Genomic DNA, 72,089 nt, shown 5'->3' with positions numbered 1-72,089 from the left:
GCAAAAGTCTCCACAGCTATGGATCAGAGCATCTGAAGGAGTTGCGGGGCAGCCTTTGCTGACACAGGTGTAGCGGACTGGGAATGAGAAGAATTGTAGGCAGGGGCAAGAGGAGAGAGGTCAGACAGCGCCCTGGCCTCTCAGTCAGAGGGGAGTCAGAGGAGGATCAGAGGGGGGAGTCAGAGAACAGCAACTGCCTCTCAGCCTCCTTGTATCATCCTTTCACAAGAGGAGATCCATTCTCCAGGTCTGGATCTCCAGCACCCACTAGCAGGTAACTCCCATATGTTCCAACAACTCCTGTGTATTTCAACAAATAATGATTTAGAGTATTTTTTATTTGACTGTGCATAATTTTGATTTCTTCAATTAAAAATGCCTGTTTATATCCTTTAGTTATTTATCAATTGAGTAATGACTCATATTTTTATATATTTGACAAAATTCTCTCTATATTTGAGCTATAAGACCTTTATGCAAGAAACTGTCTATAAAATATTCTCTCCAGTTTTCTTCTTTTGTTCTAATCTTGGGTCACATTGGTTTATTTTGTATAAATCTTTCTTAATTTAATGATTCAAAATTAGACATTTTACTCCTTACAATCCTCACTATCTCTTGTTTATTCATAAATCCTTTTATTCATAAGTCTGATAGATAATATTCCATGTTCTTCTCATTTTCTTATGATCTCTTTATAGTTGTCATGTATCCATTTTGACTTTATCTTAGTAAATGGTGTAAGAAATTGATCTATATCTAATTTCTGCCAGATAGTTTTCCAGTTTTCCTAACAGTTTTTATAAAATAGTGAATTCTTATCCTCAAAGCTCAAATCTTTACATTTATCAAACACAAAGTTTTGTATGTCTCCTCTGTTCTACTGATCTACCTTTCTATTTCTTAGCCAGTATCAGATAGTTTTGATAATTACTGCCTTATAATATAGTTTAAGATCTGGTACCGCTAAAGCTCCTTCCTTTACATTTTTTCCCCATTAACTCTTTTGATACCTTTCACATTTTGTTCTTCCAAAGGATTATAATTACATTTTTTTCTAGTTGAATAAAATTTCATTTTAGTACTTAGTATTTGCATTGGAATGGTATTGAATTAGCAGGTTAATGTAGGTAGAATTGCCATTTTTATTATATTGGCTATGCCCACCCAAGAACAATTAATATTTATCTAATTATTTAAATTTGACTTTATTTGTATAGAAAATGTTTTATAATTATGCTCATCTAGTTCCTAAAATTTGTCTTGGCGGGTATACTCTCAGATATTTTTATATAGTCTACAGTTATTTTAAATAGGGTATCTCTTACTATTACTTTTTACAGGGATTTTTGGTGGTATATAGCAAGGCTTCTTAAATTGTGAGTCATGACCCATCTAAGGTCTCAAAACTGAAAGTGGAAGTTGCAAAATTATAGTGTATCATCAGTAAATGTTTAGTTTGTACACTATTTTATGTGCTTACAATACCCTGTGTTGTATAAAAATTCTCAGGTGAAAAGGGTTGTGAATGGAAAAAGTTTAAGAAATCCTGTTATATAGAAATGTTGATTGTATTTTGTTTTATTTCCTGCTACTTTGCTAAAATTATTGTTTAAACTAACATTTTACTTGAATTTCTAGGATTTTACCAGCATATTATCATATCATCTGCAAAAGAGATAGTTTTATTACTTCACTGCCCATTCTGATTCTTTCCACACTTTTTCCTTTTCTTATTGCTATTGATAACATTTCTAATACAACATTGAATAATGTGGGTGCTAATGGGCATTATTCACTCCTGATCACTCCTGATCTTATTGGGAAAGCTTCGAGCTTATCCCCATTACAAACAATGCTTACTGATGGTTTGAGGTAGATTCTTCTTATAGACTTAAAGAAAAATGCATTTGTACCTATACTTTCAGGTGTTTTTAAATAGGAATGAGTGCTTTATTTTATATCAAAACCTTTTTGTGCATCTATTCATATGCTTTTCATTGTTTTTGTTGTTTATTTAATCAATTATGTTAATAGTTTTCCTTATCTTAAATCATTCTTGCATTCCTGGTATTAATCCTACTTGGTCACCATGTATAATATTTGTGATATAATGTTGTAGTCTCCTATCTGGTATTTTATTTAGGATTTTTGCATCTTTAGTCATTGATGAAATTGGTTTATAATTTCTCTGTTTTAGCTCTTCTTGGTTCAGGTATCAGTACCATATTTGTCTCATAAAAAGAGTTTGATGGGCCTCCCTCTTTACCTATTGTTCCAAATTATTTAATATTGGAATTAGTTGATCTTTAAATGTTTCATAGAATTTGCTTGTAAATCCATCTAGTCCTGATGTTGTTTTGTTAGGAAGCTTATTTATAGCTTGTTCAATTTTTTTTTCTGAAATAGGGGACAAATATAGTAAACTAAGAACCATAAAGCACAGAAAGAGAACAATGTAATTAATGCAGGTTGATTAAATTTTTTTCAATAAAATCCTGTCAGATTACATGAATTAATCTAAGAAATCATTCATTATGGTTAAGTTGGATTTATAACAGATGTGACAATTGTTCACCACTAGGAAAAAATTAACATAATTACATTAAAAAGAAACATCCAAAACTTCATGATTATCTCAATAGATGCAGAAAAAAACACTTTTGCTAAAGTATAACACTCATCCTAAAATCCTAGACAGTATAGGCACAGAGGGATCTTGTTAATATCAGAGTAAGTATCTAAAATCAGAATCAAGCATCATATGCAGTGGGGAATACCCTAGAAGCCTTCCCAATAAATACAGACATAAATCAAGGTCACTGCCATTATTTGATAAAAGTTCCAGAAGTGTTAACAAAAACAAGACACAAGGAAGAAATTAAAGGCATAAAGATAAGCAAAGAGAAGATAAGATTATCTTTATTTGTGAATGAGCATAGTATTTTTAGAAAATCTTAGGGAATTAGCCAAAATACTAATTGAGACAATTGATATCTTCAGCGGAAACACAAGCTGCAAACTAAACCCACAAAATCAAAAGTATTATTATATAATAACAAATGGGAATAAAATATTTGAAGAACAATCCACCAAAGCACACAAAATGCTTATATAAATCCAATTACAAAATATTCCTTGAAGAAATAAAGAAATATTTAAGGAGCTGGAAAAAATATTTAGTGCTCATGACTGGGCCATATTGATATAATAAAAATGACAATACTTCCAAAGCTAATTTATAATTTTTAAGCTATCAAATCAAACTATCTGAAGAATGTTTTAAAGCACTTGATGGAAAAACCAATTGGTTTTGGTTTAAAAAAAGTCTGGCAGACTAGACAAGAGAGAATCAGAAACAAGAACTGAATTGCCCTATGTTTGATAAATTAAAAAACATAAATTATTTAGGAAAAAACTGCCTACGACTGCTAGGAGAATTGAAAAACAGTCTGGCAGAAATTAGGCTTAAGCTAACATATGTTTTGTAGGCTACAATGCATTTAAAATGGATATGTGGGGAGAGAATCAAGATGATAGTGAGGAGTCAAAATTTGTTCTCAACTTTCTCAATACCTCTTCCACAATATTCATCAAATGAAACTCGGAGCAGGAAAGTCAAGCAGTTGCAATGAATCATTTTTCTAGCCCAGGCAAGCTTAGGAAGATAGAAAGGTCTGCAGACATTGGCGTAAGGGCTAGCCAGGAACACAGTGCAGCAGAGGGAGTAGCATAGATCATAGACATGGCAGTAACATCAAGAAGAAGTCTAGGATCCAGGCATTGTAAGTGGAGTAAACACCTGAAGAGAAAGAGATCCCAGGAACCTCTCATACTAGGTACTGGGAGCAGGAATAAGTATCATCTAGTAGCTCTGTCATCAGTTACCCAGTTCTGGATCAGAGTTCTAGGATGGAGTGAAATGATCACAGTTGTGAGGAAGCAGGGGCTCCACCTGTATATAAGGAGCAGAAAAGCAGACTAAGAGGGCAGTGAACTGACCTCTTCTAAAATACCACCATGTTGGAAGCACCAAGAACAGACCTCCAGGCTGAACTTTGGATGAAGCAGAAAAAGATAAAAGACAGAAGCTTAGGCGAGTCATTTCCCCTAAAAGTGAGAAGCTGAATCTATCCAAAGTGAAGACATCGATGGGAAAAATGAGCAAACAACAAAATCAAAAAAGAGCATGACTATAAAAACCTATTATGGTGACAGGGAAGTTCAAGACACAAACTCGGAAAAAGACAATAACTTGAAAACATGTACAAGCAAAGCCTCAAGAAATGTATATTTAACACAAGCCCAACAAGGATTTTTAAAAGAGGTAATGAAATTTAAAATAGAACAAAATTAATTTTAAAAATCAAATATGAGTGGCAGAGGAAAAATTGGGCAAAGAAGTGAAGACATGTAATGTAAGACAATTATGAAAAGACAACTAATAGCTTAATAAAAGAGACATCAAAATATTGGGAAAAAAACTCTTTAAAGATCCAAATGGTCCACATGGTTAAAACCAGTGCAAAACTTCATTGAACACACTAACTCATTTAAAAATAGAATTGTTCAAGTGGGAGCTTAAGGAAACATCAAGAAACAGTTTTTGAAAAGTAAAAAAACTGGGAAAAATAGAAAAAAATATGACCTTGCAAACTCCTCCCCGTCCCCCAAAAAATAACCACTATTGGCCTAGAAAATGGGTCCAGGAGAAATCATTTAATACTGACTGGACTACTTGACAACTATGAACGAAAATGAACCCAGACATCATATTTCAAGAAATTATAAAGGAAAATTTCCCCAAGTCTTAGGTAAAAGTAGAGGGCAGACTAGAACCTGAAAGACTCCACCGAATATTGTATCCAGAATCCAGAGCTTTTAGATCAAACACAAAATATTGCAAGTATCCTGAAAAAATAATTCAGATACCATGGAGCCAGAGTCAGGAACACATAAGATTTAATAGTTGCCATTAAAGAGGAGTGAAGGTTTTAGAATGTGATATTTCTAGTAGTCAAAAAAGTCAAAAGTTACAACCAAGACTAACCTACCTAACAAACTCATTATGATCCTAACAGGAGGAAAAGAGCATATTTGACAAAATAGAGGGACTTTCAAATATTCCTGATGAAAAGACTAGAGCCGAATAGAAAATGTGGCATTCAAAGACAATTCTCAAGAAAAGTATAACAAAGCAAACATGAGTGAAAAATCATAAGGGAATAAAAGGTTAAATTTTTAATAATCCTATATGGGAAGAAGATACATGTAACACCTAAGAACTTTATGGTCTCTAGGGAAGTTAAAGGGAATCTACTTAGATAGGAGGTGTGGATGTGAGTCTGTTATGTTGGGATAATCTCAAAAGAAGAATGGAAAGGATATATTGGCAGATAAAGGAAAGGAGAGAAGGAATGGAAAAAATTACCTTACATAAATTAGGAATGCAAGAAAGAGTATTTGTTGGACTGAAGTATTGTGGGGAAGAGAGAGTAGGGACTTTCATTTGAACTAGTTCAAAGAGGAAAGAATATACACTCACACAGTTGCATATAGAAATTCATTTTACCACAAGGGAAGTAGGGGGGAAAAAGTTAAAAGAAAGGGAATGGGATGAGATTAATAGGGAAGGTGAATTAAGGAAGGCAGTATTCAGAAGGAACACAGATGTTTGAAGAGGGACAAGGTTGAAAAGAAAATGATAAACTATGAGAGCATAGGATAGAGGGAAATATAATGGTTAGCAATCATAACTGAATGGGAATGGGATGAAGTCACTTAGAAATCAGTAAAGGATAACGGAAGGGATTAGAAACCAGAATCCAACAGTGTTTATAAGGAGGAACACAAGGTCAAGAATATCAAGTGAATTAATGGGGGAAAAATGCAAAAGAATGTGGCCTGCCCATGCCCGATCTCAGAACCATACTACAGAGCTGTAATCATTAAAACAATTTGGTAGTGAATAAGAATAGAGTAGTTGATGAGGATGAGCATAGGAACCTAGCGTTTGATAAATCCCAGTTTTGGGGGAAGAACTTGCTACTTGACGAAAACTGCTGGAAAAAACGGAAAACTAGTCTCTCAGAAGGTAGGCACGAAATGACATCTCATGCTACATAGAGAATTAAGTTCCAAATAGGTTCATGATTTAGATATGAATGGGTGATATCATAAACAAATAGGGAGAACTGAGAAGAAGTTACAGGGATAAGGGAATATTTTATCACCAAACAAGGTAGTAAAGTAAAATAGTGAATAAAAATTTTGAGTAAAATAGATAATTTTGGTTGCATAAAATTAAGAAGTTTTTTCAAATAATACCAAGTGTTGCCAAAATCAGAAGGAAAGCAAACTGGAGGAAAATTTTATAGCAAGTTTTTTTTTTCCCCAATAAATGTCTCATTTCTCAAATATATAGAAAATGGAATCACATATGAGGATAAGAACTATTCCCTACTTGACAAATGGTCAAAGGATATTTATAGACAGTTTTCAGAGAAAAAGATTAAACTATCCTTAATGATGAAAAAATACTCCAAATCACTAGTAGAGAGGTACAAATGACAACAACTCTGACTGTCACATCATACCCATCAGACAGACTTTTGTTGTTTATTCATTCTCAAGGAAGACCATGACATCAGAGAGGTGATGGCCTTACACATAAATGAATTGGATCTAAGTGAGAGAGGGCTGTGCAGGGTCAAATTCCACCTTATCTATCATCTTCTTAGTCTGCCCATAGTGGATGCAGAGCCGACGGGCCTGATAGTCTGTGCAATTGGAGCAGGATACTAATTCACGGAAGGTTCCTGAGTCAGGGAACCAGGCCTCCAGGTCTAGCTTCTTACTAGCAGCATGGTTCAAAGAGCCTGAGACAATATTCACAATATGATAAGGGATGCCCAAGGCCTGATAGAACTCCTCAGCAGTGCTGATCATCTCATCAAACATCTCCCATGATTTGTTGTCATGTGGTGAAGCATAGACAAATTGCTCCATCTTCTCAAATTGGTGGACCCAGAAGATGCCATGGGCGTCACGACCATGGGAGCCCACCTCCTGGCGGAATCAGGTAGAGAAGCCAGGATACTTGATGGGCAAGTCCTCTGGTTGAAGCCATTCATCTTGGTGCAGGGTGGCAATGGGCTGCTCTGAGGTGGCAATCAAGTATTTCTCATGATGGGAATTATCATCAGATTTTTCACTGTCTTTGCCAATCACCTTGTATAGTTCCTCATCAAACTGGCTGAGCTGTGCTACCTCTTGCATCGCCTCTTTTCTCATGAAGAAAGGGGTGTAGATGGGGGTATAGCCCCTGCTGGCAAGGGTTCGAAGGGCAAGCTGGATTAGGGCCTGCTACAAGAACACAAGGACTCCCTTCAGGAAGTAGCCCCGGCTTCCGGCCACCACTGCTCCTTTTTCACCTTCAGAGCCATCCACCATCACTACCAGGTCCACGTGAGAATATATCTTTCTCACAACCAACCTCACTTTCTCCTCCAGAGCCATCTGGGTCTGCTGGGCAAGATATAGAGCCGGGTAAGTGGACTTGGCCCTGGATGCAGTAGGTAAGTTAAGGTCTCTGACAGGTCTCCCTTCGATTGAGGCAATGTCCAGTCAATGATTAATGCAGAGAATGGTTTCTTAGTTAAAAAAAAAATCAATCTGGAAGGGGAAGACCCTTAGGATTTTAGCCAAAACAGGGATTGTCTAAGATGACAGAAAAGGAAACCGATAAATGCTGGAAGGGATGTGAGAAAAAAGGTCCATCGTTAAGTGGAATTGTGAACTAGACCAACTATTTCGGAGAACAATTTGAAAGTAAGGCCCCAGAGCTATAAAACTACCCTTTGAACCAGGAATAGTAGGTCTATATCTCAAGGAGATGGAAAAAAAAAGGAAAACGATTCATATGTACAAAAATACATGGCAAAGTTTGTGGTGGCAAAGAATTGGAAACTGAGGGGATGCCATCAATTGAAGAATGGCTTAAGGGGTCATGAATGAGAATACTATTGTATTGTAAAAAATGATGAATGAGATGATTTTAGAAAAGTCTGGGAAGACCTGAATGGGGATGCAAAGTAAGGTGAGAAGAACCAGGAAAACAATTTACACAGTAACAGCAATATTGTAAACATAGTGAATTATCAAAGACTTAGCAATTCTGATCAATACAGTGATCTACCATAATTGTAAAGGACTCATCATATAGAATTGATGCACTCAATGTAGGTAGAAGCAATTTTTTTCTATTTCTTGTCTCCCCCCCCCATACATGGTGAATGTGGAAACGTTTTATATGACTTCATATGATGATGAATATTTTATATTTTATTTCTTCCATTCTCAATCAGGGGAGAGAGAATTTTTAAAACTGTAAAATAAAATTAAATGAAAAAAAAACCCAAATGGATATGGAAGAGAAGCAAATTCTATGACTCACAGATAGGGGTAGGAGATAGATCCTTATCCAAACAAGGCATGGAGATACAAAAATGAAATCAATAACTTTGATTACATGAAATTGAAAAACTTCTGAACAAATAAAATTAATGTATCTATTTTAAGAAGGAAAGTGGTTGAATGGGGAAAAAATCTTTATCAAATTTCTCAGATAAGGATTTGATATTTAAAATCTAAAGACAAAAAATATAAATATGTGTAAATATGTATAGATATCTAAAATCAAAAGCCATTCTCCAACAGTCATATGAACAAAAAATTCTCAAAAGAATTGAAAACTATTAACAACCATACAGAAGAATGCCCTAAATCACTAATAAGAGAAATGCAAATCAAAGAAACTTTGAGATTTCCCCCTTTCACCCAACAAATTTGCAAAAAGGGTTAAAGGTAAGAACTGTTAATGTCAGAGGGGTTGTGGGAAGCTAGCCACACTAATGTATTTTTGGTGGCGCTGTGAAACAGTATAGGCCCTCCTGTCATGTTCCTGAAGTCTGGGATAAATCATGTGTACGATCTTTAAAAAATATTTGGATTACAGTTGGAATCATGCAAACAATTAAAATGTACATACTCTTTGATTTAGAGATTCCAAGACTAGACTTATACAACAAGAAACTCATTGATAAGGGAAAAAAATCAGAGAATCTGGCTTAAATCCTGCCTTTGTAATTTAATAACAATGAGACTGGGGCAAGTCACATAACTTCTGGGACCCTCAATTTGAAATTATGTATGGTGGAGAAGAGCCTTTGAGACCCCAACAAGCTCTAAATTTAGGATCTTATGTATAACTTTGGGCAAGTCTTTTCCTTTCCCTGGACCTCACTTTCCTCCTCTGTAAAATAAGAGAGTTGGACTTGATAGTCTTTGAGTCTCCTTCTAGAGCTAAGGAACTAAGATCCTACTCATGGTTTAGGCAGATCACTTCCCATCCTTGTACATCAGCTTCCTCTGTTGTAAAATGAGGTCAGACTAGATCAACCTCTTAAATACCTTCCAGCTTTAGATTTCTCACCCCATGCGATGCAAGTCCATCTTGGTTCAAGGTTCTAGCAGTGGCGTACCATTTTCAAAATGCCATTTATTCCTCTTCTTTCATATATTTTGGCCAAAGAGCTTTGTGCAGAGTCCCTCATGGTCTCCGTGGACCTATCTTCTGAGCTTGCTTGGAATTGTCCCAGTTCTTGTTATTGAACCACTGCCCCCAAAGACGAGAAGTTTTATCTTCTGCAGACCCAAAGAGTATTATTGCATTACGCTTTCCTGTGGATTTGTTACTGTTCTAACACAGAAATAGGAACATTACAAAAGTCCTTTTAGCTGTGAAGCTTGCCTTTTTTTATTTTTTTTGAAGACACAAAAATCATTTTTGTAACCTGTTCATCTGCTTGGTCAACGTAGCAGAGAGCCAGTGGGATTTAAAGGAAGGAGCTCTGGACCTAGTTAGGAAATCCAGCTTTTCTCCTTTCCTGTCTGGCTGATTTGGGGCAGTGTATCTTGGGATAGTACTTTTCTATGAGCTTAACTTTCTTTCTTTGTAAAATGGGGTTAATTTTACTTGCACAAAGTCAGGGGAGTTCTTAACTTTTTTATTGGGTAGTCTGATAAAAGCTGTGTGAATCCCCACTCAAAATTGTGTTTCAAAAGATACAAAATATAGTATTACCAAGGAAAGCAATTATTGAAATACTTATCAAAATATTTTAAGGGCCACTAGATGGCGCAGTGGATAGAGCACCAGCCCTGAAGTCAGGAGGACCTGAGCTCAAATCTGTTTTCAGACACTTAACACTTCCTGGCTGTCACTTAATCCCAGTTGCCTCAGCTAAAATAATAAATAATAATAATAATAATAAAGTTCACAGGGGAAGGATCCTGAGAAGATGGCAGAACCAGGCAGAAAATTACTTGGCTGTCTTCCCCGTCACTATCAAAAATAATTAAAAATAATATTTCAAAGTAAACTTTGAGTGGTAAAAACCAAGATAAAGCACTTGTTCAGCCTAAGAGAACTTGAAAGGAAGTTAGAAAAGATGATTTAAGAGCAAAATCCAGAATCTTACAATATGTTATTTACAAGAAACATGCTTTAAGCAGAGAGACACACAGAAAGTAAAGGTAAAGGGCTGAAGCAGAATTTACTATTATTTCATCTGAAGTAAAAAAAAGAAGCATTTTCTTTAAGACAAAAGAAGTATAATCTCAATCAAAGTCAAAGCAAAAATATACTTAATTTAAAAAGATAAAGAAGGAAACTACATGTTGCTCTAAGGTCTCATAGACAATGAATTTCAATATTAAACTTATGCACCAATGATGTAATATCCAAAGGCTTTTGTAAAAAAAAAAAAAAAAAGAAAAGAAAGAAAGAAAGAAAGAAAGAAAAAAACAACAGTTTAATGTCTTTTGTAGTTATAGAATTCTAACCACAAAGGACTTTTGATCAGATCTGAACAGTTCATGGGGTGGAATGTAATGTAAGCATACTTTTACACTGTTTACACACACACATACAAAACATTAGCAACACATCCTACAGCTTCATCCAAAGAAGAAATGGGAAAAGAAAGAAATTTACATTTAAATTCAGTAAAAAGGGGGAAAATGCACCAGACAATATAGAAGAGAAACAATAAAAGGTTCTGTCAAGTTATAAGCTTATTAAAGCTTATAAACCTTATTAAAGGTTTGATTTTTAAAAGCCCAGTTCTTCCTTAGTCCGTCACTCATAAAGGATGAAAAAAGAAAAAAGTCATGTCTATTCAAAGCAATTTCAGGAACCCTACCTGAAACTTGCAGAATCTTAAGACATGTGAACAAAGGATTAAGAAAGGAAGAGATCCAATATGTCTCTCTCTCTCTCTCTCTGCCTCTCCCTCTTAATTTAATTTTTCTTAAGGGTTTTCCTGGTGATTTATTTTCATAGCAGATCTTGACTTTTATGGAAATTTTTGCATTAACTTCACATGTGGTATCTTAATTGTAGGTGTTGATAAGAGAGAGAACCTAGAACTTGAAAAGTTTCAAAATGAATGTAAAAAAAATTGTTTTAAATGTAACTGGGGAAAATATTAATTAAATAAAATAAAAGAGAAAAAAAACCCTAATTTGATAATATGTTGTTCACAAGATACATATTTAAAAATGAATGATATATCCAGAGTAAAAATAAATGACTGGAGTAGAATTTATCATGCTTTGGCTGATGCATAATAGTAATCATGATCTTTTTACAAAGTTAAAGCTAACAGATTAAAAGAAAAAAAAACCAGGAAAACCACATTATGATAAAAGGTATTATGGAAAATGAAGTGATATCAATACTAAAACCATATGTACTAAATGCTATAACATACCCATTTTTTCAAGGAAAAGCTAAATGAATTGCAAGTGAAAAAAGATAGCAAAACTATAATAATGCCGACTTCAACATTCCCCTCTCAGAACAACCAACTTGAAATAGAGAACCAAAAATGTAAGGAAGAAAATAATTCCCTTTGTTCAATTTTAGTTTTCAAGGAATTAACAAAACCAATTTAAGTATCATGGGGTTATGATAAGAATTACATAAGACCTAGCAGGTAGTATGTTGAAGAACTGTAGGTCTTGAAATACCATATTTTATAGGGCAAAAGAGCTGAGGTTATGACTAAGGGTAAACTTCCTTGGGGAAGGTAGATTAAATAAGAGGAAGGCAAGGCAGCCAGTAGAAGTAGAGCAATCAGGAGGGACAGGGATGGGGTATGAAGGATGGAGAGAAAAATAGGAAGGAGGAAAATTAACAAGTAATTATAACAAATAATTATAGGTGTGAATTTGATAAATTCATCCATAAAATGGGACCAGATAGTAAATTAAAAAGTTGAATATAACAATATGTTGTTTTTAGGGAATGCTATAAAAATGAGAACTACACACAAAGATAAAATAAAGAGCAAGAGTAGAATTTGTATGTAAAAGAACAGAGGTAGTAGTCATGATCTGATTGGGTAAGTCATTTCCCTCTACTCTGGGCTTCAGTTTCCCCATCTGTGAAGGTGTTGGATGAGATGGTCTCCAAGGTCCCTTCCACTCCAGAAGGAAGTGTCTCTATATTTATGAAGGATGACTCAGGAATGGCAAGACTACATCTAGGCTACAGGAGAAGACAGAATATTTCTGAAGTTCTTGAGAAGCAAGTTCTTAGTCGATTTGATCTGCGTTCTCCCAACAGATATTTTGCTGAATTCACTGTAGGTGTTAGCTAAAATATATTTTTTATAATCACTCATAATGTACATTTTATTGGAGCTAAGTAAAATGAAAATGACAATGCTTGGTACTCATGGAGATCTAAGGATACCTTGAAATTGCTTGGAATACTTCCACACACATAATATTAGATCTAAATAATTGGAAGAATATCAAGTGCTCATGGGTAGGCCGGGCAAATACAATAAAAATAACAATTCGGTTTAAATTAATCTACTTATTCAATGCCATACCAATCAAACTTCCAAGAAATCTCTTTAGAGTTAGAAAAAATAACAAAATTCATCTGGAGAACAAAAGGTCAAAAATTTCTGGGAAAAATGAAAAATAGTATGGCAGAAACTAGGTATTGACCAACACCTAATACCCTATACCAAGATAAGGTAGAAATGGATTCATGATTTAGATATAAAAGGTGTTACTAAAAGCAAATTAGGAGAGCAAGGGATAGTCTACCTCTCAGATCTGTGGAGAAGGAAGGAATTTATGGCCAAAGAAGAACTAAAAAACATTATGAATGCAAAATGAATAATTTTGATCATATTTTTTTTAATTGTACAAACAAAACCAGCGCAGCCAAGATTAGAAGGGAAGCAGAAAACTGGAAAAAAATTTTAATCCAAGGATTCTGATAAAGGTCTCATTTCTAAAATATAGAGAGAATAGACTCAAATTTTTAAGAATACAAGTCTTTCTTCAGTTGATAAATGGTCAAAGGATATGGACAATTTTCAGATGAAGAAATTAAAGTGTTGGTCAATTCCTAGTTTCTGCCATACTATTTTTGCAGTTTCCCCATCAATTTTTGTCTGATAGTTCTTATCCCAAAAGCTGAAGTCTTTGGGTTTATCAAACATTAAATTATGAGTCATATAAAAATGCTCTAAATCATTATAGATTAGAAAAATGTAAATTAGATAACTCTGAGGTACCACTTCACACCTCTCAGCTTGGCTAAGATGACAGGAAAAGATAATGACAAATGTTGGAGGGGGACAAATGTGCATACCCTTTGACCCAGCAGTGTCTCTACTGGGCTTATATCCTAAAGAGATCTTAAAGAAAGGAAAGGGATCCACATGTGCCAAAATGTTTGTGGCAGCCCTCTTTGGAGTGGCTGGAAACTGGAAATCGAATGGCTGCCCATCAGTTGGAGAATGGCTGAATAAGTTATGGTACATGAATGTTATGGAATATTATTGTTCTGTAAGAAATGACCAAGAGGATGATTTCAGAAAGGCCTGGAGAGACTTACACGAACTGATGCTGAGTGAAGTGAGCAGAACTAGGAGATCAAGGTACAAGGCAAAAACAAGATTATAGGATGATCAACTGTGATGGACGTGGCTCTCTTCAACAAAGAGGTGATTCAAACCAGTTCTAATAGACTGGTGATGGAGAGAGCCATCTGCATCCAGAGAGAACTGGAGGGACTGAATGTGGATCACAACATAGCATTCTCATTCTTTTTGTTATTATTTGCTTGCATTTTGTTTTCTTACTCATTTTCTTTCCTTCTTGATCTGATTTTTCTTGTGCAGCATGATAATTGTGGAAATATGTATAGAAGAGTTGCACATGTTTAACATATATTGGATTACTTGCAGTCTGAGGGAGAGAGGGAGAAAAAATTTGGAACACAAGGTTTTGCAAGGTTGAATGTTGAAAACTATCTTTGCATAGATTTTGAAAATAAAAAGCTATTATTAAAGAGAGGTTTTGTTCAAGAAAGAGATTAAAGAGAGGAGGACTGGTTTAGTGGAAAGAAGAAAAGGCCTAGAGTCAATTAACTTGAGTTTGAATTTGCTTCATGATCTTTCTCATGTTGCTTTGCTTCCCTGAGCCTCAGTTTCCCTCTCTGTAAAAATAAGTATGAAAGATTTATACTACCTTTCATGCAGTTGTTGCTTTACAAGCACTGAGTTAAAGAAAAGATATGAAAAGGGCAGCTAAGTGGCACAGTGGCTAGAGTACTGCCCCTGAGTCAAGAGGATCCGAGTTCAAATAAATACTTACTAGCTGTGTGACCCTGGGCAAGTCACTTAATCCATTTTGCCTCCAAAATTAAAAAAGAAAGAAGTGAGAATTCCCTTGCAACTGGGTGAGCATGATGTTGAGGAATTCTTTGAAAAATGAATGCAAATTACACAATGACAGGTTCAAACCACTGACATTACCAAAATGTGAATTCTTCCTGTCCCTGCCTAGAAGGCACCCATATGGTCCTGCCACTTGGCGACTGGGAGGAGGGTTGCTGTGGTACATTCAGCAGAATTCTAGATGTAGACCTGGAAGAGATCTCAGAAGCCTTTGAGTCCAGCTTCTTAATTTCCCAGAGAAGGAAACTGAGGGCCAGGGAGAATGATTTGCTCAGGGTCACACATTGGTCATAGATTTCAGAGGTCAGCTAGTCCACTATTTCCCTCTTATTTGTTTTTTTATTTATTTTTTATTTTATTATTTTTCTTTTTTATTATTATTATAGCTTTTTATTTACAAGCTATATGCATAGGTAATTTTCCAGCATTGACAGTTGCAAATTCTTATGTTCCAACTTTTCTCTCCTTCCCTCCACCCCTTCCCCCAGATGGCAGGTTGACCAATACATGTTACATATGTTTAAAAAGAGTCAGGCTTTGAAATAGTGCACAATTTTTTGAAATAATGCACAAATCCTATGAAGGGAATCAAAAATGCAAGTGGACAAAAATAGAGGGATTGGGAATTCTCTGTAGTGGCTCATAATCATCTCCCAGAGTTCTTTTGCTGAGCGTGGCTGGTTCAGTTCATTACTGCTCCATTGGAAATGATTTGGTTGATCTCGTTGCTGAGGATGGCCTGGTCCATCAGAACTGGTCGTCATATAGTATTGTTGTTGAAGTATATAATGATCTCCTGGTCCTGCTCATTTCACTCAGCATCAGTTTGTGTAAGTCTCTCCAGGCCTTTCTGAAATCATCCTGTTGGTCATTTCTTACAGAACAATAATATTCCACAACATTCATATACCACAATTTATTCAGCCATTCTCCAATTGATGGGCATCCACTCAGTTTCCAGTTTCTGGCCACTACAAAAGGGACTGCCACAAACATTCTTGCACATACAGGCCCCTTTCCCTTCTTGAAGATCTCTTTGTTTCCCTCTTATTTGAAAGGGACTGTTGAAAGGCTGAGGCTCAGGGAGATGTGACTTTTCAAGGCCACATGAATCTGGATGGTATTTCCAAATTTTCCAGTTTAATCCTCTCCTTTTCCAGAGGAGGAAGCTGAAGCCCAGAGAGGACCTAGATCTAAAACTGAAAGGGCCTCCCAAGGCTATTTAACCCATTCCTTTTAGGTGGACTTTTTTTTTCTGAGCAGCATGACTATGAAAATGTCATCTGAAGAAACTGAGATCCATTATCTGACTTACCTAAGACGGAGTAGATGTCATAGGTGGAGTTTAAATCACAACCCCAGGGCTGATACTTGTGCCTTGTGCCACAATACTGTGTCACATCATTCTTTAGGCCCTTCTGCTCTCTCCAGCAAAGTGGTCAGAGGTCTAATCCCCTCCAGAGGTAGGTGTTTAATTCTAGAAAGCAACTGACTCTATGGCCAAGAACTGAATCACAAATCTACCACATTGTAGAGGAAATGATTCCTTGGGAGATGAAGAGGGTATGATCCAAGAACCAAGACTTAAGCTGAAAAAAGTATTAAGACTGGGGGAAGGAAGGGCCTCAAGTGCTAAATTAAAATTCTGCCTTTGAAACTTAGTCCTTGTTTCATCCTAGACAGATCTTGTCATCTCTTTTAATTTCATTTTCCCAGTCTGTACAATGAGAGGATTAAACTGAATCAAATGGATTTGGAGAAAAATCCTCCTTCAAATCCTGCTTCTAACTCTCACTTAGGTATATGATTACAGATAAGTCTTTCATTCTATGACTTAAGTTTTTTCCTCTCAAGAATGGGTATAATGATAATAGATACAGTACCTAGTTTTATAGGGATATTGTGAGCCTAAAATGAGATGATGTGTTTGAAGTGCTTGGTGAACTTTTGAGTGGCATGTAAGCGTTAGTTATTACTATTACTTGATAGTGATTAGTCAAAACTTATAGTCAGAGGCAGCAATTTCCTGGTTTTGTGAAATCCCGGGATCTACCTGTGAGTTGTAGAAATATCTATTTTTAATCATTATATTTTATTGGAACATTCATTTAAATAATTTTGAGCTCCCAATTCTCTTCTGGGAATTGCCAGAATTCCCAGCCCCTTCCCCCAGCCATTGAGAAGGCAAGCAATATGATATCATCTACATGTGAAGTGATGCAAAACTTTGATTAGCTACGCTGCAAAACAAAAAAAGAAAGTAAATGGGCAAAAAAGGATGCCTCAATCTTCATTCAGAATTCTTCAGTTCCCTTTTTTGGAGGCGGACAGCATCTTTTCATCCCGAGTCCTTTGGAATTGTTTTGGTTCGTTGAATTGATTAGAGTAACTAAGTCCTGAATTGTGAAATTTTCAAATGAATATCAGGAGAAACATTTTAATAAAATGAATTTAATAAAAAAATTTAAGTATGGTGGGAGGCAACGTGGGATGTAGGAAGCATTCAATACTTGTTGATAGACTTGGAAAGAAGAAGTCCTGGCTTTGGTCAGCAGCCACGGGCCTAAAATCTTGGCTCTATTAAGTACTAGCCATGCAATGCTGGGCAATTGTTTTATTTCTATGAGCTCATTTTTTTTTCATTTGTAAAATAGAGAGAATAATACATTTACATAACCTTCATGGGGTTTCAAACCAACTGCATGAAGAAAAAGTCAATTGACTAGAATTTCCTAGGCAGGTGAATGGGCAACCTGCAGAACTAGTCTATTCGTACATCTTTGACAAGTACTTCAGAGGGACAATGACTTGAGTTCGAATAATCCCCAAACATGTTTAGGATATATTTGTTCTTGTGTTTTCAAACACAAATCTAAGTTCAAGAAATGATCTTAGGAGAAATTCTTCTTATTCCAAGGAGTGTTTTAAAGATGAGGAATGGGTCAAAGTTTGATTTCAAAGACAGGTGTCCCATGGGTGATGGTGTTTGGGTATCACCCTTTGACTACTTTGGTCTTTATTGTTCCTTAGAATCATGTCATAGAAAAACTGAGTGAAACATAAATAATTCCATCCAGTTTGAGGTGGAATATTCTAAGATCTTTGGGAAGCCTGATTTCATCTTCTGTAATATGAAGGAGTTTTCATTAGTATTCATATAGGCTATTCATAAGAACATAGCTCTAGAGTTGGAAGGGACCTTAAAGGTCATTGTGCCCAATCTTCTGATTTTACAACTTTAAGACCCTCCCCAAAGTAAAGAGATTTATCCAGGGTCACACAGCATATTTGGGGTGGGATATTAAGCTAGGTCTTCCTGACTTCAAGTATACCACAATTTTGCTATTTAAACTGATCATCAATAATTCTTCTTATAATTGAATTTCCTATGGGCCCCTTAATATTCCTAAAGAAACTTCATGAAATTTATGTTCTAACTTACCAAAACAAGTCAGGGAAATAGAGGAATTATATCATAGAGTCGGAAGGACACTATAATCAACTTTATACTTATTAAGGCTATGTAATGATTTCCTATTCTATAGGACACCACACAGTGACCAAATCCAGTGACTTAGGGAGTCTTATTCTTATCCTTCTTCCAGCATGCCCCAGTTGTTGCAGTTGATGTCTATCCCAAAGGGTTTTAAAAAATAAGACACTTATAAGTTCTTATGCTTGATAAACTTTTATTTAACTTTGTTTTAGAATACAGGTACAATTTATGGGAAACAAGTAAACTTAGATCATTTCAAAACATTTTATGCTTTCTCTTACAATTTGATCATGAAATCACTTTTCTGAATTGAGATTTCATTGGTTTATCTGCTTTAGTGTGCAGTTTGTTTGAAAGCTAGTAATATTATGTTTCTTAGAGATCTCATATGTACCTTTGCAAAACTGAACTGGGATTTTAACAAAAACCTTGATATTGGGACTCTCATCTCTGCTGTTGGATATCAACTCTGGCTTTTAACAACCAAGATTCTCTCTTTATAGGCCAATTCTTTACAAGGAATAAATGGTTTTGGGCCATTTTACAAGAGGGCTAACCACCCAATCTCATATATATTTTTTTAAATTAATGACCCACAGTAGTGTTGTTCCTGCTTCCATGTCCTGCCCTGGCCCAATTGGCCAGATGGAAGGACTCAATGTGGGTGTCATATTGAAGGACTAAATGTGGGTGTCCTATGGAAAGACTCAATATGGGTGTCATATGGGGAAGGACTCAATGTGGGTGTCATATTAAGGACTAAATGTGGGTGTCCTATGGAAGGACTCAATGTGGGTGTCCTATGGGGAAGGACTCAATGTGGGTGTCATATGGGGAAGGACTCAATATGGGCATCATATGGAAGGCTTTACAAGAGGGCTAACCACCCAATCTCATATATATTTTTTTAAATTAATGACCCACAGTAGTGTTGTTCCTGCTTCCATGTCCTGCCCTGGCCAAATTGGCCAGATGGAAGGACTCAATGTGGGTGTCATATTGAAGGACTAAATGTGGGTGTCCTATGGAAGGACTCAATATGGGTGTCATATGGGGAAGGACTCAATGTGGATGTCATATGGGGAAGGACTCAATATGGGCATCATATGGAAGGCTTTACAAGAGGGCTAACCACCCAATCTCATATATATTTTTTTAAATTAATGACCCACAGTAGTGTTGTTCCTGCTTCCATGTCCTGCCCTGGCCCAATTGGCCAGATGGAAGGACTCAATGTGGGTGTCATATTGAAGGACTAAATGTGGGTGTCCTATGGAAGGACTCAATGTGGGTGTCATATGGGGAAGGACTCAATATGGGCATCATATGGAAGGCTTTACAAGAGGGCTAACCACCCAATCTCATATTTTTTTAAATTAAACCCCAGTAGTGTTGTTCCTGCTTCCATGTCCTGCCCTGGCCAAATTGGCCAGATGGAAGGACTCAATGTGGGTGTCATATTGAAGGACTAAATGTGGGTGTCCTATGGAAGGACTCAATATGGGTGTCATATGGGGAAGGACTCAATATGGGCATCATATGGAAGGCTTTACAAGAGGGCTAACCACCCAATCTCATATATATTTTTTTAAATTAATGACCCACAGTAGTGTTGTTCCTGCTTCCATGTCCTGCCCTGGCCCAATTGGCCAGATGGAAGGACTCAATGTGGGTGTCATATGGGGAAGGACTCAATGTGGGTGTCATATGGGGAAGGACTCAATATGGGCATCATATGGAAGGCTTTACAAGAGGGCTAACCACCCAATCTCATATATTTTTTTTAAATCAATAACCCACAGTAGTGTTGTTCCTGCTTCCATGTCCTGCCCTGGCCCAGTTGGCCAGATGGAACGACTCAATGTGGGTGTCCTATGGGGAAGGACTCAATGTGGGTGTCATATTGAAGGACTCAATGTGGGTGTCATATTAAAGGACTAAATATGGGTGTCCTATGGAAGGACTAAATATGGGTGTCCTATGGAAGGACTCAATATGGGTATCATATGGAAGGACTCAATGTAGGTGTTTTTCCTTGCTAATGGGTAAAACCTGTTTTTCCTTGTAGTCAAAGAGTGGTTGCAAGACTGATATGATGCTTAAATAGAAAGATTTTGATCTGGTTGTCTTTTTCTTTCAACTGTGACTGGATCCAGAGGAGGCAGAGATGGGTCTGATGGGAGTTCTATGGGCCATCATTTCTACAAAAGGAAATATAGCACAAATTAGATATTGAAAAGAGATTGAACTTCCTAACTCCCATCTCTGTCTACATCAATCAAAGTACATTTCTGAACCCCCTACTCCTCACCTCTCTTACTGCCCCCCATATCAGAAAGCATCTTAGTTGGCATTTGATTGTCACAAATGTAACAAACTAAAAAATCAAAATCAGCAGCTCTGGGAATATGTTCTTTTAAAAGAAATTATGGCATTGGTCTTCCAACTGGGGAGACACAAACTTTGTAATGCTTAATATTCGATAAACCGATACACGTGGGAATCTTATATAGTCTCGGCTACGGTTCCAGTCCCTTCATAGTAGATTCAGTTATATTTAAGTATTTTGGTACTGCTAAATGTCTACCCAAAAAACCTATGGAAAACAAAAACTGACTCATGTTTTTAATAAAAAATGACTGGCTGTTCTTGGCCCCCTGCTTTGGTTTCGAAGCTAGGCAACTTCCTATCAAGCAAACATAAGTAAGGTCCAGGTCTAATTGTATTCTTATAATATGAATGATTATCTCCCAGATGTCAAAGTTCTCCTGCGATGGAGGGCAAAACACCGGGGTCTCCCTTTGAGCTGAGGGCAATACAACGATGTCTTGCTGTTGGCTGGGGTGGGGACAAAGGAAAGCAGAATCTTTTTCTGGGTCTGCTCCTGGATTCTCCCGTCTTTCCCACAGATGGGGTGGGGAGGAAGAGGTAGGGAACAGAGTTTACCGGCAGCTCTTTCCCATTCTGCCCTATTAGCAGAAACGTTCTTTAAAGGAGTGGACAGCAGCTAGGGTATGAATTAGCACGTAGAACCAAGGAAGTTCCGTAGCTGCAGAAAGCAAAACAAAATAGACTCTGGTCTCCAGCCAGAGACCATATACTATGTTATCTAGCATGTGCTCGGGGTTAAAAGGGAGGATGGTCTAGTACCATGGGACTTGTTGGCTGAGTGTTAATATGCCATTATTATCGGGATACTGGGTGCTGCAAAAAAAAAGAGCTTAATATTATAACTATAACTTCAAATGTCCTGGAGATTCTCAAACTTTGAAAATGAAGCCGTTGCCTGTGCTATGTGAGAAAGGGATACTGACAGCTCAATTTAAACCACAGCTTCTAAACCAGATGTTAGAAGGACCTCTGAACAGAGATCTCCAACTTACATTGTGCTGACGTGAAGATGCTGCTGCATCTTGGGCTCGGCCTTGGCCCGCGGGGGCTGCGGCTGCTGCGGCTGCTGTGGCTGCTGCGTCTCGGGCTCGGCCTTTGCCTGCGGGTGCTGCGTCTGGGCCTCCGTCTGCGGGTGCTGCGGCTGCTGTGTCTCGGGCTCGGCCTTTGCCCACGGGTGCTGCGTCTGGGCCTCTGTCTCCGGATGCTGCGCCTGGGCCTCCATCTGCGGGTGCTGTGGTTGCTGCATCTCGGGCTCGGCCTTGGCCCGCAGGTGCTGTGTTTCGGGTTCGGCCTTTGCGCGTGGGTGCTGCGTCTCGGCCTTTGCCTGTGGGTGCTGCATCTCGGCCTTGGTCAGTGGGTGCTGCGTCTGGGCCTGTGGGTGCTGCGTTTCGGGCTCGGCCTTTTCCTGTGGGTGCTGCGTCTGGGCCTGCGGGTGCTCCAACTGCGGGTGCTGCATCTTGGGCTCGGCCTTGGCCCGTGGGTGCTGCGTTTCGGGCTCGGCCTTTGCCCGCAGGTGCTGCGTCTCGGGCTCGGCCTTGGTCTGTGGGTGCTTCATCTGGGCCTGCAGGTGCTGTGTCTCGGGCTCGGCCTTTTCCCGCGGATGCTGTGTTTCGGGCTCGGCCTTTGCCTGCAGGTGCTGCGTCTCGGGCTCGGCCTTGGTCTGAGGGTGCTGCGTCTGGGCCTGTGGGTGCTACGGCTGTGGGTGCTTTGTTTCGGGCTCGGCCTTTGCCCACGGGTGCTGCATCTCGGCCTCGGCTTTGGTCTCTGGGTGCTGCGTCTGGGCCTGCGGATGCAAGTGCTGCGTCTCGGGCTCGGCCTGTGGGTGCTGCATTTCGGGCTCGGCCTTTGCCTGCAGGTGCTGCTTCTCGGGTTCGGCCTTTGCCTGTGGGTGCTGTGTCTCGGCCTTGGCCTTGGTCTGCGGGTGCTGCGTCTGGGCCTGGGCCTTTGCCTGCAGGTGCTGCTTCTCGGACTTGGCTTTGGCCCGTGGGTGCTGTGTCTTGGGCTCGGTCTTGGCCTGCGGGTGCTGTGTCTGGACCTGGGCCTGCAGCTGCAGGTGCTGCGTCTTGGGCTTGGCTTTGGCCCTCGGGTGCTGCGTCTGGGACTGGGCCTTTGCCTGCGGGTGCTGTGTCTCGGTCTTGGTCCTCGGGTGCTGCGTCTGGGCCTGGACCTGTGGCTGCGGGTGCTGCATCTCGGGCTTCACTTTGGTCCTCGGGTGCTGCGTCTGGGCATGGGCTTGCGGCTGTGGGTACTGCATCTGGCCCTGGGCCTGCAGCTGCGGGTACTGCATCTTGGGCTTGGCCTTGGTCCTCGGGTGCTGCGTCTGGGCATGGGCCTGCGGCTGTGGGTACTGCATCTCGGGCTTGGCCTTGGTCCTCGGGTGCTGCGTCTGGACCTGGGCCTGTGGCTACAGGTGCTGCGTCTCGGGCTTGGCCTTGGTCTGAGGGTACTGCATCTAGGACTGGGCCTGCAGGTGCTACATCTGGGCCTGGGCCTGCAGCTATGGGTGCTGCTCTAAGTGGTATTGGAGGTAGAGCTACAGGTGGTGGCGCATCAAGTGCTGCGTTTGGGCTTGGGCCTACAAGTGGTGCCATAGGTGGAGCTCCAGGTGGTGGTATGCCAAGTGCTGCATTTGGGTTTGGGCCTACAAATGGTGCCACAGGTGGAGCTCCAGGTGGAAATACATATGGTACTACTAAACGTGGTACTACAAGTGGAGCTAGAGGTACTGCTACACGTGGTGGCATACCTAGTGGGATAAATGGTCCCATGGGTGGAATCATAGGTGGTGCTACATGGGGCAGCATCATAGGTGGCATCATGGGTGGCATAGCCATGCGTGGTATCATGGGTACCACCATACGTGGCACCAAACCTGGCATCATGTGTGCAGCCATGGGTGGCACCAGAGGTCGTGCCATGGGCGGCACCATAGGTGGCGGCACAGGTGGCGGCATGGGTGGCGGCACAGGTGGCGGCATGGGTGGCGGCACAGGTGGCGGCATGGGTGGTGCAATGGGCGGCATCATGTGTAGCATGGGCATCGCGTAAGGCATACCTCTCCAGAGAGCATTGAAATGGTTTCCAATTAACTGGGCATCTCTTAAGTAGTTTGGGGGCGGCTCAAAGGTTGAGTCGTTGAAATTTCTGAACATTCCCGTCCTGCGCAGTTTGGCCCTATGGTTCTGAAACCAAACCTTCATTAGGAAGGGAAGAAAAGAGTCATTTTAGTACCAAGAAGTCACGGCCTTAAAACTAGCCTTGAAAATCTTAAGATACGAGACATGCTATATACATGCACAAATCGTCCCATGTTCTTTCCAGGATTCTAATAGAGAACCAAGGAATATGTTGGGGGGAGAGGGCCTTAGTTTTCCTTCACAATGTGAGATTTCAAGGGCTGGGGAGAGGGATACGATGGAGATCACATTTCCCAAGTCCTGAATCGAGGACACATAGTCTGACAACATTGGGCATCAATGTTCTAGTTACTTCCCGATTTTGGACCTCAGTTTCCTCTTCTGTGAATTCAAGGAATTGGACTAGATGGCCTATGAAGTCCCTTCCAGCTCTAGTGCTAGAGAGCTTTAAGAGTTTAAACTCAGGTGACAGAGACCAGAACAAAACTAGCTACCTTTGTCTTTCTTTCTTTTTTTTTTTAAACCGAGGCGTCTAAATAAGTACTTGTTAAGCAAGCAAGTTTGCGATCTAGTCCCTGACTTTGATTGTTTCCATTTGGGCCATTTCTGATGATGGCAAAGTGCTATTTCTGCCACTGCCACAATAAGCAAATATTCTGTTTTCCATCCGAAAATGGGTGCCTCGTGACTCAGGCTCCATTTTAGGCTGGTCAGATGCTGTGATTTCTTACATGTTCTATAGGGCATTGAAAATGAGGGGGGCTAAGGCCCAATTTTGTCACCAAAGCACCCCTTTTGACATTTTCAAAACAAAATTAACTGACCGAAAAAAACAAGAGAATCAAAGTCAAGTATGGCATGGGTTGCCAGAGTTTTTTGGTTGCTATATTTTGATAGCATTTTAATATATTTCATAAATATAGTTTCTAAGTAAACAATTGATAATTGTTTTTATCAGTTATATAAACTGAAATGTCAGTATAAACCTAGCAATCTATATTTTAATATGGATACTTTAAAAATCACACAAGACTTGTGATTTTTGTCCGTGAAGGGAACTCCTTGTTCAGAAATTTCCTTTCCAAATGGAGGGTGGGCACTTGTTCTGACAACTTTCCAAATTAGATACATCTAAATGTCTTTATGGTTTACATATTCCAGAAATCCAAATATTAAAAGATCACACCAGATTTGTTTGTGTTGACAGAGATTTCTAAACAGAGAAAATTCTTCTATCAGTGTAGGTCTCTATACATCAGCATTTGCATGGGAACTTAGAGAAATCTCCATCTTTTACTGCTTTCAGCTAACTACTAAAAAAATCAGAGCAGATTTATGATTTCTGTTGGTATAAGGAACTCCCAGAACAGAAATTCTCTCTAACTATGAAGGTTGGCATCTGCTCTTCAGTGTTACATTATGCAAATTTAAATAAATTCCTGCTTTATAAATGCATATATATATTTGTAGGAGTAGCAATATATTTGATTTAAATATTTTAAAATCATACTGAACTTATTCTTTATTTCGTTGGTATAGGGAAGTGCCTTCCTCCCTGAAATTTGTGTATCATACAGCTGCTTTAAAAATATATAATACACACATACATAAGATCACACTCAATAGTATACATTTGCATAGGGAATGCCTTCCCTCCCTCAACTTCCCATATTCCCATAGCAATATATTATGTGTGTCTATATATTAAAGTATTAAACCTAAAATTATACATTTGCAAAGGGAATTCCCAGTATAGCAATTCCCTCTATTCCTGCCAACCGTCATTTGCTCTGCAAATGTGTTTGATAAATCCAAAAAGATTCATGCTTTATAAATACTTGTGCACATTTATCAAATGTATCTCTATAAATTTAAAATGTGTGTTTAATCTAAGTATCTTAAAATTACAGTGGCCCTATGATTCCATTGGCATAAAGAACCCTTGGTTCATATCACACATATATCTAAATGCATTTATATTGTATATGATGTGATATCTTATATACTCTTTCATTATATAAAAATCTAAATATTTTAAAAGTACACCAGACTTGTGCTATCATTGGCATAAGGGGCTTCCATGAAAACTAAGTCTCCCAATGTAGAGGGGTACCAGGTCTGCAACTTTACATGATACAAGTATAAATATATTTATAGATTATATGTCACATCAATATAATTATTATAGTAATAAGAGTATTCGTACACTAATGTATATCATTATATAAAAATCTAAATATTTTAAAAGTACACCAGACTTGTGCTATCATTGGCATAAGGGGCTTCCATGAAAACTAAGTCTCCCAATGTAGAGGGGTACCAGGTCTGCAACTTTACACGATACAAGTATAAATATATTCATAGATTATATATCACATCAATATAATTATTATAGTAATAAAGTATTCGTACACTAATTATATCATTATATAAAAATCTAAATATTTTAAAAGTACACCAGACTTGTGCTATCATTGGCATAAGGGGCTTCCATGAAAACTAAGTCTCCCAATGTAGAGGGGTACCAGGTCTGCAACTTTACACGATACAAGTATAAATATATTCATAGATTATATATCACATCAATATAATTATAGTAATAAGAATATTCATACACTAAATGTAAATGTACACAAATATATGTGTAGGATAAAAATGTCTATTTTAAGTATCATTCAAGATTTTTTTAATTCAAAAATCCCACCAAGTTTGTGATTTCTTTGGAACTCCCAGTGAGGAACTGCTCTTTACCCATGCTGGCTGGCACCTGTCCTACCAGTATGATCTGAATCTAAATCTATTTTGTTATTTAAAAAAAACAAATATATCCTATAAATATAAATGTCTCATTTCTCAAAATATATTTATCTATTTTTTTAAAAAAATCAAACCAGCCTTATGTCATCATTGGTTGATACCTGCTCCAAAAGGATTAGGGTAGAAAAGCAAGAATAGTTAGAAGTTGCTTCTCAACCACAAAGGCTGAAATGAAAGGAGCTTCCCTGGCACCCAGACATTTCATTCCTTATTCTTGGGAAATGCAAGTTTGAGTGTATAGAACTAAGACCCAAAATGGAAGATGGGGGAAAAAACACTTTCTGGTTGTTCCCAGAGAGAGAGTTGATGAAACCAAAAGGCCTCATAATCGCCCCCTTTGTCTATTTTCTCATCTTTGTCTCCTCTGGCTCTGACTAGGTCAGTAAATGGGCAAGTGCAAATTTATGCAGAAACTAAGTTTGCCTTGTAAAGGAGCAAACTTTCAATAACTGAGAAGCTGGTTTGGATTAGAGGGTCCAAGTCAATTTAAAAAAACCTACCAAATTATTTTTTACTTGTTCTTGAAGTTTTCTATAGTAAGTTAATTATTAAATTAATTTAATTATTAAAAATCCACAAATAAAATGTGGACATTGAACATAAAATTGGTTCTCATTTTGCTCTGAGTTCTAGAACTGTCTAAACTAGAACCCTCAGGTCTTGTTGACTCAATAGAGTCCTAGGAAAACAGAAGTTTGGGATGCTGCTTGGCTCATGGCTTGTGTTTCCTATCAATTGAAAGGTTAATTTATTATATATTATTTTTACACTCACTAGTGTTGTGTGTTTGTGGACTGATTAGTTTCTAGACTCATTCTTTGTTGGTGAATATTTCAGTGGAGTCTAACCCCGTTTGGGATTTTCTTGGCAGATACTGGAGTGGTTGGCCATCTCCTCATTTTACAGCTGAGGAAACTGAGGTAAATGGGGCTCCGTGCCAGCCAGTAAGTGTCTGAGGCTAGATTTGATCTCAAGATGATGAGTTTTTCTGACTTCAGGCCTGGCATTCTATTCTAGCCAATTAGTTGTCCTAGACTAGTTCTAAATATTTTAAATTTCAATGGGAGAGAAGTCATTTAATTCAGTAGAACTTTCCCTGGTAAGGTAACCCTTTGGCTTACGATTTGGGCTTCAGTCCTAGCCATACATCCTCTGGTACTTGAAAAGTGTCTAATGTATACATTGGGTTTAAAGTCTCTTACCTTCTTATCTAACTTTATAAGATGCTGAATTGCATTTATCAAGGAGTAGATCAATCAACAAGTATTTAGTAAGTTCTAGGCACTAGGAATATTAAAAAAACAAAAACAAAAACAAAAACCAATCCTTGTTCCAAAGGATTTATATTCTAAAGGATCAGTTCCTTCATCATTGGGGTACATTTATTTCAAGTAGGGAGTTAGAAGGTATCTGATAAAAGCCTGGAGAGACTTACATGAACTGATGCTGAGTGAAATGAGCAGGACCAGGAGATCATTATTATACTTCAACAACAATACTAGATGATGACCAGTTCTGATGGATCAGGCCATCCTCAGCAACGAGATCAACCAAATCATTTCTAATGGAACAGTAATGAACTGAACCAGCTATGCCCAGAGAAAGAACTCTAGGAGATGACTAAGAACCATACATTGAATTCCCAATCCCTATATTTATGCCCACCTGCATTTTTGATTTCCTTCACAAGCTAATTGTACAATATTTCAGAGTCTGATTCTTTTTGTACAGCAAAATAACGTTTTGGTCATGTATACTTATTGTGTATCTAATTTATATTTAAATATATTTAACATCTACTGGTCATCCTGCCATCTAGGGGAGGGGGTGGGGGGTAAGAGGTGAAAAACTGGAACAAGAGGTTTGGCAATTGTTAATGCTGTAAAGTTACCCACGCATATAACCTGTAAATAAAAGGCTATTAAATTTAAAAAAAAAAAAAAAAGAACGTATCTGATATATCCCTTACCTGAAATACATCATTTCCCTAGTCTACTGCTCCATCTACCCCCTCTACCCATTCTTTAGATGTCTTAGCCAAAGAGTGTAAATAAAAATACATAGAAGGAAAAAGTGTGGAGGGGAAAGGGGGAGGGAGGCGAAAACTCTGACATGTTTTGGGGTAGCCGCCCTTCCTAATGTATTCCTTAGGTCTACTGACCTGAACTTTTGCTTCAGTAAGATCCAAGCGAAGAGCTAATTCTTCTCTGTGGGAAAAAAAACAAAAACAAAGGAAGGGATGAACAAACAGAAAACAAAAACCCAAATGTTTAAGAATGGGGCTTGGAGTTGGAGAAAAGACTATTCACACATTTGTCTTCTATTTCTCGGTTGGGCTGACATGGAAACATAAATGAATTTCTTTCCTACTCATCTGGAGACTCAATTAAGGAGTCTTTTAGATTGGATATTTTAAAGTGAAGTGGGAAGGGGGCCGGCTTTTTTATTGACTAAGTTTGAATTGATAATTCTTTTCGATTTATGTATCGGTTTGCGGCCTTGTGTCGGTGGAGGGAGGTCCCACACCGGGCATTCCTCACCTCCAATAAAACAGCAGATCATGGCAGGAGTCCACAATTAATTTCCAGCCAGAAAGTCTCTGCACTTTTTATGATGAAGACCCCCAAGGCCACACCCAATGAGGAGGGAAAGGGAAAAAGTCAGCTCGGGCCGGTTAGACTGCTAAGTCATTGGAGAAAATATGGGTGAAGGTGTGGCACAGAGAGTGGATGAGTGGGCTGGGAGTGAGAGGGAGGGCCCCAGGCTGCTTCCCATCTGTGGATCCGCCGATTCCTTTCTCTCCTTACCTGACTGAGACATCCGGGTATTGACACTCCTGAAAGGCCCGCTCCAGCTCTTCCAGCTGGAGGGCTGTGAAGGTGGTTCGTTCGCTGCGTGGCTTCTTTGCGGGGGCTTGGGCCAGCCTGGCTCCTGCTCCCTCTGCTAGGTCTGGTTCGACTGGCGGGGCTGTTTCGTTCACTGGGGTCGCGACCGTGGATGAGGCCGCCGAGGCTCCTGGGGCTGCCGAGGCTGGTGGGTTGCCCACGTTGGGCGCCTCGGCTCCACCAGCCTGCTCCTCCTGGTTGGCTCTGTTTCGATTTCTTCTTCGGCTTCTTCTTCCACCTGTTGCTGCGGCGGCCACCACTGCCGCTGTCGCCGCCGCGGCTCCTGCTGCTGCGGCGGCGGCAGATGCCGCAGCTCCTTCTTCTCCTCCGATCCAGCCGGCCTCCATGAGCTCTTCCAGCCCGGCCTGAACCTCGGCGCCGAAGCCCAGGCCCAAGCCCAAGCCAGCGAAGCCAATCTCAGAGGGTCTTTCCTCGTCAGAATGTCTTCCTTCCCCTCCTGCCTCCGCAGGGCGCTGCTCTTCGTTATCTGGAAAAGGAAAAACGGCCTCGATCACTAAGGGCCTGGAGGGATAGGGCCAAGGCCAGCCTTCCCCACTCCGAGGCCCACAACAGAGTCTGGAGAAAGGGACTTCCTGCCTTGGGTGTGGGGAAAAGAGAGACCGAGAAGTCCAGCACCTTAGCGTGCTCTTGGTAGGAACTCTAGGGGCTCGCTGCCCTCCTCCCTTCCCCCTCCTAGTTCACAGCAATGGCGAACTTGTTCGGCTCTTGCCTGAGCATCCACCTACCCTAACCGGTACTCGGCCTCAGTGCTGTCCCTTAGAGGAAAGATGGAGGAGTCTAAAAGCCCCGATAGCTACCCAAAGGTATGGGGTAAGACGCCCAACCCCAATACCTCACCTCAGCCCAAAGTTCTCTGTAGAGAAAATGAAGGCTCCCTACTAGTCCCTCGCGCGGATTGTTAAATTAAGCTGAAATGGGACCCACTATCATGCTATCAACCTGCCCCCCCAACCCTCCTCTTCCAATTGCCTCCTTTCCCACCCCCGCCCCATGATCACCTCTGAAGAAAAAAATGCACAAACTCTCTCCCTTCCCCTCTCTATCAAGGGATGATGTCTTCCTTTCCTTTCCCCTAAAACCCAAGATAGGTCCACTGATTATCGTCTACATCCTTAGCCTTCTAGGGGCTCCCACTGCCCAACACCGCCCCCCCGAACTGCCGTTATCGCGATGCCACCCCCCCTCCCGCACTGATCTCCTGAAGAGAAAATGGGAAGGCGCCTTTCATGTCCTTTCTCTCACCCCCAACATTCGTCGGCAACATCCTTAGCCTTCTAAGAGCTCCCACTGCATCCTCCAACACCGTCCCCCACCACTGAACTAGCATTTCCCAACACTCCCCCTCACCGAACCACCAGCCCCGAACACCAGCCCCGCCTACTGAACTAGTATCCCAACACCTCCCCCCATTGAACCATCTGCCAAACCCCCCCCCGACTGAATTTTGGTTCTCCCAATGCCGCCGTCCCCCACTGATTTTCTGAGGAAAAAATGAGACATCTTACATTTCCTTTCCCTCACCCCCAACATTCGTCGTTGACATCCTTAGCCTTCTAAAGGGTCCCACTGCATCCATCCCCCCACTTGAACCAGCACCCACCAACACCCCCCCACTGAAGTGCTATTCTCCCAACTCCGCCCCCCCCCCACTGATTTTCTGAAGAGAAAATGGGAAAACACCTTTCTTTCCTTTCCTTCACCTGATTCGTCGAAGCCATTACCATCCTCAATAACCTTAGTCTTCTAAGGCTTTCCACTAAACCCACCAACTTCCACTAAAACCGCCAACACCACCTAGCATTCGACAAAAGTGACTCCCCACCCCACTGAACTGCAGTTCTCCCAACTGCACCCCCCCCCCACTGATCTCCTGAGGAGAAAATGGGAAGGCGCCTTTCTTTTCTTTCCCTCGTCGACGCCATCGCCATTGTCAACAACCTTAGCCTTCTAAGGCTTTCCACTAAACCCACCAACTTCCACTAAATCCTGAGTCTTCTAAGGGCTCCCATTGCATCCGCCAACACCGTTCCCCCCCAATGAACTAACATTCCTCGACACCCCCGCCCCTGACTGAACCCCCATCCTCCAACACCAACCCAGCCCACTGAACTAGCACCCTTCACCTTTTCCTGGCCACTGATCCACCACCGGCCAAAACTGCTCCCTCACTGGACTGCCGTTCTCTAGACTGCACCCTCCCAACTGAACTGCCGGTCTCCCAACCACGCCCCCTACTAAACTGCAGTTCTCCCAACACCGCCCCCTACTGAACTGCAGTTCTCCCAACACCGCCCCCTACTGAACTGCAGTTCTCCCAACACCGCCCCCTACTGAACTGCAGTTCTCCCAACACCGCCCCCCCCACTGAAGTGCTATTCTCCTAACTCCGCCCCCCCCACTGATCTCCTGAGGAGATAATGGGAAGGTGCCTTTCATGTCCTTTCTCTCACCCCTACAATTTACCATTGACATCCTTAGCCTTCTATAAGGGCCCCCACCACCACCAACACTGAACTAACATCCGCCAAAACTGCCCTCCCCCAGACTGCCATTCTCCCAACTGCGCCCCCTACGGAACCGCCATTTTTTCTAACCGTACCCTCCCACTAATTTCCTGAGGAGAAAATGGGAAGGCGCCTTTCTTTTCTTTCCCTCGACGACGCCATCGCCATTGTCAACAACCTTAGCCTACTAAGGCTTTCCACTAAACCCACCAATACCACCTAGCATTCGACAAAATTGACCCCCCCACCTCAATGAACTGCCATTCCCCCAATTGCGCCCCCTATGGAACCGCCATTTTTTCTAACTGTACCCTCCCACTAATTTCCTGAGGAGAAAATGGGAAGGCGCCTTTCTTTTCTTTCCCTCGACGACGCCATCGCCATTGTCAGCAACCTTAGCCTACTAAGGCTTTCCAGTAAAACCACCAATACCACCTAGCATTCGACAAAATCGACCCCCCCACCTCACTGAACTGCCATTCCCCCAATTGCGCCCCCTATGGAACCGCCATTTTTTCTAACTGTATCCTCCCACTAATTTCCTGAGGAGAAAATGGGAAGGCGCCTTTCTTTTCTTTCCCTCGTCGACGCCATCGCCATTGTCAACAACCTTAGCCTACTAAGGCTTTCCACTAAAACCACCAATACCATCTAGCATCCAAAAAACCCGACCCCCCCCCACCTCACTGAACTGCGGTTCTCCTAACTGCGCCCCCTATAGAACCGCCATTTTTCTAACTGTACCCTCCCACTAATTTCCTGAGGAGAAAATGGGACAAAGTCCTTCTTTCTTTTCCCTCACCCCCAACATTAGTCGACGTGCTTAGCCTTGTAATGGTTCCCACTGAACTACCATCCCCCCCACACTGCCCTCCCTCACTGAATTATCTCTCAACACTGTTTGCCCCCCCCCCCCACCATCAAAGCCATCGCCATTGTCGACAACCTTAGCCTTCTAAGGCTTTCCACTAAACCCACCAACTTCCACTAAAATCACCAATATCACCTAGCATCTGACAAAACCGCCCCCCCCAACCCCACTGAAGTGCCGTTCTCCCAACTGCGCCCTTCCCCCAACTGATCTCCTGAGGAGAAAATGGGACGCCTTTCTTTCCTTTCCCTCACCCCTAACATTCGTCGACGCGCTTAGCCTTTTCGAGGCCCTCTCTAACCCCGTGCCGCACCTTAACTACTATACCTCAACACCATCCCCCTCCACTGATCTCCTGAGGAGAAAGTGGGACGACGCCTTCCCCTCAACCCCAAGATTCCTCTACGACCTCCCCTCTAGGGAGGATCACCCCAGTTCGCATGATCTGATTTAAAAAAACTGGGGGCCGCCTGCCCAAAATTATTCCTCCCTTACCGGAAACCATCTCAGTGCTTTCTTTTTCTGTGACCCTTCCTCTTCCCCTTTGGTTGACAGCCTGAGGGGCTTTCCCAATTGCTCTCAATCCATAAATTTCTGGATTATTCCACCAATTCCCCCCCCCTCAAAAAAAGTCTACTTCCACTGTTTGTTGTGGAAAAGTTTCAAAGTCCCGCGCCCCCCCACCCCTGGCCTCGCAAACCGTTAGGTTTGAGGCTAAGACCTACTAGCCTAAGAAGCCCTCCTGCTCCCTTCCGCGACGCAGGTCCCTAACTCCCCGTCCGGACTCTCTACCCCCTTTTGGGGCCGGACCTTACCTTCTCTAGCTGCTTGTTGACCCGAACTCTGTTCCATAAGTCCATCGATGAAGCAAGAAGCGATCACGTGTACGGTTCTGGAGCGGCCGGATTCAGTTCTGATTTGCACTGGGATGGGGATTGCTACAGCTATCGGGGTGGGTGCACGGATGCCACCCGCTTGGAAATCAGGAAGCCTTGGGTACCCCTCTGGGTTCAAGACTGCGGGGTCAGCCGCGGCTGGGGTAGCCGGTGGCAGAGGCAGCTCTTGGCCTTGAGGTGGGGTACCTGTTGGCCTTTGGCCATCATCCGGCAGTGACAGCAGCTCTCCATCACTGTGGGTTTCCCGGCGTTCTTCTGAACTTAGCTTTCTGTCACCGACACCGACTTCTGCCTCGTCCTCGTCGACTTTCTCTTCAGCTTCAGACTTGTCCTCGACTTTCTCTTCTTCCTCAGACGGCTCTTGGGCAGTGGGTTCTGGGTTCTCTTCTAGGATATGGTCCTGGTCCTGGCCCTGGCCCTGGTGCTGACTCCCAGGAGCCAGCATGGCTGAAAAGGGGCCCTCCTCCACTGGCCAGTGGTCAGCCAGGGAGTTGTGGCTCCAAGTCACACAGTAGGTATACCCACTACAGCGACTTGAACGCCCCAAAGATTTGTGAGGTGCGCCTGGCTGTATTGCTTTATATACTGTTTGCTCCGCCCCTTTTTCCCCCCACCCCAGGGAGATGTTCCTCCCCAACCCCAGGTTCCCAACCACAGCCCTTCAAGGTTTTGGACAAAGCTTGCCATTGGCACTCAGCCTTGTCACTTTCCACTCCTGAACCAGTCATGAAAGCCATCTCCCAGCCCTTCCCCGACCCCCCCCCTGTGATTTTTGACAGTCTGAACTCTGCCCAGAGTTTGGATACTGACAGAGAAGGGGGAGGGAGGAGGGAGAGGAATATCTGCAAATTTGAAGGCACCTCATGGTGACTCCCGGTTACTTGGGACCTGGTGCTTCCACAGTGACACAAGCCATTTGAACATTTACAGCCCACCTTAGGCACTGGACAGGGGCTATTTTGTCCCTTTCTGTACTCCCCTTCCTTGATCCCATTCTCCTTGCCCCCTTTAAGAAGACCACCTTGTGGGAAAATCATGGATTTTGTAGCTTTTCCCATGAATCAGGGAACAAATGTAGGAGTGTTTAGGAGATTCTTTCAGCACAAGTAGCTGTCTTTCACCTTTGAGGAATCAGACCTTTAATCCCAGAGACAGGATTTGGATCTCATTTAAAAGGAGATAGTTGCCTGTGAGATCCCATTATACTGGACATGGCACTGACCCTCTTTCTAAGATGTTCAGTTTAGTCATCCATTTTGGGGCCAGAAGATTAGATGTCATTTCATAGAATCAAAGATTTGATTCTATCTAGTCTAATCCCCTCCTTTTACCCAAAAGGAAATGGGGACCCAGTGAAGTAAAGTGACTCGTCCAAATGATTCGTTCTACAATTAAGGGTCAGAACTTGTACCCAGGTCCAGTGTTTTTTTGCCTTCTTTTTCAGTCAAGTGGTGGTGTCAGAAATCAAAACACAAAGGATTAAAAAGTGAGGGGAATGTGAGGAAATGAAAGCAACAAGTTACACAACCCTTTCTAGGAATTTTTGGCTTTAAAATGATATAGGACAAAAATATGAGGGAACATCAGAGTAAAATAAAGGTTTAAGGATGGGGAGATGTGGACGTGTCATAAACCGTGGGGCAGAAGGGCAGAAGGAGAGATGGAAAATGAGAGCAAAGCAGCAATTGAGAAAGATTCAAGAAGAAAACAGAATGGAGTAAAGAAAAAGACTATGGATGATTAAGTTGGATTGTGTGTGGGGAAAATTTAATGGTCTCTAGTGACAGATGCCTCTTTTTCTCAGTAAAAGTAGGGGATGACTATGGATGCTGACAAACAGATTTGCAAAGTAGAGAAGTGAGAATAGCTGTTTTAGAGGAAATCTGTGACTGAGATGGGCACCTACAGTGTCTGTAAAGGGAGAGAAAGATGAAAAGGGAAGGGGCAGTTAACAGAGAAAACAAGGGACTAAAATTCCTGGTGAGGGCAAAAAAGAGTCAGAAGAAAATAGAGACATGTAGTTTAGGGAATAGAATTCCTGGAGGGGGAATGGGGTCAGGGTATGGTCACCCCTGTGAATGGTCAAGGTGAAGTGAATTTGACGATCATCCGTTTACGGCATGGGGGTGAGGGTAAATAAACTGAGCTGCCAGACAGTGAAAAGGTCACCGAAATGTACGTGACAACATTGTTTCGAGGCAGCCATTGCATTGGAAAAGAGGGTTGAGAGCCAGATATAATGAACTCAAGAAAAGAAGGAAAATGACCTGAAAATTTTTGGTTTTGACCAGGAGCTGGACAGGGTGATAATAACAGGAAAGGACAAACCTTGAAGGAAAAGTTGTTAAAGATCCTAATGATGGCCAATATTTATAGAGCATTTGAATGTTTGCAAAACAGTTTAGAGATTGAATTGTCACAACAACCCTGCGAAATAGGTGCTGTCATCCAGTTTCATAAATGAAGAACCCGAGAGTGAGAGGTCAGAGAAGTTACCCCAGGGACAAGGTCAAAGTTAATGGTAACTAGGCAGTTGTCTAAAGCAGTAGTCAAGTCCAGCACATTGGCAAATCGAGTTTTGAAGGGGAAAAGAAGTAAGATCTTTTGGAAATGGGCTGAAGGAGAGGAGCACTTGTATGGAGAAAGTAGCAAGACATTTGGTGTCTCCTCCTGAAGCCAAATTTCTGATAGTGCCTGTAGATGGGCAGTATGAAATGAAGAGATTGGGGAAATTTGTTAAGGGTTTGTGGAGTTCCAGAGAACTCAGTGAAAGGGGAGGACAGAGAACAATGTAGGTTGAAGTTGGCAGGCATGGGAATATAGAAAGAGGTAGGAGGGGGGGGGGGGGGAATTTTGTCCTGAGCAGATGTGGATTCCTAAACATGTGGATAAGGGGAATGAGAGCTGAGAATTTTACTGGTATTAAGATGGGGAATGACCAATGATGGGAACCCTCCCCTCTCCCCAAGCTCTGGGAGGCAGTATGGGATCTCACTCAACTCATCTCCAATACTGTTTGGTCATTATAATTATATAGTATTCAGATTTCCAAGGAACTGTCCCAGTCCCAACATTGTTTCTTTGCTTCTATTCTAGGGATTTCCCCTCTCCCCCCCAGAAATTAATTTGTTTAAAGTGAGCTTTACCAATCCTAGCAATAGCTAGGCTTGGGAGGGTACCTGGGAAGGTAGTTTTTATTGACTAATTTTAGAGATTCACTAATCACCTCTCCTTAGAGATCCATGATTTCTAATTAAGACTGGCTCGCATATAGATGTTCTAGGATTGAGGTTCTTGAATTTTTCAAAACTACAAACTCGTTGATTGGGGCAAAAGACCCAGCCCCATGTTCTCCAAAGAGAAGTTGTTTTGTCCAGCTCCCCAAAAGTCCATGACATTTGTTGGGGGACTTAACTTGTAAAGGCAAATAAAAGGGACCTCGATTAATTTTCCATTATGAACTTCTTTCTCCATAAGGAAAAGGACTGGGTACGATCCCTGTATCTTAGATGACAATTAACAATTGATTGTTTAGGGTCCAGTTGATGGTGTGACTGGTAAACGTGGGATCTTAGATCCAGGGCTGATAGGACCCTCAGAGATTAATTCATTCAAGTCCCTTCAGTTTGGAGAGGGGGAAATTGAAGCCCAAAGAGAAAAATCATTTTCCAAGGGTCACACAGGGGCTAAAGGACAGAATATAGATTGGAGTCCATGTCCAGTGGCTCTAAAACCTTTATTTTTCATTATATTCCACTCTAATCATTAACCAAATGCTTAGTGGGGAGCATGGAAGGCTTGAAACCTTTAAAATACACACATCCATTTTCCAAGTTCTCGGTCACTATATGGGAATACAATCAACCTAAGTGTGGGAGACTTTCAAGTGTGAGGAAGAAATGGGGAACTTTGGGGCAGAGCTGTGATCTACAGCAAAATGAAAAGTTCTGAAAAAGTTAATCAGGCTGGGGGGAGTCCAAGGCCTCCCTTCCCTTCCCTTCCCGCCCCCCCACCCCATAGTGTGGCTCCTGTAACTGGGAGTAAGGGAACTCATCTGGGTCGGGACAGCTAGAGAGAGAAAGAGAAGTAGCAGCTACTGACATCTACCCAATTTCATTTTAACTAATTGTTCTTGCTGGGGGTGGGCATAAGGTCTGTCACCATTCTATATTTCAGGGCCAGAATTGCAGCTCCAGTTCAAACTCCAGCTCTTTTTGGGGTAAGGTCATAGGATGCTAGATTAAAAGCTGACATCCTTAGAGGTCACCGAGTTCATTTTATACAAGAGGAAACTGATACCTGAGGAGTGACTTACTCAAGGTCACACATGGGATTTTAGATCTCTAAGGGACCTCAGAGGTCATATAAGCCAAGCCCCTCTCCCCCCATTTACTAGGGATATAATTATGGCTGAAGGAAAATCTTCTAACTTCAGAAGAACAGTTCTTTCCACTGTACCACCAGCTGTCTCTATCCTGTTTGTTGGCAATGGAAGACCGAAAATTTGAGTTTCTTAGGGGGTTGTTTGCTTTCTATTCTTGTTTTATAATACCTTTTAATTTTTGAAACTATATGCAAAGATGTTTTTCTGACTTTTTTGCTTTTATTTTTCTAGTCAGCATGATTATAGAACAGTATTTCTCAAATTGTTTGGTCTCGAGACCATTTAAAAATTTTTAAACTTTATTATTTATTATTATTTTTATTAAAGCTTTTTATTTTCAAAACATATGCATGGATAATTTTCAACATTCACCCTTGCAAAACCTTGTATTCCAAATTTTTCTTCCTCCTTCCCCTAGATAGCAAGTAATCCAATATATGTTAAACATGTGTGATTCTTCTATATATATTTCCACAGTTATCATGCTGCACAAGAAAAATCAGATGAAAAAGGAAACAAATGAGAAAAAAAAACAAATACAAGCAAATACCAAAAAAGTGAAAATACTATTTTGTGATCCAGACTTATTTCCCACAGTTCTCTCTCTGGGTGTAGATGGCTCTCTTCATCACAAAACCATCATCACTTGGCCTGAATCACCTGACATTTGAAAATAACCACGTCCATCAGAATCGATCATCCTATAATCTTGCTGTTGCTGTGTACAATGTTTTTCTGGTTCTGCTCACTTCACTCAGCATCAGTTCATGTAGGTCTCCCCAGGACTTTCTGAAATTATCCTGCTGATAGATTCTTATAGATCAATAATATTCTATAACATTTATATGCCACAACTTATTCAGCCATTCTCCAACTGATGGGCATCCACTCAGCTTCCAGTTCTTTGCCACTACAAAAAGGGCTGCCACAAATATTTTTGCACATAGGTCTGCAAAGATATTTTTCAACATTCACTGTTGCAAATCCTTGTGTTCCAAATTTTTCTCCCTCCTTCCCCCTTTTCTACTCTCTCCCAGATAGCAAGGAGGCTAAACATGTGCAATTCTTATATATAGGCACACATATATTTCCACATTTGTCATGCTGTACAAGAAAGATCAGATCAAAAAAATGAGAAAGAAAAATCAAGTAAGCAAACAACAACAAGAAGGTGAAAATACTATATTGTGGTCCACCCTCAGTCCCCACAGTCTCTGGATGCAGATGGTTCTCTACCACAAGTCTATTGGAATTGACCTGAATCATCTCATTGTTGAAAAGTCCCTCACAGTTAATCATCATATAATCTTGTTGTTGCTGTGTACAATGATCTCCTGGTTCTGCTCTTCACTTAGCATCAGTTCATATAAGTCTTTCCAGGCCCTTCTGAAATCCTTCTGCTGTTTGTTTCTTACAGAACAATAATATTCCATAACATTCATATACCCCAATTTATTCAATCATTCTTCAACTGATGGGCATCTACTCAATTTCCATTTTCTGGCCACTACAAAAAGGCTGCCACAAAGATTTTTGTACATGTGGTCCCTTTCCCTCCTTTAAGATCTCTTTGGGATACAGACCCATTGGACACATTGCTGGATCAAAGGGTAAGCACAGTTTGATAACTCTTTGGGCAAAGTTCCAACTTGTTCTCCAGAATGGTTGGATCAGTTCATAATTCCATCAACAATGCATGAGTGTCCCAGTTTTCCCACATCCCCTCCAATATTTATCAGTATCTTCTCCTGTCATCTTACCCAATCTGAGATGTATGAAGTGGTACCTCAGAGTTGTCTTGATTTGCAATTCTCTAATCAATAGTGATTTAGCTGCTTTCTATTCTTAGCATGAATAGGAGAATTAACACATTAAGGTCAATACCTTTTAAAAATATCTATTGCCATATTTAACATGTATAGGACTGCTTGCCATCTGGGGAAGGGGGTGGAGGGAGGAAGGGGAAAAGTCGGAACAGAAGTGAGTGTAAGGGATAATGTTGTAAAGAAACTTTTTTGAAATAAAAATAAAAAATAAAAAACAAAACAAAAAAAAAGAAAAAAAAGATTAAAAAAATGTCTATTACCACTGGAAATACAGCTCCCCCCATTCTCCTCTTCCCGCATTTTATTTGGGAGTTGTTTAGGAGTTCTAACATTCACCACCAAATAGCTACCACCTTTATTTAGAGTCTTTGTGCTGTGCAACATAATTTTTAATGCCTATTCTATGCACAGTGTCTGAAGAGATGGAAAATTTAGGTGACTTTGATCCTTGCCTTCAAGAAGATCACAACCTAGTGGGAAGGTCCAAACTAACAAAATGAACTTTAATCCACAATCAGGGAAACTCCTGCCTCTGACCCATACTGGCTGTATGACCGGGGACTGAGTCTCTGATTTCTCAGTTCCCTAAGATAGAAGATGCACAGGAGGGGGCTGATTTGCATTGATGGAAGGAGTTTCCTCATCTGAAAAGTATGTCTGCTCCAAAAGAAATTTGATTTTAAAAAGGGGGATTTGAGATCTTGAGGGAAAGCCACTGTTGACTGAAGGGGATCAGCAAATATCTGAGTGGTGATGGTACTTCATTTAGGTCTTAAAGGATAATAAAGGGATTTCAGAGGTAAAGGGGCAAAGGGAATACAATCAAAGAAGCATTCCAGGAAGGCCAAGGAGAGGGGCCAATGCAAAGGTCCTGGGGTCTAAGGACAGGAGACTGAGTATGGAGAAAGGGGCAGAGAGAACAATTTAGCTGAAACATGGGAATAAAATGGTTCTAGAGGGTCTTGAATGCTTTGAGTTTGAATGCTACTTGGTAAGAAATACAGAGCCACAAAAGACTTTGGAGCAGAGGAGTAGAATGCATGAGGGAAATATTTGTGGCAAAAATATATGAATTGGATTGGAGAAAGAAGAACCTGTAAAGAGGTTATTGAAATACTCTAGGCAGATAGGTTAGTGATTAACCAAATGAATGGCTCAGCTCAAGGAAATTTTCATTTTTAAAAGGTAAATATAAAAATGATTAATTCTGATGGGCATGGCTCTTTTCAACAATGAGATGATTCAGACCAGTTCCAATGATCTTGTGATGGAGAGAGCCATCTACACCCAGAGAGAGGATTGTGGGAACTGAGGGTGGATCACAATGTAGCATTTTCACTCTTTTTGTTGTGGTTTGCTTGAATTTTGTTTTCCTTCTCATTTTTTCCCTTTTTGATCTGATTTTTCTTGTGCATCAAGATTATTGTATAAATATGTATACATATATTGGATTTACATATTTTTTTTACCATATTACATCTAGGGGAGGGAGTGGAGGGAAGGAAGGAAATTGGAAAACAAGGTTTTACAAGGGTCAATGTTGAAAATTATCCTTGCATATATTTTGAAAAGAAAAATTTCAATAAAAAATAAGATTTCCCCCCAAAAGGTAAATATAACAACAATGAATAGTAGAATTTTTTCCTTCAGTTTCTTACTAAAACTGAATACCCACTATCCTTATCCTCAAACTTTATGGAAAAACACAGCAAGGCAGACAGAATTCCCTCCTTTCCAAAGGTTTATGTGGAACTGAAAGAATCAGGTCTCCTCTTCTCTGCTAGTGGAGTAGTTGATGGGGATTTGCTCCTATTTGTCATCTTGGCTTTGGAGGATCCATTCCAAAATGGACCTATGCACAGTGGGAATAGGCAGAGAATAGATTACAAGGTACCTAAGTTAAACATTTATTAAATACCTGCTGGGTTTGAAAGACAGCCACTATGAAATTACTGAATACGAAGGCTCAATGTTCTGTGTATTTCAGGTGGGGTGTTGATGGTGGTGCTGAGACAAACTGCTAATCTTGGTTTTTATTATGGCCAAATTAAGCTGATGGGGATGGAAGGAGGAAAAAATGTCTAAACTATAAGGATGAAAATATGATCTAATGGAAAAGACACAAAACTGGGGATCAGGAGAACAGGGTTTGAGTCCTGGTCCTGCTACTAACTTGTTTGTGATCTTGGGATAGTCTCTTTCTTGCTCTGAGTTTCCTCATTTTCCCTGTCTGTAAAATGAGGAGGTTGAATCAGATAATTCCTAAGGTCTCTCATAGCTTTAAAATGAGACAACGCTATAACTCCACATCTCAAAACATAAGAGTATGAATGAGCAAATTTAAAGGGAAAAAGAATCTGGCAGCTGTCGATTGTGAGGTGGGGGGCAGGGATCTCATAGCTCTGGAGAAATTCTGTGACAGGCATTATTTTGTCCCTTGGTTAGCTCAAATCATTTATAAAAGACCGGGCTTTCTACAAAATGACGCAGCCTTTCAATTATCTTCTTGGGCAAATACTAGCAAATCGACAAGATCCTTAGCTAATGCTCGCTGGAGCTGTTAGATTCCAGGATCATCCTGGAAAAGATAAGTACATGGAGTGACAGGCCCCCATTCTGGAAAGCAAATCGAACAGCACAGTAAGCAGTGAGGGCATTAGCTTTGAAGATTGCTGCCACATCCCTCCGTAAGGCATTGAATGTCCTTCACAAGCTGGGTATCACCATACTTTTTTTGGGTATCACCCTCCCTACCCTCTGGTTTTCCACTTGTGACATTTCAGGATCAATCTCCATGCCTTTATAGTGGCTGTCTCTCATGCCTGGCATCCATTCCCTAGCTTCTTTCCAAGGTTCATTTCCCAAATCACCTTCTACAGGAGGTTTTCCTTCCAGTTACTATTCCCCATCTTCCTTCTCCAGGATTCATTTTGTATTTACCTTATGTAAATGTTGTGTTACTTTTGTGAGTTGTTGTTGTTTTCCTTCAATGGAGTGTAAGCTTCTTGAGGGCAGGGACCATTTTAAAAAATTCTTTGGGACTGGCACGGTGCTTGGCATCTAGTAGAGAGAGAAAGAGAAAGAGGGAGGAAGGAAGGAAGGAAAGAAAGTAAGTTCTAGCCCAGTCAATCCATTATGTCATGTTCCTTTTCAACCCCTTAATACCCACAAGGGGGAAAAAAACACCTCATTGTGAGAAACAATTCTTTTGAAAAAACAAAAACAAAAACATCCTTAAAAACCCCAAACTGTTTAGTTATTGTATCCTATACAGCCCACAGAAAAAAGGAAAGCTCAGAGAACTGGGCTGGAAGCCAAGGAAATCCTCCTAAGTAAATTAAATGCAAACAAAAGCTGAATAATATTCCCTCCTTATCAAATAGCCCTCTTTATGCCAATCAGATCAGAAAATAAACATGTAAAGGGAAAAAAACTAAAAAATTATCTAAATTAGAAGACAAAAAGAACTTAGAAGAAAGGAAAGAAAATGTAATAAAATACTGGAAATAAATAAGAACTGTCATTAGCTTTGTGCCTTACACTAGTCACTTAACTTCTCCGAGCCTCAGTTTCCTCATCATGTCAAATAGGGAATAAGAATACCTTTTGCTACTTCTTTCTGGGGTTGAGGGAACAAGTGAGAGGATGAAGAGACCTGGATACAGAGGAGGAGGAGATCTTCTGTTCTTTCTTCTTGATCTCATTAAAAGGGATACTGTGATTATTCAAAACATCCTCTTTATCCCCCCTCAAATTTGTAATGTTTAATAAAGAAATGCAAATTACACGTTTAACCTATATTGGATTACTTGCCATCTAGGGGAGGGGATGGGGGAAAGGAGGGGAAAAGTTTACAATACAAGGTTTTGCAAGGGTGAATGTGGAAAATTATCCATGCATATTTTTTTAGTATTCTTTTTTATTAGAGCTTTTTATTTACAAGATATATGCATGGGCAATTTTTCAGCATCGATCGTTGCAAATCCTTTTGTTCCAACTTTTTCTCTCCTTCCCCCCATCCCTTCCCCCAGATGACAGGTTGACCAATTCATGTTAAATTTGTTGAAGTATAAGTTAAATACAATGTTAAGTATATATGTCCAAACAGTTAGTTTGCTGTATAAAAAGAAGAGTCTGACTTTGAAACAATGTACAATTAGCCTGTGAAGGAAAGCAAAAGTGCAGGTGGACAAAAATAGAGGGATTGGGAATTCTATGTAGTGGTTCCTACTCATTTCCCAGAGTTCTTTCCCTGGGTGTAGCTGGTTCAGTTCATTACTCATGCATATGTTTTGAAAAGAAAAAAAAAGCTTCAATAAAAAATAGGCAAATTGTCATTTCTTTCAAATACTTTCTGTAAAGGGCCAAAACTCTTAAAAGGTGTGCTTGAATCAGACAAGGAGCACTTGAGGCTAATTACCTATTAGACAATGACTATGAGTATGTTTTTGGGAAAATGCTCCTTCTCACTGTTTTGGTGTAGACAGATAATTGTAGGGAAGGATTAAAGGGTGGGGTGAAAGAGGTGAGAGAACTTCACTTTGTAGCAGGACCAGAAGGGAGATGGGTGTCGAGCTTGGGGCAATGTGGTCCATCTCTTCACTTCTCTCCCTGAAGATCAAGAACTTTTACTTTTCCTGATTCTGGCTGTTTCTGAGGTCTCAAGGGAGCTTGCAGGACTTTACAACTTTCCCTGCAAATTGATGAAACTCCTGTTAGAGTTTCAAGCATTTTCCCCAAAGGTCACACTTGCAGTTTGGAGGAGGCATGTGTTCTCTGTTCTGACAATCTCTCCGTCCCTGAACTCGTCAAAAAAAAAAAAAAAACTATCAAAAAAGAAAGACAGTAGATGCTGTTTATATTACACTTACTCTGTGCCAGGCGCCCTACTGTGCGCTTTACAATTATTGTCTTTTTTTAAATTATAGTTTTTTATTTTCAAAATATATGCATGGATAATTTTCAATTTTCACCCCTACAGAACCCTGTGTTTTAATTTTTTCCCACCCTTCCTTCGTCTCCCAGTTGGTAAGTGATCCAATAGATGTTAAACATGTGCAATTCGTCTATACATAACAAATATTGTCTCATTTGATCCTTATGACAACCCTGAGAGATAGATGCTAGTATCCCCATTTTGCAGATGAGGAAATTGAGGTAAACAGAGGTGAGGTGATGTATCCATGATCATACAACTAGTAAACGTCTGAGGCTGAATTTGAATTCAAGCCTTCCAAATTCCAGGCTTGTCATTCTATCCACTGTGCCACCTAGCTATACCATCCCCTGAAAAAAAAAGAGAAACATATTCTGGAAAACTGAGAAAGTAGCTGAATCCAACAGAATATATAATATGCTAGGTCCATGGTAGATAGATAGGTAGGTAGGTAGGTAGGTAGGTAGGAAGGATGAAAGGAAGGAAGGATGAAAGGAAGGAAGGATGAAAGGTAGGAAGGATGAAAGGAAGGAAGGATGAAAGAATGGAAGGAAGGAAGGATGAAAGAATGGAAGGAAGGAAGGAAGAATGAAAGAATGGAAGGAAGGATGAAAGAATAGAAGGAAGGAAGGATGAAAGAATGGAAGGAAGGAAGGAAGGAAGAAAAAATGGAAGGAAGGAAGGAAGAATGGAAGCAAGGAGAGAAGGAAGAATGGAAGCAAGGAGGGAAGGAAGAAAAAGAAAAAAGAGAAAAAGAACGAAAGGAAGGAAGGAGGTAAGGAGGAAAGAAAGAAAGAGAAAGGAAGGAAGAAAAAGAAAAAAGAGAAAAAGAATGGAAGGAAAGGAGGAAGGAAAGAAGAAGGGAGGGAGGTACATTTCTTTCAAAGAAGAGAGGGAGGTACATTTTCTCAATTCTTCTCTGGCCTTGCTCCCAAGGAGTTTGGCCCCAGATAGAATTTCTCATCATTCAATTTATATTAGTGTTCTTTCCCTTTGCAATGTTGTGGTTATTGCACACATTGTTGTCTTGCTTCTGTTTGCTTTACTCTGTGCAACTTGTTATGTTTTCCCAGATGATTTGTTTTTAATGTCTCTCTGAAATCTAGACTTAAGGTTTCCAAAGATGATCCCAAACCCATAACATTTCATCTAAAAGAATCTCACGGGGCATGGAGGTGGTGTAGTGGATAGAGCACCAACCCTGAAGTTAGAATCAGGTCTCAGACACCTAACACTTCCTGGTTGTGTGACCCTGGGCAAGTCACTTAACCCCAATTGCCTCAGCCAAAAAAAAATCTCCAGGGCCATATGTCCAACCCCTGCATATCTGTGCCCTGAGAACTCGCCTAACTCAGCAGAGGGGCATCCCCAGGGTTTTACTCCAAGTTGGCCATGACTGTCTTAGCCACAGCATCCCTGGAAAGAATACCTCCCATCTCTCAGAGAAGTTGCAATGTGTACTGGGGGAAGTGGGCAAACACTACTGAAGTGACAAATCCTTACAGCTTTTCAGCCTTTCAACTTCCTGGAAAGTCACCAGGAGTTCTTGGCCCATGCTCCATAGCACACTCCCTTTACAGTGGTCTTTCCCTATCTTCTAGGTGTCCCTCCGCCTCCAAGGCTGGCTGCACCATTAGCCACACACTCCCAAAGCATCCTTCCTACTTTCTCTTCAGTGAGGGAGACCTCAGTACAGCCGGACTGTCCAGCTTGAGGCACGATTGGAAGGAAGCAGGTGCTGGGGGTGATGGAAGAATGAATAATCATTTCCATTCGTTAATAGAGAACACTTTGGTTTGAAAACACTTGCATCCATTTTAGCTCCCTCCCTTCGGCATCATCTGGAGGTAGAAGGACTAATATTTTCATGCCCTTAAAAGGCAAGGAAGCTGAGGCTCCCTAAGTGACTCACCCAAGGTCAAAAAGTCAGGGTTTGCTCAGCTCAAATCAGAACCCAGGCTCTCACTCTCTAAATCAGTTTCTTTTCATCATCTGCCAATTTCAGTATCAGGAAGGTCGCGGCCCCAGTTCTAATTATCCAGTTCCAGTTGCATCTTCAGCCAGGGGTGGCAACCTCCCCTCACCCAAGTCTAATCCAGAGATTTAATTGGTGTCTAGAACTCACAGAGAAAATGAAACTTCTTCAAGCACTGAAAGAACCCTGATCCTGGCTTTAAATCCCACCTTTTGATATTTACTCATTTTGTGATCTTGGGGAAAAGACCTTCATTCTTTGGACCTCAGTTTCCTTTTTTGTAAAATGGACTAGATGGTCTCTAAGGTTCCTCCTAACTCTGGGGACGTGGCCCGTCTTTCTCCCTTTTGAGACTTGGGCAGTGCCTCAGGGCTAGAGTTTGGACTAAGTCATGCTGCCCCTTAAAGCATCCCTCCCGGCAGGACATGGTCACTAGAAGCTGGTCTCCATTGGTTAGTGACTAGACAGGCTCCTTTCACCTTTATAGAGTCTGCGTTTTTCTGCAGGCAAGGATGCTGCTGCTGAGAGAGACAAGAAGGCACAGACATAGAAAAGAGGGAGAGAAAGACAGAGACAGAGAGAGAGAAAGAGAGAGAGAGAGAGAGAGAGAGAGAGAGAGAGAGAGAGAGAGAGAGAGAGAGAGAGAGAGAGAGAAACAGAGGGGGGAGGAGGAGAGACAGAGAGGAGAAACAGAGACTGGACGCACAGAGAGAGAGCAGGGAGGGAGAGACAGACAGAAAGGCAAAGACACAGAGAGTAAAACAGAGAGAGACAGAAAGGGACAGATATACAGAGAGACAGAGACAGAGAGGCAGAGTAACACACACATATGCACACACACACACACGCGGACAGAGAAAAAAACAGAGAGAGAGGGGGAGGATGGGGGAGGGAAGGGAGAGAGAGAGAGAGAGAGCGCGCGCGCCAAAGCGCAGGAATCGGTGATTAGGGAAAGGGACACAGATGATATCCGAGCAAAGGAAATTGGGAAACAGACTATCAAGAAGACAGCCAGGAGGGGGCAGCCTCCTCAAAGCTGAGTGAGGCTCCCCCGCCAGTGAGCTGCGCCGACTGCACAGCAAGGGAAGGAAGGTGGGCGGGGAGCCATGGCCCGGGAGCGCAAAGAGGGCTGGAGGGAGCAGTGCAGGGTGGGAGCTTCTGCTCTGGGCCGGGAGCTGGGCTGTGCCTATGAGTACCAGAGATCCCTCTCCTCATGTCTTGTGGCCACCGGGGTCGCCCGTCACTTGCTCAGTCATTCCCTAAGGACATCCCCCTCACTTGCCAATTCTTTGCCACCAGGAGAGTGGAGATTTTCTATATGTACATTTGGACATCGGGGCGCTCTCCCTTGCTCTTTTTGGGGTGCTGACCTGTTATGTCTAGGTCAAAGGGCATGGAGAGTTTTATGCCTTTTGGGGCGCAGCTCCAAATCGTTCTCCAGAAAGTCTGGACCAATTCACAAACCCACTCCCCATCTCCCCATGTATTAATACACCTAATATTTTTTCACACGCCCTCCAGTATCTGCCATTTTCCTCTTCCATCTCGCTAGCTGATTGGATGGGTGTGCCGGGTACCTCAGAGTTGTAAAATGTGCATTTCTCTCTTAGTGATTTAGAACTTTTCATACGATTATTGATATTTTGATTCCTTTTGAAAACTACTCGTTCATATATTGGATCACTTATCAACTGGAGAATGGTTCTTTAAAAAAATTAAAATGGGTTCAGTTTCCTAAATATTTGAGAAATGAAACCTTTTGCAGAGAAAGTTGCGATCCATTTTCCGTCAGTTTTCTGCTTTCCTTCTCCTTTTGTTTGTGCAAAAACTTCATAATTTCATACAATCAAAATTAGCCATTTCACTTTCCATGATTCTATCTCTCTTTTGGTCACAAACTCTTCCCTTACCTACAGATCAAACATGTACGTTTTTCCAGGCTCCCCTAATTTAGCTATGATAAAACCCTTACTGTCTAAATCATATACCCATTTTGGCCTTCTCTAGAGGGTGTTAGATTTGCTTAGTTTCTGTCAAATTGCTTCCAGTTTTCCCAGCAAATATTTTGTCAAATGGTGAGTTCTTATCCCCAAAGCTTGGAACTTTGCTTTCATCAAACATTAGATTATCATGGTGATCTACTACTGCGTATTGTGTACTTAATCTATTCCACTAATTCCCCACTCTGTTTCTTAGCCAGTACCACATTGTTCCGATGATTACTATTTTATAGTCTAGTCTGAAATCTGGAATTGCTAGGACACTTTCCTTAACTTTTTCCTTTACTAATTCACTTGATATTCTCAATGTTTTTGTTCTTCCACGTAAATTTTGTATTTTTCTAGCTCTACAAAATAATTCTTTGGTAGTTTGATTGAAATGGCACCGAATAAGAAAATTAACTTAGGTAGAATTCATTTTTACTATCTTGATTTGGCCTACCGATGAACCATTCATTTTTCTCCACTTGGGTACATATATCTTTATTTGTGTGAAAATCATTTTGTAATTGTGTTCATCCCCGAGTTTGTCTGGGCAGATAGTTTCCCGAGTATTTTGTATTTTCTGAAGATATTTTAAATGAAAATTTTCTATTTCTTGCTGTTGGTCTCGTTGGTAAGAGAAATGCTGATGACTTATGTGGGTTTATTTTATATCCTGCAACTTTGCTGAAGTTGTTAATTGTTGCAACTGTTTTTTAGTTCATTCTCTATAGGGTTTTCTAAATATACCATCTTATCATCTGCAAAGACTGATAGCTTTGTTTCCTCATTGCCTATTTTTATTCCTTTAATTTTTTTTCTCGTCTTACTGCTAGTGCTAGCATTTCTAATAGTATTGAATAATAGTGATGATAACGGACATCCCACTCGTGATCTTACTGGGAAAACTTCAGGTTTATCCCTGTTACAGATAATACCTGCTCTTCGTTTTAGATAGATAATAATACTACATTTTAAGAAAGGGTTCATTGATTCCTACATTTTCTGTATTTACTAAGAATGGGGATTATATTTCATGAGAAGCTTCTTCTGTATCTCTTGAGATAATCAAATGATTTTTAATGTTTTTGTTATTGTCACAGTCAATTATGCTGATAGTTTTCTTAATACTGGATGAGCCCTTCATTCCTAGTAAAATACAAATACTTGTAATCACAGTGTATGATCTGATATATTGTGTATGTATATGTATGATATATGATATGTATATGATATGTATGTATGTGATATATTGTACAATTTCCTTGCTAGTATTTTATTTTAACTTTTCATCAATGTTCATTAAGGAAATTGGTCTGTGGTTTTATTTCTGTTTTTGTTCTCCTGTTTAGGTAACAAATTCATATTTGTGTCCTAAAAGGAATTTGACAGGATTCCTTCTTTATCTATTTTTTCAAATACTGCATATAGTAGTGGGATTAATTGTTCTTTAAATGTTTGGGAGAATCCATCTAGTGCTGGGTATTTTTTCTTAAGGAGCTCATTTATGGCTTGTGAAATTTCTTTTTCTAAGATAGGGTTTACTTAAGCACTCTATTTCCTTTTTTGTTAATCTGGACAATGTATATTTTTATAATTATTCATCCATTTCACTTAGATTGCTAGATTTTTTGATATGTAATCGGGCAATATAACTCTTAATAATTGCCTTAATTTCCTCCTTCTCGGTGCCACATACACTTTTTATTTTTGATACTTGTAATTTGGTTTTCTTCTTTAAGAAAATCAAATTAATTAACATTTTTAACTTCTAGCTCCTAGTTTCATTTAGTTCAATGATTTTTTTTTACTTTCAATTTTATTAATGTCTTCTTTGGATTTCAGGATTTCCATTTTGGTGTTTAATAGGGGATTTTAATCTTATTCTAGTTTTTTTCCAGTTGCATGTCTAATTCATTGATCTGCTGTTTCTGTCTTTTATTGATGGGTATATTTAGAGATAATTTACCCCCTAAGTACTGCTTTAGTTGCATACCACACATTTGGTATATTTTCTTGTTGTTGTTCTCTTTAATGAAATTATTAATCATTTTGTGTGATATATTCTTTGACCTACTCATTCTTTAGGATTAGATTGTTTAATTTCCAATTAATTTTTAATCTATGCTCCCATACTCCTTTATTAAATGTATTTTTTTTGCATTATGGCCTATAAAGGGATAATTTAATATTTCTGCTTTTCTGAATTTGGTTGTGGGGTTTTTGTGCCCCAATATATGGTTAATTTTTGTGAAGGTGCCATGAATAATCGAGAAAAAGACATACTTTTTTCCTATTCCCCTTCAGTGTTCCCCAGAAATCTATCGTATCTCAGTTTCTAAAATTGCATTCATCGCTCTGATTTCTATATTATGTGTTTTATGGCTAAATTTATCTAGTTTTGAGAGGAGAAAGTCGAAGCTCTCCCCTAATACAGTTTTACTGTCTATTTTCTTTTGTAATTGACTTAGATTTTTCATTAAGAGTTTGGATGCTCTGCCATTTGGGGTATATATGCTTAATGCTGGTATTAGTTGAGTGTCTATGGTGTCCTTTGGTGTATGGAGTATTCCAGGGAGGATAAGTACTGGTGATGTAAGTGCCTTTTTGGTAAGCCCTTTTCTGGGGCTGCTCATTCATCTTTGGTGCCCACCTGTCTCTCAACTTTCACCCATTGCTCCAATTTCTGTAGCATGTTCAGTGGGCACACCCTGGTAAAACTGTCTCAGCAGATGGGTCCAACCAGGTTGTGAGTAACTGATGGGCTTCAAACTTGTTATTGAGTTATTGAGCATGTCTACCCCAAGCACATGAAAACCGCCCCTGATGAGGGTGGAATGGCAAGAGGGGAACAAATTGAATAACCGTGAAGGTAGCTGAAGCAAACACTGTGGAAGGCTTACCATTTTGATCGGGCATCCGAGAAGCCAGAATCACCCACTGTATCCTGGACCAGTGCCAGTCATCTTAACTCTTGCCACTGGACAGAAATTCTGTCTCTGGAAGGGAGAATGAGGCTAATGACTGTGTAACTTTGCCTTTTTATACATAGTTTCTCAGATAAAGGTCTCATATTTCAAATCTATAAAGACCTTTCTCAAATTTATAAGTATATGAGCCATTCCCCAATTGGCACATGGTCAAAGGATGAACAGGCAGTTTTTTTTTCCATTTATATCTGAGACCATTTTCCCAGCTCTTTCAAAAGAAAATCCAGTTACACTTCATCACCCTCCCATGCTATAGTGACTGAACAGGCAGTTTTTCAATGATCAAAACTATATATAGCATATGTAAAAATGCTCTAAGTAACTACTGATGGGAGAAACAATTTTGAGATATTGCCTTACACCTATCCAATTGGCTAAAATGATGTGTATAGCCTTTGAACCAGCAATAGCACATTTGTTAGGTCTGTTTCCAAAGGTGATCAGATAAAAAGGAAAAGAACTTCTATATTCTAAAACATTTATAGCAGCTCTCTTTGTGATGGCAAAGAACTGGAAATTGAAGGGATACCCATCAATTGGGGAATGGCTAACCAAGTTATGGCATATGATTGTGATAGAAACTACTGTGCCAAATAATGCTTTGGTTGATTTTTAGGAAAAAACTTGGAAAGACTTGCATGAAATAATGACTTATGAAGTGAGCAAAACACCAGGAAATCATTTTATATAGAAACAGTGATACTGTTCTAAGAACCACTTTGAATGACTAAGTCATTTTGAATATTTTATATACATATATAAAGGACCTAGATGCTATCCACCTTCAGAAAAAGAACAGATAAACAGAAGTATGTATAGCATGGTTTTACATATGTATAACTATAGAAATATATACATATTTGTTTTTAATGGTAGCCTTCTCTAGGGTGGGAGCGGAAGGAGGAAAAAAATGAAAACTGCATAGAAGAGGACAAAGGAAAACTTAGAAGGAAGCACAGAAAAGCAGGGTAGCTTTGAAAATGATTTGTAATATTTATTACATAGTTTTTTAAAGCATAAAATGTAAATTCATGGTTTTATATTGAATTCTCTTTTTTATGTTGTTCTGGGCACAAAGGTTTTTGTCTTTTTAAGTTGAAAATGAATAAAAAAAATTAAAGATGCAAACGATTAAATTTCCCTGCTTATCTCCTAATTGGGTCTAGTTTTGAGATCATGATTGCTACCCCTGCTTTTGTTTTGTTTTTTTTTTTAACCTCAGCTAAAGCATAAGAGATTCTTCTCCAGTTCCTTATTTTTATTCTGTGTATGTCTCTGTTTTAAATGTGTTTCTTTTAAACAACATATTGTTGGATTCTGGTTCATTCTGCTATCAGCTTCCTTTTATAGGTTAATTCATCTTATTCACATTCCATTATAATTACTAACTGTGAATTTTCCCTCCATCCTAATTTTTTTCCTATTTATCCTCCTCTCTCTTTTTATCCCATCCCTCCTCTAAAGTCTCTTTGGCTTCTGACCATTGCCTTCCTTAATCCACCCTCCTTTTTATCATCCTTCCCTTTTCTCTTATTATTTTGCCTCCCTACTTCCCTGTGGGTTAAATAGATTTGTATATTGAACTGAGTATGATTGTTTTTCTTTCTTTGAACCAATTTAAATTAGAAAGAGGTTCAAGTATTGTCTGCACCCCTCCCCCATTCTTCCCACCCACAGTAAAAGCTTTCTTGAACACCTATTTTATGTGAGATAATTTTCCCCGTTCTTGGTCTCCCTCTTCTCTTCTTCCGGGGCATCCTTCTTTCTCACTGATCCTTTTTTACATCAAGCCAATATAATAGACTCACTCCCCACATCCTGTCTATTAAGAATCCTTCTAACTGCCCTAAAATGATAAAGTTCTTATGAGTTACATGATCATCTTTCCATATTAAAAAAGTAAACAGTTTAACCTAAGTGAGTCCCTTATGATTTCTCTTTCTTGGTTACTTTTTTATGCTTCTGTTGGAAAATAAAATGTTCTATTCAGTTTTGGCTTTTTCATCAGGAATGCTTAAAAGTCCTTTATTTCGTTCAATAGTTTTGTTTATTGCTGGGCAGGTTATTCTTAGTTTTAATTCTAGCTCTTTTATTATCCCAAGCCCTCTGCTCCTTTAATGTGATAATTGCTGAATCTTATATGATCCTGACAGTAGCTCCATGATGTCTGAATGGTTTCTTTCTGGCTGCTTTCAGTATTTTCTCTTTGACTTGGAAATTTTAGAATTTAGAAACTTAGAAAATTTAAAATTTTAGAATTTCTGGGGATTTTCATTTTGGGGAATGGCTCTCTTAGAAATTCGAATCAGTTCTTTATGCACCATCCTTGAGGCAAAAAAAAAAAAAAAAAAAAGTGGAATGGGTCAAAGAGTCCCATTTCTACCTTATATAAAAGAAGACGTTGGGAAGAGTTTGTTACTTTGTCCAATTAAAGCAGAGAGGTGGTCTCAGTAGAAACTGACTTTAAAACCCAGAATGCAAAGTCAGAAATGTGCTTTAGAATCCAGAATGTCAGATCAAGGAGAGACTTTAGAACCCAGTTTGTCAGATTAGAAAGTGACTTTAGAACTAAGAATGTCAGATCAGAAATTGGTTTTAGAACCTGGAGTGTCAGATCTGAAAGGAACCTTAGATATCAGAAGGGCAGACCAGGGAGGGACTTTAGAACTGGAAATGTCAGATCAGAACAGGAATTAGGAGTCCAGGATTGTCATACCTGAAATGGACCTTAGAGCACATAATGTCACAAATGGGAAGAGAATATCAGGATAGTGGTGTTTATAAGAGAGAATATCAGAGCTGAGATGGACTTTGGAACAGAGAATGTGAGACTTGGGGAGGAAGAGAAAACAGAAAATGTCTAAGCTGAGGAGTCCAGAAGAGAGAATACTTGATGTAGGATGGATTTTAGAGAATTAAAGTGATTTTAGAAAATGCAATACTAGAGATGAAAGGGATTTTACCATACACGATGTCATAACTGAGAGGGAATTTTGAATACAGGAAATCATAGTTGAAATGGTCTTTACAAATGTGAATGTTGTAGCTGAGAGGGCCCTTTGAAGAGAGAATGTTAGAGCTCGGATGGTCCTGAGAACACAGAATTTAAATTAAAAGATACTTCAGAAGGCAGAGTTTCAGAGGGGGCGGGAATCCCTTGAAAGAGAGAAGACAGAACTGAGAAAAGCCTTGCAGTATTGAATGGCAGAAATAAAAGGGGCTTTGGAACACAGAATGTTGAAGCTGGAAATGTTCTTAATATGCAGAATGGCAGAACTAGGTGAGCCTGAGAACAGAGAATGCCAGAAATGTGAAAGGACTAAGAACAGAGATTGTCAGGTGTGGGAGGGTCCAGAACAGAAAATGTCAGAGGTGGGAAATACTTAGGAACCCTGAATTTTAGCAATAAAAAGGATATTGAATGTCAGAGCGCAGCATAGTGCAAGAATAGAGAAGATCAGAACTTGGAGGTTTTGAGAAAAAAACACAAAATGTCAAGACTGAGAGAGTCTTTAGAACACTGAATGTCAGATCTAGGAGATACTTTAGAATAAAGGATATTGAATTTGGGAGGAACTTTAGATCAAAGATTAGCTAGGCTATGACTGAGATCAGATAAAAATGTAAGAGGTGGGGAAGCCCTTAGATCACAGAAACTCAGATTTGGAGGGACTTTAGAAGAGAGAATGTCAGAGATTAAAGAGACTTTAGAATCTAGAATTTTGTAGCTGGAAGAGACCTAAGGACAGAAAATAACAGATCTGGGTAGAATCTTAAAGCATGGGATGGCAGAGCTGGGGGGAACTTGGAATACAGAATGTCAGATCTGGGAGGGAGCTGTGAAGAGATAAAGTCATAGATGGGAGCAGTTCTCTAATATGAAATATTAGGCATAGAAAGGAACTTAGAACAAAAGTTGTCAGAGCTCGGAGCAACCTTAAAACATGCAACGTTAGACTGTTGAGATTCAACTAAAAATTAATTGAAACAATAACTTCAACATACTTCCTGGGTATAAAATAAATCCCACATAAATTGTCAGCATTTCTACATATGGAAAAAAAGCTCAGCAAGGGGAAATAGAAAGAGAAATCCCATTTAGAATAACTACAAAATATTTGGGAGTCACTAAGACACTTGGGAGTCTACCTACTAAGGCATACAAAGGAACATTATGATTCCAATAGAAAATGCTTTACAATAATGACATTGGAGAGTATTTATTGCTCATGAATAGTTTGAATCAATATCATGAAAATCATCATATTTTAATTAATTTACTTCTTCAAGCCCATTCCAATCAAGCTCCCCAAGTGTCAGACAAAATCATAACAAAGTTCATCTAGGGGAACAAAAGGCCCTCCAGGGGAAAGAGTAGGAAAAGAGTGGGAAGGAAGGAAGCCTAGCTAGACTTAATCTCCAACTGTACTACAAAGCTGAAATCATTAAAACACTTTGCTCTTGGTTTAGAAGTAGACAGGTTGATCGGGGGAACAAATGAGGTACACGGCACAAACGTTTAGAAGCCAAGGAACTCAGCAGCTTTAATCAATCAAGAAGGATTTATTAAGTACCTATCATGTGCCACTTTGCTAAAACTAAGCAATGGGGGATACAGAAAGAGGCAGAATTCCATCTCTGCCCTCAAGGATCTCACAATAGAACACAAACGGATTTATACAAACAAGCTGTAGACAGGATAAATAAATAGCAGAGAGAAGGCACTAGAATTAAGAGAGGCTGGAGAAAGTTTCTCGTAAAAGATGATATTTGGCTTGGTACATAAAGGCTAGAAAAGGCAGTATTTGGAGTGGAAGGAGGAGAGCATTCCTGGCATGGGAGACAGCCAGAGAAAATGCTGAGAGTAGAAAGATGGAAGATTATGTTTGTGGAACAGCTAGCAGGTCAGCTAGCTGAAGATCTGGTAAAGAGGTATAAAAAGAATAAAAATGAAGGAGGGGCTATAGGTTGTGCAGGACTTTCAGTGATAAACAGAGCATTTTAAAATTTGGTTTTGGAGGCATTAAGGGGACATTAAAGTAGGGGGAAGACATGGTCAGAACTGAGCTTTAGTGGATGGATTGGAGTAGGGAGAGATTTGAGGCAGATAAACCCACCAATACTCTATAAAAATAGTCTGAGAAAGAGGTGATGGGGGCCCGTACTAGCATAATGACAGGTTTTAGAAGGAAAGATAATGAGGTCTATTTTGGACAAAATGAGTGTAAGATGTCTACTGAACATCTAATTCAAGATGGTTGAAACGCAGGTATGTATGTAGGGTAGAATGGGTCTTCAGTAGACAGACTGGGGTAGGATACATGGAGTTGACAATCATCAGCAGAAAGATGGTAATTAAATCCATGGCAGTTAATGAGCACATCAAAAGAAATAGTACAGAAGAAGAAAAGAGGTCCCGGCAGAGGACTCTGAGGGGCTAGAGATCTGGATGTGTCTGTGATCTGAAAAATGATCCAGCAGAGGAGACAGAAAGGAGTGAATAGAGAGAGAGAAGGAAAAGCAAGAGAGAGTGATGTCTTGTTCTGAAAATTTTGAGAGAAGAGAGGTTTGAGAAGGCAATGATCACAGTTTTCAGAAAGGTTAAAGAGAATTAGGATAGAGAAAAGACCATTGGATTTGGTGACCCAAAAGATCCTTGGTAATTTTGTATGGAGAGCAATTTCAGGGGAATTATGAGATCAGAAGCTGGACTGTAAGGGGTTGAGCAGAGAGTAGAAGAAAGTAGATATACCTAGTCTAGAAAGGGGTGTGATAAATCATAAGACCCCACCTATCAGGATGGATAAGACCTTACTCTGACTTCTGCAAAAACTAGCCAGCAATCTGGAAGAAACTAGGTAGGGACCTCTACCTCATATTTTACCAAGATAAGCTTTAACTTGACTCATGATTTAGATTTAAAAGGTGATAACATTTAAAAAATAGAGGAACAAGGAAGAAACTAGTGATTAGTTCTGTATATGGGGAAGAGTTCATGACCAAACAGAAATAGAGAAGATCATGGAAGAGAAAATGGACAGTTTTCATGACATAAAATTATTTTTTTGCACCAAGGTGGCCATTGTAGCAAAAGTGGAAAGAAAACATAACTCAGAAAAAATCTTTACATCAAGATTCTTTAATAAAGTTTTTATATCCAATATGTATAAAGAACTGATTCAAATAGAGCCATCCCCCAAATGATAAATGTTCTAAGGATATGAAAAATGGTTTTATAAGGGAGAAATCCAAATTGTCATCCGTTATATGAAAAATGCTCCAATTCACTAATAATTAGAAAAAAGCAAATTACAGCAACCTTGAAATTCCACATCATTCACAACCATCAGATTGGCAGAGTTGACAAAAAGGAAAATGACAAACGTTGAAAGGGAAAACAGGCACATTAACACAATGCTGGTGGAACTGTGAATTGGTCTGGTCATTCTGGAAAGCAGTTTGGAACTGTACCCCGAAAATTAATGAATAATGCATATCCTTTAACTTGAATATATCACTGCCTGGTATATGATGTGATGAAAGACAGAGGAAAAAGATGCATTTGTACAAAAATATTTATAGCATCTCTTTGTATGCTGTTAAAGAACTTAAATTTCAGAGGGTGCCATCTATTGGGAAATGTTTACACAAATTAGAAATAGGAACATCACAGAATACTTTTACTAAAAGAACATTTTAAAATGATGCCCCAGGATCTCCCGATGAAGGGGGCTATTTTCGAGAAACCTGGAAAGACATATGAACTGATGCAGAGTTGATAGAGAGAGAACAGAACCAGTTTATATAATAATGACATAGTAAAGACAAGCAACTTTGAAAAATAAAAGCACTCTGAATAAAAACTGTTCAACTAGAAGGCCAGAAGGCTGATGATGAAACATGCTATTTACCATCCAATAGAGAAGAGATAGACTCAAGGTACAGAATGGGACATATGGTTTTTGGACAGGACCACTTCAGGAATTTGTTTTGCTAGACTATGTAATTTTGTTGTAAAAGTTTGGTTTTTCTTTTCTTTTTCTTTTTTTCCAAGGCGAAAGAAAGAAAATAAATTTTTGATCATTAAAAATATAAAATAGAGTAAGAAACAAATCGCTTGCCTACCAGCCCTCCAAAGTAGAAATTTGGGAAAGGACTTGTAGAGCACAGAATGCCAGTGACATAACACAGAAGATCAGAACTAGGCGAGTGCATTGAAAAGAATAACAGAGCTTGACAAGTCATTAAGGACTGGAGCTGTGATTATTGGCATAGAGAATTCTCATTTTGAGGAAATTTCTCTACCAATGCAGGTCAGAATTATCTTTGAAACTTATAGGCTTAAAGAGTTACCTACAGAAACAATAGATAAAGTGACTTACCCCAGGGCTATACCCCTGTATATTATCCCAGTAGGTGTCAGAGACAGGACTTGAATCCAGGTCTTCTTGGTTTAGGGATTAGCTTTTTTTAAATCATCCTTTATAGTCTTTCTTGGGAAGGATCTGAGAAAATAGAATATGAGAATTGGAAGGAACCTTAGAACAGGGAATGTAAGAGTTGGGAGAAAGATTAGAACTGAGAATGTTAGAGGCCAGGGGGATCTTACATCTTAGAATGACAGACGTGGGAAGGAACTTAGATCATATACATCTTGGAAAATTGGAGATGGACAATAGAATGTCAGACATTGGAGGGATTTTAAGGACTGGAGTTGTGATTTCCTGGGTACCGAGGACTCTTATTTGGATCAACATTTTCTTTCAAACCTGTAGGATTACAGGTAGATGGTAAATGGTAAAATAACGTGCTCAGAGTCAAACAGCATTTATGTGTCAGAGCTAACACCTGAATCCAGGTAGTCTCTGCTCTGAGATCAGCTCTCCATCCACCATGTTGTGCATCTATTATTATTTTTACAATATAATATATAATTATAACATATTAATACAATGTATAATATAATATGATATAATAATATATTATTATATTATTAAAAGACAGAATATAAGAGTTGGCCTGGGGTGGGGCCGGAAAGAAGGGAGAGTTGGCATTTAGAACATAGAAAGTCAGAGCCGAGATGGATAATGGAGCACAGAATATCTGAACTGGAAGGGACTGGAAAACATAAAATGCCCCAGTTGAGTAAGAACTTAGAAGAGAGAGTGTCAGAGCTAGAGGAAGTATGAAATGTCAGATCCAGGAGGACCCTTATGGAAAGCATCTGTGACTTCACTGTCATAGACAATGATGAGGAAGATCCTCTATCCCTAGAAGTCAGCATCTTCTTTTGTAATGGAAAGTCTTAGAAAATGGTCTACAGGACCAAGAAATAAAGTAAGTCATCTGGTTGGATATCCAGTATATATGTATAGTACATAGATTGGCTTATATGATCTGATGAGTCAGTAACAGGACATGAATCCTGGTCTTGCTATTTTTGAGCTTAGCTCTCTTTCACTATGTCTCATGGGAAGGACCCGAGTCTATAAAATACTAGAGGTGAAAGGGACCTTACAAGAGATCAAAGTGGAATGGAAAGGTACCTTAGAACAAAACCCGGTGGGGGAGAACTTTGGAAAAGGAAGCTTTATAGAGAGTGAATATCAGCCGTGGGAGAGACCTTACAAGGTCTCTTGTAAGACCTTGTAAGAGTAATAGCAAGGCAGGAGACTGAGAGTATAGAAGTTAAGAATTAGGATGGATCTTAAAAGAGACTGAGGGGGTAGAAGGAAATGTCACAGTTAGGAAGGACCTGAAGAAATAGAATATCATGTAGCTCTTCTCAGCAGTACAGTGATCCAAGAAAATTCCTAGATTTGACATGGAAAATGCCACCCATGTCCAGAGAAAGAACTATGGAAGGAAGAAAATACTATTTTCATCTTTTTTTTCTTTTTAATAGTTTTTCCCTTTTGTTTTGATTTTTCTTTTACAACATGACAAATATGGAAATATTTTTTAAAGTACTATATGTATATAATCTATATCAGAGTGCTTGCTGTCTTGGGAAGGGGAGGTTAGGGAGGGAAGAGAAAAAATTTGGAACACAAAATCTTATAAAAATGAATGTTGAAAACTATCTTTTTATTAAAGCTTTTTTTTTTCAAAACATATGCTGTGTGGGGGGGTCTTATTACAAGGACTATAACAGTTGGAAAAACCTTAGCACAATGAAGGTGAGAGCCAGGAGGATCCTTAAAAATGAACCAGTCAGGGATTCTCAGTCTCTTTGGACTGGAGCTGTGATTCTGTTGGTATAGAGAATTCCCATTTTGAAATTCTCATTTTAAACTTTTAAGTTTAAGTTTAGAGAATTATTTAGAGCATTGAAAAAGAAAGAGACTTACCCAGGGTTCTACAGTCAGTCCTGTCAAAGACAGGGTTTGAATACTGGTCTTCCTGGCTTGGAGATCAACTGTCTTTCAAACCATGTCATGTAGTCACTTGTGACGTGTAGGTTTCTGTACCTGAGGGTGTAGAATGTCAAAGGCTGGAATGACTTTGGAACAAGATTATCAGAAATAGAAGATCTTGACGAGAAGAAATGTAAGAGTTTGGAAGGATTTTAGAAAATAAATGTCAGAGCTGGGAGTGAGAGTGAAAAATATTCATCAGGGACAGGAGGGGCTCCGGTGTAGAATATGTCAGATCTAGCAGGGGCTCCTGAAATAAAAAAAAGTAGGAGGGACCCCTGGGATTTTATGGGTATAGAGGATTCTGTGTTGAGGAAGCTCCTTCCACTAGTACAGGTCAACATCCTCTGTGTAATTTAGAGCACTGGGAAGTTGTGACCTACCCACAGTCAACACAACCATTATATATCAGAGATAGGTCTTTGATTTGAATCCAGGTCTTTTTGGCCTTGAAATCAGCTTTCTTTCAAAGATGGCACGCAATTTCTCATGGAAGGGACCATTGAGTAGAATGTCAGCCACTGAAGAGAGACTATCATAGTAAGAAGGGACATTAAAAGATAGAATTGAAGAATCGGTTGGAGCTTCAGAAAATAGAATGTCAGTTTGGAAGGACAGTAGAAAATGGACCATCTGAGCTGGAACGGCCTTTAGCAAAATGTTCCACCTCTTAGGGGTCCTAGAATCAAAAATGTCAGAGCTAGGAGGGACCCAAAGGACTAGAACTGTATTTTCATCAGCACAGAGGACTCCTGCTTCAGGGATACTTTTATGAAGGCAAATGAGGCCATCTTTTGCCCCGGTTCTTACGTACCCTTTAACTACTGAGTGGATGTTGCCTCAAACAAACTGAGACCAGAGATAGAGCTTAGCTTAAAAAGGCCAAGGCCTCCCACTGCATCCTGGGCCATCACTAGTCATCCTAGCCTGTGGCTTGCTGCTGGACTTAGATGGTTTAGGAGGAGAGAGTGAGGCAGATGACTATGTACGGCTCACTTCAATTCAATTCACTTGCAAATCAAGTGATATCTGATATCCTTGGTCCTCTTCAAAAAGGAAGGATCATCATCATCATCATCATCATCAACTACAACCACAACTCCCTCTAGCAGGGCAGGTCAGCATCCTCTCGGGAATTTAGAGGTCTAAAACTTTGTCTTAGCAGCCTGAGATTTTCTATAACTTGCCCAGGAGCACACAGACAGTATTGGGACTTGAATTCAGATCTTCCTGGCTTTGAGATCAGCTCCCCATACCCTATTCCATGCCGTCTTTATTTTTATTTCCTTGAAAACATAGATCAGAGATGAGTGAGAGCAATTCAGTCATAGTAGGAAAACTTAGAACATAGAATATGAGAGATGGGAGGAACATTAGAACCCAGAATGTCCAAAGTGGAAGAGTCCTAGAGTTGAAACTATTAGGTTTAGTGACTTAATGGAGTGGTAGCTGTGATTTAGTTGATATAGAGAATTAGCAGCTTAAGAAACTCTCTCAGTCAATAGAGATAAGTACCTCCTTTATAATTTAGAGATTTGGCTACATTACTAAGGGAGTGACTTAACCCAGGACCACACAGACAGAGAAAAGAATTGAATCAAGGTCTTCCTGGCTTTGAGATCAGTCATCAGCTCTACTGATTATTTTCAATTTCTCCTGGATGTATCTTATTTGTACGATATGTTGTCAGCCCGTTGCCTCACCCATAAGAAGCTCGAGGTGAGTCCTTGGGAACAGAGACAGTGTTTTACCTTATGTTGTAACCCTTTTACTTAGCATAGTACCAGCTTCCTAATACCATTAAAGGGATGATCCAATTTAAATGAAAAAAGTGATCTGGAGAGAGGCACTAGAACCTTCCCATTTTGATAAAGCACATAAGGCAGCCAACATCAAAGAGTGACTTTAATGGGAGACATTGTGGTATCGTGGGAAAAGTCAGAGGCTGTGGGGTCTGAGGACCTGGGTTCAAATCCTATCTGTTGCTTACTACCTGTGCAATCTTGGGCCAGTCTCTTTTAGCTCCCAGGCCTCAGTTTTCCCTTCTATAAAACAAAGGGGTTATATTAGGTGGCTTTGGGATCCCTTCCAAGTCGACATTGAGGTTCCTAGATATAACTTTGCCCATGTCACTTTTTGTTCCGGGGCCTCAATTTCCCCTTCTATAAAATGAGGAGGTTGAATCAAGACTTGAAAAAGATGAACAATGTCTTGGCAGAGAGATACAGAAGGAGACGTGTTTTCAGAAATGATTGTTGTGTGGATTTATGCTAACTTATCATAAGGTAGGACTTTTTTGGGGGGGAGAAAGGATAAGGCAAATGGTAGATGAAAGATAGGAAAAGAAAAAAAGGAGGGAAATAACATTAAATATATAATATATATATATATGTATATATATGTATATATATATATACACATAACATTAAAAATATGCAGATGAGACCAGAAAGAATTCCCGAAGGCAGCAGAGACAATCAGGGTAGTTTTGAAATGAGTGTGTTAAATTTAATAAATTTATTAAATGATAATATTATAATAAATATGAAATAATAAATTATATGGATATAAAATAATAAATTTAATAAATACTTTTTAAAACCAGATGATATAACTGAGATTCATGTTGTCATATGTAACCCCTTGTTTTCTTTGTATGTAGAAATGTGTGTTGATTTATCAGGTTCATAGTAATAGAAAGTTTTAAAAGTAAAAGAAGGTGCTTGGACAGGATGTCCCTCTGAGGCCCCTTCCAGCCCTAGATCTAATCTCCTCTATGTGATTTTGCATAAACCCACTTTCCCTCCCTAATCCTCAATTTCCTTCTCTGTAAAATGGGTGTGTGGGGGCTTAGATCAGTTGGCCTCTGAAGGCCCTACCAGCTCTAGAGCTAGGAATCTATGGGTAGTTCACATCTCAACGGAAACTTTCAATGCTCCAGACATCACGATATGTGGTCCCATCTTGGTGACAAGGCAAATGTGGACCACGTCTGAAGAACACAAGAGAGAATCAAGGCACTCCCCTCAAGGGGGCTGGCGTGGCCCACACGATTTTTCCTCTGCGACCACTTGCCTGCTTCTCTTGGCCTCTTGGCTTTGAGCTCCTGTTTTTCATCCATCAAAAGGGCTCTCTCTCTGCAGCTAGGAATGGGCCAAATATTTTGACTGAGTAGTTATCTGCACAACTGCAAAGCCAAAACCATCAGTTAGGGAAAAACAATTTCCTCTGGCAAGGAGAGACAGCCTAATTGCTTAATCTGACAGGTTATTAATGGTTCAAGCCAACCAGAAGTATAATGGATATTGATAACCACTGGCAAGTTGGACATTGGATGCATACGGTATCACTGGAGATTACTTACATCGAGGGTTGCAACTGACCGTGAGACAAAGTTGTTCCATCTCCATGGGTTTCATTAAACAGTTCAATCAATTTGATAAAGTGGCAGACTGGCAAGGGAGTCCATTAAGTCTAGATGTGCAAAGGAAAAAAAAACTCAACAGGATGGAGGATATTTGCTGTATTTAGGCTTCAAATCAATGTGAAAATCAATCTACTTTGCTAAATGACCCTCTGGGTGTGGGGAGCGGTGGTCTGGGGAGCCAGGTTAGGTGATTACACTGAAATGAGTATGGTTTGGAAGGAAGTAATATAGTCTAGAACCTGGAGATATGGCTGGATTCTCTGCGGACTCATTTCCTGCCTAGAAAGCAGCACGTTAGGAGCCCTGGCAGAGACGCCAACTTCCCCAAAGGCTTTGGAGGCAGATGACTTGGATGCAAATCTTCTCTCTGTTACATACTGCTTGTGTGACTCAGTTTCCTCATCTGTAAGATGAGGGAATTGAAATAGATGGCCTCTTAGGTCCTTTCCAGTTCCAGCTCTGTCATCCTATGGTCATCCTTCAGGGCATCCAGGGCCAAAGCTGCAGTTTATAAGGAAATGGAAGGGCCCTTAATATCTCACTGAGAAAAGTATGCTTCAAGGGAAATTTGGTTGTGAGACTCAGATTTTGGGAGAAATGAATGGATGGGGGGGGAATTCCATTTTGATTTTAACTAAACTTGAATTGAAATTGAACATTTCTGAGAAGGGACCCGTCTCTGGGTATCGCCACCCCCCAAAGCGGTCCAGAGGGGAAGAATCCTTTGACCTCAACAGAAAGATCGGTGTCCTTGATGTTCTGCTAGACAACTGAACAGCTGGAGAGTCTGGGTCAGTACCCGTATACTGGGCAAAGTCAGTTAAAGCAGGTCGGCAGGTAGAGGCCGAGGTGATAATTGGGAGGAGGTGGGGATATTTCCTGGATCTTAGCACCCTAGCTGAGGTGAGGGGACACACCGGATGCCACTGGCTGGGTCTCTCCTAATAGCCAAAGCTTTCAGCTCTCTTTCTTTCCCCCTTAGGGCTGGCTGGTAGTTGTGGCCTTGTAAAGGCCTATTGCAAAGTATCCAGGGGATAAGCAGAGTTGTGGAGCTGAACATGACCCTTTTTGAGCCAGGTAGGAGACCAGGATGCATGTGTATCATATACACGTCCATATATCTATCCATATGCCATATATACTCATGTGTGTATAAACTCGCATATCCAATCAATTGCCGGTCTTATTTCTGCTACCTTAACATCTCTCACCTGTGTCCCTTTATTTTTATCTATCTATCTATTTACTTATTTGTTTGTTTATTTGTTTATTTTGCTGAGGCAATTGGGATTAAGTGACTTGCCCCGGGTCACACAGACAGGAAGTGTTAAGTGTGTGAGGGTGGATTTGAACTCAGGTCCTCCTGACTTTGGAGCTGGTGCTCTATCCACTGAGCCACCTAGCTGCCTCCCATCCCTTTTTTTATATTCAATCTTCATGTCTGTTCTTTGCAACAGGCCTTGTGTTTTTGCACAAATTGTTCCTTATGCTTAGAATATGAGCTATATTAGAAACAAAGAAAAAAAAAACATCTATTAAGTGATTTCTATATGGCAAGCCCGGTGATAAACACCAGACATCCAAATACAAAAGTGAGCTAGTCCTTGTCTTTGAGGAGCCCACATTTCTTTGGGGAAGCCAACATATAGAGGTTAGTAGTGACCAGGGCGTGCTTTGATCTGAGAAGTTACAGATGACAGATGGAACTCTAGGTCATCAGAGGATTGTTGATTTGATTACAGTCTTAAGAGCAAGAGATGGAAAGGGCTATGATTCTACACAGTGGTAGGATGGGAATGGTTTAGATGAAGGTGAAAATACTTGGTCCCAGAGTTCAGTGTTGAGTAGCTTAGGTCCTCCCACTGGAATTCTGATTTGGAAGGTAGAACCATGGTATTTCTGAGCATCTCTCTATAGAGAAAGAGAGATTATTTATTATATTTTACCTTGGTTGGGCGTTGTCTGATTAAAAAGCAAAACTTGATCTCCCATACAGAAGCTAGCCATTCCTGTCACTGCCAACCTAAGTTCCTAGGTGGTCCAGAGTTCTGGACCTAGGAAGACCCGAGTTTAAATCTAACCACAGATACTAGCTGGGCAAGTCTATTCACTTCTATTTGCCTCAGTTTCCTTATCTATAAGATGGAGATAAGAGTATCTACCTCCCAGGGTTACTGTAAGGATCAAATAAATTAATAATAAATAAGATAGCATAAAGCCTGGCACATAGTAAGTGCTATATAAATGTGAATTCTTCTTACTGCTATTAATGGATGCTGCTACTGTTTTACTTGCAGCCTTTTCAAACTCACAAGATCAAACGTATAACATTTTTTACACAAATAAGGTCAGATCTAAATAATCGGAACAGTATTTATTGTTCATGGGTTGGTAACACCAATACAATAAAAAATGACAATTTTATCTAACTTTATTTTTTATTATTTATTCTATACATATATTATTTATTTTTAAATTTAATTTAATAAAACATTATTTATTTAATACCATCCCAATTAAATGACTAAAAATTATCTTACCCAGTTAGAGAAAAAAATAACAAAAGTTATTTGGAAGAACAAAAGATCAAGAACTTCAAAGGAACCTAAGGAAAAAGATGTAAAGGAAGGAGATTCAGCAGTTTATCGGGCCTTAATCTATATTATAAGGTGAGAGCATTGTTGAAATGTAAAATGAATAATTTCAACTTTAAAGTCAATTTTGTCTGGTATAACTAAACCAATGTTGCCAAGAATAGAAGGAAGGCAGAAAATTGGGAAAACTTTTCATAGACAATATCTTAGATAAGATGTGATTGTGTTGGAGCCATCCTGTAAGAAATGAAGAGCTGGTTGACTTTGAAAAACATGGGAAGACTTCAACATATGAAAGAAGGTGCCATCCACCTTCAGAGAAAGAGATCACAAGTGAAAATATGTATAGCACAATCTTACTTATATATGTATGAGTACATATATATATATATATATATATGTTTCTAGATATTTATGTATATGCATCTGTCTTTAATTGTAGCCTTCTTTAGAGTCAGGAAAAAATAAAGTAAAAAGTGCACATCAGAGAGCAAAAGAAAATCTACAAGGAAGAAAAAAAAACTGTGGAGCTTTATAAACAATGTGTAGTAGTTATTATATAGGTTTTCTCTAAATAGTAATTTAATGTTTTATAATGAATCCTTCCTCTCTTATGTTCTGCCTTGTACATGATAATGTTCTTTTTCTTTCTTTTTCTTGTTTTGTATTTAAGTTTAAAATAAATAAAAACTTAAAAAAAACACAAAAAAGAAACTCACAAGTTTCCTTCAAGGAAGGACATTCAAATAAGGTAGGTGCTGCCAGGGATCTAAGTGTGGACTTTACTAGTTATGGGTACCTATGCTAACTGCCATACAGGCAGTTGCCATGATATCAAGACAGAAATGATATAAACAAAAGTGGAAAAAAAAAACCTAAATCAAAAATGAAAAAAGACTAATTAATTTAGCATGCAAATGAAAACCCTGGAAAATAAATAAATGTATAATTCTATAAAACATGCAAAATAGAAAACTGGAAAATCAAAGGAGAAATAAACATTACTAAAACCCAAAAGTTGCATTTTGAAAAAAACAGATAAAATTGGTAAACCATTAGCTGATTTGATTTTTTAATGACGGAAAATCAAATTATCATTTGAGAATGGAGAAGAAAGAAAAATAATCATTAACTACTATACCCAATTATATACCAAATAATGGAAAATTTCAATAATAGCATTTTTTTTAAAACTTAGAAAACAGAGGATCTAAACAAAAAGATCTCAGAAAGAAAATTCAAGTGAATCACAAATGAATTTCAAATATCTCTTAATACAGATGAACTTGTAAGTGAATTCTAACAAATAATTAAAGACCAAGTATTTCTTTTTTCTTTTTTTTTTATTTAATAGCCTTTTATTTACAGGATATATACATGGGTAACTTTACAGCATTAACAATTGCCAAACCTCTTGTTCCAATTTTTCACCTCTTACCCCCCCCCCCACCCCCTCCCCTAGATGGCAGGATGACCAGTAGATGTTAAATATATTAAAATATAAATTAGATACACAATAAGTATACATGACCAAAACGTTATTTTGCTGTACAAAAAGAATCAGACTCTGAAATATTGTACAATTAGCTTGTGAAGGAAATCAAAAATGCAGGTGTGCATAAATATAGGGATTGGGAATTCAATGTAATGGTTTTTAGTCATCTCCCAGAGTTCTTTTTCTGGGTATAGCTAGTTCAGTTCATTACTGCTCCATTAGAAATGATTTGGTTGATCTCGTTGCTGAGGATGGCCTGGTCCATCAGAACTGGTCATCATCTAGTATTGTTGTTGAAGTATATAATGATCTCCTGGTCCTGCTCATTTCACTCAGCATCAGTTCGTGTAAGTCTCTCCAGGCCTTTCTGAAATCATCCTGTTGGTCATTTCTTACAGAACAGTAATATTCCATAATGTTCATATACCACAATTTATTCAGCCATTCTCCAACTGATGGACATCCATTCAGTTTCCAGTTTTTAGCCACTACAAAAAGGCCTGCCACAAACATTCGTGCACATACAGGTCCCTTTCCCTTCTTTATAATCTCTTTGGGATATAATCCCAGTAGTAACACTGCTGGATCAAAGGGTATGCACAGTTTGATAACTTTTTGAGCACAGTTCCAAACTACTCTCCAAAATGGTTGGATTTGTTCACAACTCCACCAACAATGCATCAATAAGACCAAGTATTTCTATGACACAAAAACATTCCATAAAAATAGGGGAAGAAGAGACCTAATCAAACTCTTTCTATGAAAAAATATGCTGCTCTCTTGTGGAGGGTGGAAGTAAGGGAGGGAGGGAGAAAAATTTAAAACACAAAGTTTTACAAAAATGAATGTTGAAAACTATATGTATTTGGAAAAATAAAATACTACTGAGAAAAATTATTGTTAAAAATTAAAGGTAAAATTAAAAAAGAAAAAGAAAAATGTGATTCTAATTTGTTAACCAAGGAGAGACAAAGCAGAGGGGAAAATTATATACAAAAAAATTATTAGTTAATACTAATGTAAAATATTAATTAAATATTAGCAAATGTCCAGAGAAATAGGTTTTAAAATGATTAATTATAATCAAGTTGGATTTATACCACGACAACAAGAATATCAATATATCTATACACATATATATTTATATATGGTATATCACTATATAGATTATATATATATATGTGGTATATATTGCTATATAAGTTATATACATATATTACAAGGTATCATGCAGAAATGCAAACTATATATATCTTTAGGACTAAGCCAAACACCTTGGGGAGAGGGACACCACTACATAAGCAGGCTACATTGGATTTCAAAAGCAACTTGTTCCAGTAGCAGAAAAGCTTGACAAGATCCACATCCCTATTTTATCCACACCCTCTGTCCTCAGCATAGCTCTAGTCCTTCAGGTATCTGGCCATCATTGACAATTCTCTTCCTTCTTCAAGAATTGCACTATTGAAAAAATCACCTCAAATTTAGTCTTGGGAATTCTTGAACTTGAGTTTATCTAGGAGTTAACTCCCAAGCCAGAAAAAGCACAATTTCAGGAACTCTAATGTTGTTTTTTTTGTTTTGTTTTGTTTTGTTTTTTCAGAAAAAGAAATAGAAAGGCACAAGATGGCTTGGAACTCAAGAATCAAGAAATCTTCTGTGTGAAGTGTCAGGACACCAAGTGCCCTTTCACTAACAACCAATTAATTTCATCCAGTTGATTAGGGAACTCATTAAGGGTCACTATGGCACACTACCTCTCATGATATCATATGACACAATAGAATGTAATTAAAATGTCTTGATATAGAATCATAAATTTTAGACTAGAAATTTGTAATTTTAGAATTGGATGGGACTTTGGAAATCAAGACACTGAGAATCATGGAAAGAAAAATCATAGTTTAGTATGAGGGCTTCCAAATGAATGTCAATCTACTATACTGTATTGTCTCTAAAAGCTCATCCTTCAGCCTTCTCTCTAAATAATTTCAATTTCACTCTATATAATTTCAATTTCCAGTACCATTAAGCCCTAGAGCAAAAGAGAAGGAGGTCCTCATCAGTAAGGTGAAAGGAGGATTCCTGGCTGTGCTTATGTTAATGAGCAAGTACCCTTGACTTCCCCAAGTGAGTGTCTGTTAGTTTAATTCTAATTCAAAATATCTATTACATGAATTTTACCTCACATTATGTTCCTTTCGAATACTGTGGCTATTTTTAATGAATTACTCTTCTCTTCTATTTATAAAAGCAGACCTACTTTCCAACGTTTTGTTATGTGTTCTTTACAATAACTCCATTCCCTAAATCCTTTTCCATTCCTCTTTGCTATTTATGTGCCTGGGTAATAGGCTTGGCGGTACATTTCTAAATGTGCTCTGCTTGATTGCTAATCCGACACTAGAGTAATTCACAGAATCACAGAATGCCCACATTTCAGAGGAAAACACCTCTGAAGCCATCTCCTCCAACCTAGGTTTCATCAAAAACTTTCTTTACAATACCCACTATCTCTCATGGCAGCCCATGCCAATTGTTAGGCATTTTTTCCTTAGATCAAGATGAAATTTCCCTCTCTTTACCTCTAACTCTCACTCTTAGTGCTATATGAAATGAGTCTAATCCCTCTTTTTTATGAGGCAGCCTTGTGAAAACTTGAAGGTGGCTACAATATCCCTCTTCTCCAATTTAAGCTCTAGTCTTCTCTTTATCTTTTTACCTACTACCTAGGACACAAATCAGAAATTATACTCCCCTCCTTTCCTGTCTCCTGCTACAGGTTTGCTTTCTATCACTCCACTCTTACATGAAAGTTGTAAATCCTAAGAAGGAAAATATATGGTAAGGATTCAAAGGTAAACTTCCAGGGAATGCAGGGAAGGTACAATTCATGCTCAGCCTAATCTCCCAGACTTTGTTTGGATGCGTCCTTAATCCCATCTCTTCCCATCTTCTTTTGTAGATTACATCTTCAATCCCTTTCCCCTTTTTTAAGGGGAATTAATTTTTTAATTAATTTAATTAATTTTCTTAAATTTTCCATCTCTCCCTATGAAATGTTTCCTCCCACTGCCTTCAAATAACCCAAATCTTCCCTATCTTGTACAAAAACCTTAGACCCTACCATCCTTTCAAGCTATCATTGTAGATCTCTTTTCCTTTTCTTAAACTCCTAGCAAAAGCTGTCTATAATAGCTGCCCAGATTTCCTCTTCT

The 72,089-nt window shown here is 39.5% G+C and overlaps 1 protein-coding gene and 1 pseudogene across 1 annotated transcript; both read right to left on the bottom strand.

Annotated features, from left to right (window-relative positions):
* Positions 1–6,684: 6,684 nt before the first annotated feature.
* LOC100931790 lies at positions 6,685–7,518 on the bottom strand (annotated as a pseudogene).
* Positions 7,519–19,716: 12,198 nt separating this feature from the next.
* On the bottom strand, positions 19,717–34,291 carry LOC116419028 (basic proline-rich protein-like). Its single transcript, XM_031945052.1, has 5 exons — positions 33,766–34,291; positions 29,477–30,041; positions 28,831–28,876; positions 21,708–23,909; positions 19,717–20,525 (listed from the first exon to the last, which is right to left on the bottom strand). Exons 1-5 carry the CDS (start codon positions 34,289–34,291, stop codon positions 20,520–20,522), a joined length of 3,345 nt encoding a protein of 1,114 aa, XP_031800912.1. The 3' UTR covers positions 19,717–20,519.
* Between the last annotated feature and the right edge of the window lie 37,798 nt (positions 34,292–72,089).

Source organism: Sarcophilus harrisii, chromosome X (assembly GCF_902635505.1).
Source record: "Sarcophilus harrisii chromosome X, mSarHar1.11, whole genome shotgun sequence".
NCBI lineage: Eukaryota > Metazoa > Chordata > Mammalia > Dasyuromorphia > Dasyuridae > Sarcophilus > Sarcophilus harrisii.
The sequence above is the reverse complement of the archived record's forward strand: the minus strand, read 5'-3'. Positions and strand labels throughout refer to the sequence as shown.

Excerpts from the sequence above, each read along its gene's own strand:
- LOC116419028 (XM_031945052.1), bottom strand. The coding sequence starts at position 34,291 with ATGCTGGCTCCTGGGAGTCAGCACCAGGGCCAGGGCCAGGACCAGGAC. Across the intron at positions 30,042-33,765 it reads TCAACAAGCAGCTAGAGAAG|ATAACGAAGAGCAGCGCCCT; the intron begins GTAAGGTCCGGC and ends TTCCTTTTCCAG. Across the intron at positions 23,910-28,830 it reads TTACTGAAGCAAAAGTTCAG|GTTTGGTTTCAGAACCATAG; the intron begins GTCAGTAGACCT and ends TTCCTAATGAAG.